The sequence below is a fragment of the Triticum aestivum genome, chromosome 6B (genome assembly GCF_018294505.1).
Source record: "Triticum aestivum cultivar Chinese Spring chromosome 6B, IWGSC CS RefSeq v2.1, whole genome shotgun sequence".
In the NCBI taxonomy this organism is placed as follows: Eukaryota; Viridiplantae; Streptophyta; class Magnoliopsida; order Poales; family Poaceae; genus Triticum; species Triticum aestivum.
Window position 1 is genome coordinate 198,462,697 of NC_057810.1, and position 72,089 is coordinate 198,534,785.

At 43.2% G+C, this 72,089-nt stretch overlaps 2 protein-coding genes across 3 annotated transcripts; one reads left to right on the plus strand and one right to left on the minus strand.

Annotated features, from left to right (window-relative positions):
* Window positions 1-35,530: 35,530 nt before the first annotated feature.
* Window positions 35,531-40,024, plus strand: LOC123136552 (ubiquitin carboxyl-terminal hydrolase 2). Of its 2 annotated transcripts, none has more exons than XM_044555955.1 (6): window positions 35,531-35,751; window positions 35,846-35,897; window positions 36,745-36,791; window positions 38,710-38,756; window positions 38,840-38,942; window positions 39,027-40,024. In XM_044555955.1, exons 2-6 carry the CDS (start codon window positions 35,867-35,869, stop codon window positions 39,783-39,785), a joined length of 987 nt encoding a protein of 328 aa, XP_044411890.1. In that variant the 5' UTR covers window positions 35,531-35,751; window positions 35,846-35,866; the 3' UTR covers window positions 39,786-40,024. The 2 variants fall into 2 exon arrangements, with proteins under 2 accessions (XP_044411890.1, XP_044411889.1); XM_044555954.1 differs by having other exon boundaries at window positions 35,533-35,751; window positions 35,822-35,897.
* Window positions 40,025-40,313: 289 nt separating this feature from the next.
* LOC123136551 (probable protein phosphatase 2C 11) lies at window positions 40,314-46,563 on the minus strand. Its single transcript, XM_044555953.1, has 12 exons — window positions 46,330-46,563; window positions 45,284-45,395; window positions 45,035-45,169; window positions 43,530-43,593; window positions 43,332-43,440; window positions 43,068-43,221; window positions 41,867-41,992; window positions 41,650-41,773; window positions 41,497-41,573; window positions 41,342-41,394; window positions 41,124-41,178; window positions 40,314-40,932 (listed from the first exon to the last, which is right to left on the minus strand). The coding sequence occupies exons 2-12, from the start codon at window positions 45,347-45,349 to the stop codon at window positions 40,753-40,755; spliced, it is 1,143 nt and encodes a 380-aa protein (XP_044411888.1). The 5' UTR covers window positions 45,350-45,395; window positions 46,330-46,563; the 3' UTR covers window positions 40,314-40,752.
* Window positions 46,564-72,089: the final 25,526 nt, after the last annotated feature.

Below are 72,089 nucleotides of genomic sequence, written 5' to 3' on the forward strand. Positions count from 1 at the left end.
CAACTGAAAGTAGCATGCATTCAAACATAAACATAGATAGTTTTGCATAACCAAACATAAAACCTAAATTTAAACTAAGCTAAACTACTTTCGGTACAAGTAGAAGTCGAGCCAATCCTTCCTCGTCAGGTACGGTGTGCCACGAGTCGGGTCCAGGCCGGTGCTGTCATCGGGGTCGTTGGGGAAGGCACTCCTCCACTCATCGACGTCGATCTCCTCGTCCTTGCCGCCCACCTCGACGCCCTCCGCGCCATCGTCCTCGCCGCCTTCGACCTCGTCATCGGAGGAGAGCGCGATAACCTCGCCGTCCTCGCGCGCCTTCGACCTCGTCATCGGAGGAGAGCATGATAAGCTCACCACCCTCCGCACCGGCAAAGATCGCCCGCTCCGCCTCCACGAGCTCTGGGTGCTGCCGCCGGAGCTCTTGCATGTAGGCCTCATCGGCGGCCTCGGCCTCGAGGCACTCCCACGCCTCGCGGTCCTCCCGCACCATAGCCGAGCTCACCACCCTTGGCTCCGGCGGAACGAGGTGGACAAGACATGTGCCGAAGGGGAAATTGAGCCTGGCCACCGCACCGTGGTAGCGGACCTGCCAGCGGTCGTATTCCATGGCCGCGAGCTCGGCCGTGTGAAAGCTACCGAGCCACCGGCGGGTGTGGGTCTCCCGATCTATAATCTCAGCGACCCACATCCCCCACCGCCGCTGTCGGACCCCGAGGTAGGACCTCGTCGGCTGCCGGGTCCGAGGAAGGACGAGGAAGTCCATGAACCGGCATAGGGGCATGGAGGCGGGCGGATCGGGGGACTGGTGATGGCGGATCAATAAAGAGCCCGTGAAGGACGACGGGGACACCTTGGCGGCCACCTCACCGGCGTCGGGCGAAGAGGACGCGATAAACCTATCTTTGTCCATTGGCGGTGAGCACAGGTTTTGAGGAGTGTGTGGTGTGTGTGAAGGGGGGTTAAGGTGGTGTTTGAGGAAATACCGCGGCATCCAAAAAATTTACTAGGCGGGAGTAACAAGGCGGGGCTACTGAAAATTTGGATCAAGGGCGAGCAGATATTTTTGACATTGCAAGGGATGCAGAGGCGGGAGTATTTGGGAGCGAGCTAGTGGGCTTGACACGCCGACTATGGACTATAGCCGATGCACCTTCTCGCGTAACCAATAGGCGTACTATACACCGACGATGCTCCAGGATATTTTGTATTGCATCTCACATGGTTGGTGATAATAAACTGTGTGGGATCTACTTTATTTTTCATTTTGATTTGAATTACATAACGGGGTCACAGCAGCAATGGACGGTGTTTGAATTGCTAGACCTTTTATCTGTAGTGAACATGCAACTATATGTGTGTCATACAAAAATTGTAATTATTCAGGGTTCGTTTGGAAAATTTATACAAATTGGTTTTCTAGCCATTTCAGGTGCACAATTCAAAATTAAAGCACATGCTCCAGTCCATAAAAACGGGTTGCAAAATCAAATGTTTGTCCTTGGTTGCAAGCTTAGGTCACATGCAAGAAATGAGAATGAATGTCAAACACCTTGACACTGTCGCTCGGCCGCTAACATTGAGATACATGGTTTTAAAATTCTACTAAATCGAAAACTCGGCTGAAATTCATGAAACTTGACATGATGTCATGGAACGACATCGACATGCCGTGGTAAAAATATTTTCTCATTTGGGGAAGGTTTGGGTATAAGCTTCTCGCAAACCGGAGCTTCTCTCACAACAAGTCAGATGGTTTTGGTAGGGAATGTGCCACCTTTGGGGACAAACGATATATGTTGCCTCTTCTTACTTTCTAATTTTTTCTCGTGTCAACATAGAACAACACGAGTACTGTGTCATTTTTTTGGGATTTTTTGGGGTTCGCTTGGACATTATCATACATTAACTGAGTTTTCTATGCATTCATGTGCATAATTCAAATTTGAACTACATGCACATGCTTGATAACCCACAAGTGTAGGGGATCGCAACAGCTTTCGAGGGTAAAGTATTCAACCCAAATTTATTGATTCGACACAAGGGGAGCCAAAGAATATTATTGGGTATTAGCAGTTGAGTTGTCAATTCAACCACACCTGGATAACTTAGTATCTGCAACAAAGTATTTAGTAGCAAGGTAGTATGATAATAAAGGTAACGGTAGAAAAAGTAATATTTTGGGGTTTTGTAGTGATCGTAACAGTAGCAACGGAAAAGTAAATAAGCGAAACACAAGATGTGAAAAGGTCGTAGGCAATGGATCAGTGATGGATAATTATGTCGGTTGCGATTCCTCATGTAACAGCTATAACATAGGGTGACACAGAACTAGCTCCAATTCATCAATGTAATGTAGGCATGTATTCGGGATATAGTCATACGTGCTTATGGAAAAGAACTTGCATGACATCTTTTGTCCTACCCTCCCGTGGCAGTGGGGTCCTAGTGGAAACTAAGGGATATCAAGGCCTCCTTTTAATAGAGAACCGGAACAAAGCATTAGCACATAGTGAATACATGAACTCCTCAAACTATGGTCATCACCGAGAAGTATCCCGATTATTGTCACTTCGGGGTTGTCGGATCATAAGACATAATAGGTGACTATAGACTTGAAAGATAGGATCAAGAACACACATATATTCATGAAAACATAATAGGTTCAGATCTGAAATCATGGCACTCGGGCCCTAGTGACAAGCATTAAGCATAGCAAAGTCATAGCAACATCAATCTCAGAACATAGTGGATACTAGGGATCAAACCCTAACAAAACTAACCTGATTACATGGTAAATCTCATCCAACCCATCACCGTCCAGCAAGCCTACAATGGAATTACTCACGCACGGCGGTGAGCATCATGAAATTGGTGATGGAGGATGGTTGATGATGACGACGGCAACGAATCCCCCTCTCCGGAGCCCCGAACAGACTCCAGATCAGCCCTCCTGAGAGAGATTAGGGCTTGGCGGCAGCTCTGTATCATAAAACGCGATGAAACTTTCTCTCTGATTTTTTTTCTCCGCAAGATGGAATATATGGAGTTGGAGTTGAGGTCGGTGGAGCCTCAGGGGGCCCACGAGACAGGGGGCGCGCCCAGGGGGTGGGCGCGCCCCCCACCCTCGTGGACAGGGTGTGGGCCCCCTGGTCTTGATTCTTTCGCCAGTATTTTTTATATTTTCCAAAACGTGCCTCCGTGGATTTTCAGGACATTCCAAGAACTTTTGTTTTCTACACATAAAACAACATCATGGCAGTTCTTCTGAAAACAGCGTTAGTCCGGGTTAGTTTCATTCAAATCATGCAAGGTAGAGTCCAAAACAAGGGCAAAAGTGTTTGGAAAAGTAGATACGTTGGAGACGTATCAACTCCCCCAAGCTTAAACCTTTGCTTGTCCTCAAGCAATTCAATTGATAAACTGAAAGTGATAAAGAAAAACTTTTACAAACTATGTTTGCTCTTGTTGTTGTAAACATGCAAAGCCAGCATTCAGGTTTCAGCAAATATTATGAACTAACCATAGTCACAATAACACCTAGGTCTCACAATTACTCATATCAATAGCATAATCAGCTAGCGAGCCATAATAATAAAACTCGGATGACAACACTTTCTCAAAACAATCAAAACATGATATAACAAGATGGTATCTCGCTAGCCCTTTCTGAGACCGCAAAACATAAATGCAGAGCACCTTTAAAGATCAAGGACTGACTAAACATTGTAATTCATGGTAAAAGAGATCCAGTCAACTCATACCCAATATAAACCAATAATAATGAATGCAAATGATAGTGTGCTCTCCAGCGGGTGCTTTTTAATAAGAAGGGTGATGACTCAACATAAAAGTAAATAGATAGGCCCTTCGCAGAGGGAAGCAGGGAGTTGTAGAGGTGCCAGAGCTCGATTTTAAAATGGAGATTGAATAACATTTTGAGCGGCATACTTTCACTGTCAACGCAACAACTATGAGATGGCTGTATCTTCCATACTACATGCATTATAGGCAGTTCCCAAACAGAATGGTAAAGGTTTATACTCCCCCACCACCAACAAGCATCAATCCATGGCTTGCTCGAAACAATGAGTGCCTCCAACTAACAACAGCCCTAGGGGAGTTTTGTTTAATTATATTGATTTTCTTTGATCTTTTTGGATCATGGGACTAGGCATCCTGGTTACCGGCCCTTTCTCGTGAATGAGGAGCGGAGTCCACTCCTCTTGAGAATAACCCACCTAGCATCGAAGATATAGGCAGCCCTAGTTGTAACATGAGCTACTCGAGCATACAAAATAGAATTTCATTTGAAGGTTTGGAGTTTGGCACATACAAATTTACTTGGAACGGTAGGTAAATACCGCATATAGGAAGGTATGGTGGACTCATATGGAACAACTTTGGGGTTTAAGGAGTTTGGATGCACAAGCAGTATTCCCGCTTAGTACAGGTGAAGGCTAGCAAAAGACTGGGAAGCGACCAACTGAGAGAGCAACAACATTCATAAACATGCAATAAAATTAATTCACACCAAGTACAAGCATGAGTAGGATATAATCCACCATGAACATAAATATCATGAAGGCTATGTTGATTTGTTTCAACTACATGCGTGAACATGGGCCTAGTCGAGTCACTCAATTCATTCAAAGGAGGATACCATCCCATCATACCACATCATAGTCATTCTAATAGCATGTTGGCATGCAAGGTAAACCATAATAACTCATAGCTAATCAAGCATGGCACAAGCAACTATAATCTCTAAATGTCATTGCAAATATGTTTACTTCATAATAAGCTGAATCAGAAACGATGAACTCATCATATTTACAAAAACAAGAGAGGTCGAGTTAGCAGCTTTTCTCATCTCAATCAGTCCATCATATATCGTCATTATTGCCTTTCACTTGCACAATCGAACGATGTGTATAATAATAATAGTGCACGTGCATTGGACTAAGCTGGAATCTGCAAGTATTCAACTCAAGAGAGAAGACAAAGTAATATGGGCTCTAAATTAAATAAACAATCATGCATATGAGAGCCACTAAACATTTTCAATATGATCTTCTACTCTCGACCCCCAAAGAAAAGAAAATAAAACTATTTACACGGGAAAGCTCCCAACAAGTAAAAGAAGAACGACCAATCTTTTTGGTTTTTTCATTTTAATTTCTACTACAAGCATGGAAATTAAACTAACTAATTATTTTTTTTTTGGTTTTTCTTAAGGTTTATCAAACACACAAGAAAAAAACTAGAAAAGGAAAATTAAACTAGCATGGATAATACAATGAAAGAGTATGAGCACCGATGACTAGAATAGTGTGTGAACATGAATGTAAAGTCGGTGAGAAATACGTACTCCCCCAAGCTTAGGCTTTTGGCCTAAGTTGGTCTAATGCCAAGGGTAGCCTGGCGTAGTTGTAACTGGGTTCGTACTGAGATGCAGCAGCAAATGCCTCCTGAGCTGCGGCATGTTGGCGAGCCGCCTCCGCTCTCCCCTCGTGTTCAGCTGCTTCCTCCCTGGTAACAACATATCTTCCTTTTGCCTGGTAATCAAAAACGAGAGGAGCGGGAAGAGTAACATGGACAGCGTTGCATCTGTCATAGATTAGTCGATACTGGAGGAATTGTTCGTTCCTCTTTAGAAAATGATGTTGGACCATAGCGTCGTAATCTAAATAAGCAGAAGGTAACATCATATCCCCCTCTCGTGGGGCTATACCAAGATAATTAGCCACACGGGTCGCATAAATTCCCCCAGATAAATCTCCAGCTCTACCATTATTATGCAACCTACGTGCAACTATTGCCCCCAAGTTATAATCTTTATAACCTAACACGACGCTCTTGAGGACACAAAGATCAGGGACACACATATGAGATGCTTCGTCTTTACCATTAATGCATCTACCAATGAAAAGAGCAAAATAATTTATAGCATGAAAATGAATGCTCCCTATGGTAGCTTGTGCAATGTCCCTAGATTCTCCCACAGTAATACTAGCAAGGAAATCTCTAAATTCAGATTTGTGGGGATCATTAATATTGCCCCACTGCGGAAGTTTGCAAGCAGTTGTAAAATCCTCTAAGTCCATGGTATAAGATGTATCATAGATATCAAATAGGACACTCGGAGAATTACGTGTACATTTATATTTAAATCTCCGCACAAATGAGTTAGTCAATTGATAGTACTGAGGACACTTATCTTGTAAGAAGTCCTCCAGGTCGGCATTACGCACATATGCGTCAAATTCATCCTTAAAGCCAACTTCGACCATAAAATCGACGGATGGCCACTCACAAGCTCGTACATCTGCGTCCCTCGGTAATTCAACATCTTGCTCATGTATAGCAATCCTCGGTCCTTTCTTTACTGAGGAACCACCTTGGTACATTCTCCTAGTCATAATTCTTTTTCTGAAAAAATTCTAAAATTTTAGTAACTTCAAAATAAAAGTGAATAAAACTAAACAAGATTGATAGCAACTACTCCTACAAGTGCCTAGAGCCTATATCATGCATTAGAATTACTTGGGACCTCATAAATTTAACATGCAATCTCAAGAACATGGTCACCTATGCAGCAAAAATTTGCAATGAATAAAGCACTAGAACAAAAACTAATTGAACCAATGGAGGAGTCACATACCAAGCAACAATCTCCCAAAGCAGTTTGTGAATGGAGCTTTGAGCAAGGAGATCGAAAATCGCAGCAAAATGAGCTAGAACTCGTGCTTGAGCTGGATGGGGATTTTTTTGGGAAGAAGATGGAGTGTATGGGTGCTGGCATAAGTGGAGGGGGGACACCAGGGGCCCACGAGACAGGGGGCACGCCCAGGGAAGGTGGGCGCGCCCTCCACTCTTGTGGCCTGGTGCTTGCCCCTCCTGCGGTGATTCAGTGCCTAAAATCCTCAAATATTCCATAAAAAATTATACTAAATTTGCAGGGCATTTGGAGCACTTTTATTTTCGGGATAATTTTTTATTGTACGGATAATCAGAAAACAGACAGATAATACTATTTTTGCTTTATTTATTCTAAATAACAGAAAGTAAAAAGAGGGTACGGAAGGTTGTGCCTTCTAGTTTCATCCATCTCGTGATCATCAAAATGAATTCACTAACAAGGTTGATCAAGTCTTGTTAACAAACTCATTCCGAATAACACGGAACCAGAGAAATTTCGAATAACACTAAGTTACCTCAACGGGGATATCAACATCCCCAACAATAAGAATATCATACTTTTTCTTGACAGTAGGGAGAGGAAATTCAAAACCTCCAATAATGATAGTTGGAACTTTTCCAATAGAATTGATGCTATGAACTTGAGATTGTTTCCTCGGAAAGTGTACTGTATGCTCATTACCATTAACATGAAAGTGACATTGCCTTTGTTGCAATAAATAACAGCCCCTGCAGTATTCAAAAAGGGTCTACCAAGGATAATCGACATACTATCGTCCTCGGGAATATCAAGAATAACAAAGTCCGTTAAGAGAGTGACATTTGCAACCACAACAGGCACATCCTCACAAATACTGACAGGTATAGCAGTTGATTTATCAGCCATTTGCAAAGATATTTCAGTAGGTGTCAACTTATTCAATTCAAGTCTACGAAATAAAGAGAGAGGCATAACACTAACACCAGCTCCAAGATCACATAAAGTAGTTCTAACATAATTTCCTTTAATGGAGCATGGTATAGTTGGTACCCCAGGGTCTCCAAGTTTCTTTGGTATTCCACCCTTAAAAGTGTAATTAGCGAGCATGGTGGAAATTTCAGCTTCTGGTATCTTTCTTTTATTTGTAATGATATCCTTCATATACTTAGCATAAGGATTTACTTTGAGCATATAAGTTAAGCGCATACGTAAGAAAATAGGTCTAATCATTTCAGCAAAGCGCTCAAAATCCTCATCATCATTTGTCTTGGATGGTTTAGGAGGAAAGGGCATGGGTTTCTGAACCCATTGTTCTCTTTCTCTACTGTGCTTCCTAGCAACAAAATCTCTCTTATCATAACATTGGTTCTTTGATTGTGGGTTATAAAGATCAACAGCAGGTTCAATCTCTACTTCATTATTTGTACTAGGTTGAGCATCAACATGAACATTATCATTAACATTATCACTAGGTTCACGTTCATCACCTGATTGTGTTTCAGCATCAGAGATAGAAATATCGTTGGGGTTCTCAGGTGTGTCTACAATAGGTTCACTAGAAGCATGCAAAGTCCAATTGTTTTTCTTTTTCTTCTTTTTAGAAGAACTAGGTGCCTCTAAATTGTTTCTCTAAGAATCTTGCTCGATTCTCTTAGGGTGGCCTTCAGGATACAAAGGTTCCTGAGTCATTCTACCAGTTCTAGTAGCCACTCTAACAGCTAAGTCATTTTTGTTGTTTAATTCATCAAGCAAATCATTTTGAGCTTTAAGTACTTGCTCAGCTTGAGTAGAAACCATAGAAGCATATTTGCTAATGAGTTTAAGTTCACCTTTAACTCTAGCCATATAATCGCTCACGCGTCCTATCTTGAAAGCATTATTCTTTAACTCTCTACCAACATAAGCATTAAAACTTTCTTGTCTAGCCATAAAGTCATCAAATTCATCTAAGCATGGGCTATGAAATTTAGTAGAGGGAATTTCAACTTTATCATATCTATAGAGAGAATTTACCTTTACTACATGTGTCGGGTTATCAAGACAATGTGGTTCTTCAACACGCGGTATATTAATACCATGTATTTCTTCAATGGGAGGTAAATTCTTAACATCTTCAGCTTTTATACCTTTTTCTTTCATTGATTTCTCTTTGCCTCTTGCATATCTTCAAGACTGAGAAATAAAACACCTCTCTTCTTCGGTGTGGGTTTAGGAATAGGCTCAGGAGTTGGCTCAGTTGGTTCAGGAATTGCCTCAGGAATTGGCTCAGGGAGAGTCCAATTATTTTCATTAGTCAACATATTATTCAATAGTAATTTAGCTTCATCGACTGTTCTTTTCCTGAAAACACAACCAGCACAACTATCCAAGTAGTCCTTGGAAGCATCGGTTAGTCCATTATAAAAGATATCAAGTATTTCATTTTTCTTAAGAGGATGATCAGGCAAAGCATTAAGTAATCGGAGAAGCCTCCCCCAAGCTTGTAGGAGACTCTCTTCTTTGATTTGCACAAAATTATATATTTCCCGCAAGGCAGCTTGTTTCTTATGAGCAGGGAAATATTTAGCAGAGAAGTAATAAATCATATCCTGGGGACTCTGCACACAACCAGGAGCAAGAGAATTAAACCAAGTCTTAGCATCACCCTTTAATGAGAACAGAAATATCGTAAGGATATAATAATAGCGAGACTTCTCATCACTAGTAAACAGGGTGGCTATATCATTTAACTTGGTAAGATGTGCCACAACAGTTTCAGATTCAAGGCCATAAAAAGGATCAGATTCAACTAAAGTAATAATCTCAGGATCAACAGAGAATTCATAATCCTTATCAGTAACACAGATAGGTGAAGTAGCAAAAGAAGGGTAAGGTTTCATTCTAGCATTAAGAGACTGTTGCTTCCATTTAGCTAATAATTTTTTAAGATCATATCTATCTTTACAAGCAAAGATAGCTCTAGCAGCTTCCTCTTCCATAACATAACCCTCGGGAACAACAGGTAATTCACAATCAGGGGGAGAACTTTCATCATCACTATCATCAATAATAGTGTCGGTGCCAAAACCAGCGAATCTCGGGTAGGGGGTCCCGAACTGTGCGTCTAGGCGAATGGTAACATGAGACAAGGGACACAATGTTTTTACCCAGGTTCGGGCCCTCTCGATGGAGGTAAAACCCTACTCCTGCTTGATTGATATTGATGATATGGGTAGTACAAGAGTAGATCTACCACGAGATCAAGGAGGCTAAACCCTAGAAGCTAGCCTATGGTATGATTGTTGTTCGTCCTACGGACTAAAACCCTCCGGTTTATATAGACACCGGAGAGGGCTAGGGTTACACAGAGTCGGTTACAATGGTAGGAGATCTACATATCCGTATTTCCAAGCTTGCCTTCCACGCCAAGGAAAGTCCCATCCGGACACGGGACGAAGTCTTCAATCTTGTATCTTCATAGTCCTGGAGTCCGGCCAATGATGATAGTTTGGCTATCCGGACACCCCCTAGTCCAGGACTCCCTCAAATAGCATCTTCAATAACTTCATTCTCTCTAACCCTAGCAAGTTGTTCATCAAGAAATTCACCTAATGGCAAAGTAGTATCACGCACAAAAGTAGTTTCATCATAAGTATCATGCATAGCAGAAGTGGCATCATCAATAATATGCGACATATCAGAATTCATAGCAGTAGCAGGTTTAGGTGTCGCAAGCTTACTAATAATGGAAGGAGAATCTAGTGCAGAGCTAGATGGCAGTTCCTTACCTCCCCTCGTAGTTGAGGGCAAAATCTTGGTTCTTTCGTCTTTCAAGATCCTCATAGTGATCAACAGATATAAATCCCAAGTGACTCAAAGAATAGAGCTATGCTCCTCGGCAACGGCGCCAGAAATTAGTTTTGATAACCCACAAGTGTAGGGGACCGCAACAGCTTTTGAGGGTAAAGTATTCAACCCAAATTTATTGATTCGACACAAGGGGAGCCAAAGAATATTATTGAGTATTAGTAGTTGAGTTTTCAATTCAACCACACCTGGATAACTTAGTATCTGCAGCAATGTATTTAGTAGCAAGGTAGTATGATAATAAAGGTAATGGTAGCAAAAGTAATATTTTTGGGTTTTGTAGTGATCGTAACAGTAGCAACGGAAAAGTAAATAAGCGAAACACAAGATGTGAAAAGGTCATAGGCAATGGAACAGTGATGGATAATTATGTCGGATGCGATTCCTCATGTAATAGCTAGAACATAGGGTGACACAGATATAGCTCCAATTCATCAATGTAATGTAGGCATGTATTCCGAATATAGTCATATGTGCTTATGGAAAAGAACTTGCATGACATCTTTTGTCCTACCCTCCCGTGGCAGCGGGGTCCTAGTGGGAACTAAGGGATATCAAGGCCTCCTTTTAATAGAGAACCAGAACAAAGCATTAGCACATAGTGAATACATGAACTCCTCAAACTATGGTCATCATCGAGAAGTATCCCGATTATTGTCACTTCGGGGTTGTCGGATCATAACACATAATAGGTGACTATAGACTTGCAAGATAGGATCAAGAACACACATATATTCATGAAAACATAATAGGTTCAGATCTGAAATCATGGCACTCGGGCCCCAGTGACAAGCATTAAGCATAGCAAAGTCATAGCAACATCAATCTCAGAACATAGTGGATACTAGGGATCAAACCCTAACAAAACTAACTTAATTACATGGTAAATCTCATCCAACCCATCACCGTCCAGCAAGCCTATGATGGAATTACTCACGCACGGTGGTGAGCATCATGAAATTGGTGATGGAGGATGGTTGATGATGATGACAGCGACGAATCCCCCTCTCCGGAGCCCCGAACGGACTCCAGATCAGCCCTCCCGAGAGAGATTAGGGCTTGGCGGTGGCTCCGTATTATAAAATGCGATGAAACTTTCTCTCTGATTTTTTCCTCCACGAGACGGAATATGGAGTTGGAGTTGAGGTTGGTGGAGCTTTAGGGTGCCCATGAGACAGGGGGGCGCGCCCAGGGGGTGGGCGCGCCCCCCACCCTCATGGACAGGGTGTGGGCCCCCTGGTCTTGATTCTTTCGCTAGTATTTTTTATATTTTCCAAAACATGCCTTCGTGGATTTTCAGGACATTCTGAGAAATTTTGTTTTCTACACATAAAACAATATCATGGTAGTTCTGCAGAAAAGAGTGTCAGTCCGAGTTAGTTTCATTCAAATCATGCAAGTTAGAGTCCAAAACAAGGGCAAAAGTGTTTGGAAAAGTAGATACGTTGGAGACGTATCAATGCTCCAGTGCATATAAATGGTTTAAAATAGGACTGTGTGTCCTTGGTTACATGCTTAAGTCTCATGCAAGAAATGAGAAGGAATGCCAAACACCTTGCCACCACCGCTCGGCCGGTAACATTGAGATACATGGTTTTTAAATTCTAGTAAATCGAAAACGCGTCCAAAATTTATGAAACTTGACATGCTAGCATGGAACGGCATCAACATGCAGTGGTAAAAATATTGTTGCATTTGGGGCAGGTTGGGGTATATAAGCTTCTCACAAACCAAAGCTTCTCACAACAAGCCTCATGGTTACGGTAGGGAATGTTTCACCTTTCTGGACGAAACGATATCTGTTGCCTCTTCTTGATTTCAATTTTTTTTTCTAGTGACAACATAGAACAACATGGGTGTTGTGTTAGTTTTAGGAATTTTTTTTCTGGGTTCGTTTGGACATTTTATACATTAATTGAGTTTTCAATGCATTTATGTGCATAATTCAAATTTGAACTACATGCACATTCTCTTATGCATAATAATTGGTTGAAAATTCAAATATGTGTCCTTGGTTGCATGCTTAGGTCCCATGCAAGAAATGGGAATGAATATCAAACACCATGCCACCGTCACTCGGCGGCAAACATTGAGATACCTACTTTTTAAATTCTAGTAAATCCAAAACTCTTCTTTAATTCAAGAAACTTTGACATGCTATCATGGAGCGGCATCGACATGTCGTGGTAAATTTTTTGTCCCATTTAGGGCAGGTTTGGGTATAAACTTCTCACAAACCAGAGCTTCTCACAACAAGAGCCTCATGGTTTCGGTAGGGAACGTACCACCTTTGGGGACGAAACGATATCCGTTGCCTGTTATTAATTTAAATTTTTTTCTCTAGTGTCAACATAAAACAACAGGAGTGTTGTGTTAAAATTTGTAATTTTTCAGGGTTCATTTGGACATTTTTATACATTAGTTGAGTTTTCAATGCATTTATGTGCATAGTTGTGGCACCCAGGCTCAGAGCAACTGGTTTACCTTGCATTGCCAACACAAAGATCATGTCTTCTGGCAATACACAACATCTTGGTACAGAAAATCACCGCTTTATTGAAACTAGCGGAAGCATAGTGTGACATTACATCAAGTAGAGAGGCCAAGCGGCACACTCGGTGCGGCTGACCAATATGTACATTATTTAGTGAACATAAAGGGGTCTCGAGCACGACATTTACACGGCAGCGGAACAACGACGTAGCAGGACTCCATAGCACAGGGACGCCGATGTGGACACGATCTAGACACGGCAGCACTCCAATCCAGTTAGACTTTCCTGAAATCTTGCATAACACACCAGGTCGGTACATTGAATGTACTTGCAAGCTCATAGCAAGCATAACCATAATGACAAACAATATCATGACATTTTATCAAATTTAATGCAAACAACAATGTGCTACTCATGTACTGAAACCAAACTTGTGCACTGAGTCACTCGGACTCTCTTACCAACGGGTTGCCTCGCAACCAAACGGTGATCATAATGGATCGAAAATAGAACCATACTTGGTTCAACGGGTTACCTTGTAACCAAAAGGTGATCACTCACGGATCACAAATGATACCACAACAGTCAGCCTCACTGACATCGTCATGAATTCAACTAGTGCAATGCAAATAACTTAGTGTGCAAGATTTCTTTATGAAAGTTGATCCATGGTGTGACTTACTTATGAACTGGGCCCTTATCCGGGGGCGCGGCTATCGATAGATTAATACACTCTGCAGAGGTAGCGCACTTTACCCACACCACGGAACCCATGGCCTCGCACTCCCATTCGGGTGAACCAACGGCATTCCGACAGAACTCTCCCATTGCCATGACACTCTTTCGGCCACCCCGACCAACTCCCCACTGGGCTTAGTCATGGGTGACCCTAGCCTACCAAAGGCAAAATGACCATCGTCGTGGCAAATAAACGGTCCCAAATGGGGACAAGGTACCATAACAACAACAGGCTCACAAGGTTATGTCTGCTTACCGGGCCAGGGTAACGAACGCCCATAACCTTTTCTCGTTGGAGGCACCGACAAAAGGCATGACAACAGAACGACTAATGGCCTCCCCATACTAAGTCAAATGTGGTTGCACTTGTCAGCCCGATTCAGTGGCACCATGACCCAACCAACTTTATGTTCAAGTTCAATTATCATCAGGTTTAACTTGAAATAAAATGCTCGAGTCACTATATGCCATGCTTATGCAACCATATATCATGCATCACATATCACTTAGAAACAATAGATCAACCTCATTCAAAGTTCTACTTGCACAAACTCATGTTTCAACATTTCTGGTCCTTACTTACTGGTCATCTAGATTAATCACTTTTTAGTTGGCATTTATCATACGAAACTCATCATGCATATAAGGAAAAATAATACCAATGCTCATATTACCATAGCCATGATAAACTTACTTAGTTCAACTACTCAAGCTATATCTCACTAGGTCAAGCATTCATTTATGTTAACTAAGCATCTTGATCATGACAAACTAAATAACACAAGCATTATTTATTTTAATACTATATGCAATGAATATCATATATATTCAAGTGGAAAATCATGGATATTGCAAAGACACCATGAAAATGTTGTTGTGGCTTGCCTTAGTGCAGAGGAGCTTCACACTCCTCCTGGATGCCTTCAAGACAAGCTTCACCTTCTGAAAATAAATCAAATGACAAAAAGAAAATATCAAGAACACTTCTGAAAATTACCAGAAATTCTAGACAGCAGAGAAAACTCTCATCATGGGTGTGCTGTTAGGATTTTCTAGTAAGAAAACAATGCAAAAAGAATCAACTCATTTGGACTTGTAGAATAAAAGTTACATCTCGTCAAAGTTTTGGTCAAATTTGAATTAAATTTGAATAAAAGAAAAACCAGAGGGGGTGACATCGAAGGCGTAAACCAGCAGGGCGCCACCACTCATACTGCTTCGGGAACGGCCCGAGTGGCTAACAGCGGGCCCCAACGGTCAGGTTGGAGTGGGAGGGGGAGAGAAGCAGAGTCGGGCAGCGCGGCGGCGGCACTTTCTCCGGTGTGGAGTGCCCGACGACGAGATCTGAGAGGATAGGAACAGAAAGGATATCGAGGCGCACCTGCCCGTACCCATAGCATTGCTAGGGATGGCCGGACGGGGTCGGAATGAAGCTCTCCAGCGGCGGCAGCGGGTGGAGCTCATCGAAGATGGTGATTCCAGTGAAGCAGGGCCAGTCCAGCAGCTCCAACAGCACCAGCACGCACCAGTGGACCACCACGGACACGCCGGAGAAGTCAGCAGAGCTCGAACAACTGTGGAGAGGGAGGGGCAGTGGACGGGGATCGCCGGTGAGCTTGAGGCGGGGACGGCGGCCAGAGGCCTGCCCGGCCGGGCTGCGGCTTCCTACGGTGTTATGGAGGTGTGTTGAGAGTGTGTGTGCAGAGAAACGAGCTCGGGGGGCTCTATTTATAGTCCAGGCCGAGGCAGGATCGAGAGCTCACCGGAGCTCTCTGGAGTGGCGCTCGGCGATGAATGGCATCTGTGAGAGGGAGAGAAGGCGCCGGAGATCATGTGGGGACTGTAGCGAGCAGCGACGAGCACAGGAGCATGGTACGCGATGAGCACAGGGGCACGGGCGCACTGTTGGCTTGGCCGAGCCGTGCCTGTGCTCACTGCGGCGAGCTCCAGCGTCGGTGAGGGCCAGGGCGGAGTTAAGGAGGTGCATATGAGCATGGGGGCGCAGTTTGGCAAGGTGCGGCAGCCCGCACAGCGAGCACGCGCAAAACAGAGGCACTGGCGCATCGCAGAGTGCGTCGGCCGCATGCCAACCCCCTTGGACGAATGTGGTCACCGCGTGAACTTTGGCATCAGGTTGAGCTAAGCGCAAACACCAAGTCTGGCATGTAGTCCTTAGTGGTTTTAGTTGTTTTGCACAGTTGGCTGGGTCACAGGTGAACTGTGTGAGTGGGTTTCTTCCTGGCAAGTTTCTGGACAGAAACTTGTGAGCTTCACTGAGAAAAATCTAGTGAGAACTAAGGGTTGTGCTTTGGGGTTTAGCAATCTCTTAGGATGGTAATGAAGCTCAGAAAAGATCAGCCCCAAATGACCAAGCAAAAATATACTTGTTGTGTAATGTGGTCATTTTGTCCAGAACAGAAATGATTTTCTGTAGCAAAATATTACAAAAAATTATGCATTATTTTTGCTCATGAAGGTGCCCTAGGGTTCAAAGAATATTTGTGAATTTACTCGGGATTTTAGGAGCAACAAAAATAGGAATTGCTTTGGAGCGTACTTCTCTGAAGTGATTTTCAGGGAAGAAAATGAATATTTTTCTTTTATGAGAAATATTCCTTGGGCTTTCGTTTGAGCTTTTCAGAGAAGGAAAGGTGAGTTAGAGGTGGACAGGTCACTTGGGTGAAAGTCAAGTGTAGGCCCAAGTGTTGAAGTCCATTTGAATTGATTCAAAACTCCAAATCCAAAGCAAATGCAAAAGAACGTCCGAAAAAAGAGAGAAGGCAAATCCAGGCTGTCACAAACCTCCCCCACTTAAGATGAATCTCGTCCTCAAGATTCGGTTGCTTGGGAAACAATTCTGGGTAGGTTGTTCTTAAAAATTCCTCTCTTTCCCAGGTTGCTTCTTCTTCGGCGTGATGCTCCCACTGGACCTTGTAAAACTTGATCGCTTTGCTGCGTGTGACCCTTTCTGCCTCATCCAAGATTCTGAACAGTCTCTCCTCATAAGTTAAATCCTTGGCAAGCTCAATTTCTGACATATCAGTCCTCTTCTCGGGTGGTGAAATACACCTTCTCAGCTATGATACGTCAAACACGTTGTGCACTTCCAACAATTCTGGTGGCAATTCCAACTGATAAGCAACTGTGCCAACACGGGTCATGACTGGGAATGGACCAATTATCTTGGTGCCAATTTGCCTCGGGCCTGAAATCTCTTGATTCCCTTCATGGGTGTGACTCAAAGATACACGTGTTCACCAGGCTCAAAGCTAACTTGCCGATGTTTGGCATCATAATAACTCTTCTGTCGTGACTTATCCCGTTGCAGTCTATCTCGAATTTCCTTGACTTGTTTCTCTGCCTCCAATATCAAATAAGTATCAAAGATACGGCTGTCTCTGGTTTGAGACCAATTTAATGGAGTACGGTACTTACGGCTGTACAAAGCTTCAAATGGTGACATCTTCAGACTGGTTTGAAAATTGTTGTTGTAAGAGAATTCCGCATATGGCAGACAATCTTCCCATTTGGGCCCATGGGCTAAAGCACATGCTCGAAGCATGGCTTCAAGGATTTGATTTACCCGCTCAGTCTGACCGTCTGTCTGTGGGTGATAGGCGGTGCTGTATTTGAGAGCGGTCCCTAGAACTTGATGGATTTGGGACCAGAATGCTGAGGTAAAGAGCGAACCTCGGTCAGAAGTGACTGTTTTTGGTACTCCATGCAAACTGACAATCCTGGACACATATAATTGTGCAAGTTGATTAGTGCAATAGGTGGTGCGGATGGGAATAAAGTGAGCCACTTTAGTCAACATGTCCACTATGACCCATACAGCATCATTGCCTCGGTGAGTCTTGGGTAGACCGGTGATAAAGTCCATGCAGACATCATCCCATTTAGATTGCAAGATGGGTAGAGGTTGGAGAAGTCCGGTGAGTTTCTGGTGTTCCGCCTTTACTTTGTTGCAGATGTCACAACAAGCGACAAAATATGCGATGTCCCTTTTCATTCCATCCCACCAAAATATCTGTCGAAGGTCTTCGTACATTTTAGTGTCGCCTCGGTGTATCGAATATGAGGACTCGTGCGCTTCTGCCAAAATTTTCTTTCTCAAGTCTGCTTGCTCGGGTACGCATATCCGTCCTTGGAACCTGAGTGTACCCAGTGCGTCCTTAGAGAAATCCTGAGTTTGGCCTTCTCGCGGACGGTGGAGATGTCCTTGCAGAGTCTTGTCGTCAGCCTGTGCAATGCGAATCTCCTCCTTGAGAGTAGGAGTTACTTCCAAAATATTTGCAAGACCGGCATTTACAATTACCAAGTTGAGCTGAGTGATCTCTTGTTGGAGTTCCGGGGGCAAGGACTCCATCATGGCATTTAAACTGGCAGGCTTGCGACTGAGGGCATCAACAACCATGTTGGCTTTTCCCGGATGGTAATTTATTCCCAGATCATAGTCCTTGACCAACTCGAGCCATCTTCACTGTCGAAGCTTTAAGTCTGGCTAGGTAAACATATATTTGAGACTCTTGTGGTTGGTAAATATTCGACACCTTTTTCCAATGAGGTAATGTCTCCAAATCTTTAGAGAGTGCACAACAACGGCCAGTTCCAAATCATGTGTAGGATAATTTCCTTCATGAGGTCGTAGCTAGCGAGATGCGTAAGCTACCACCTTGCCATCTTGCATGAGTACGCACCCAATATCCTTTTTGGATGCGTCACAATACACATCAAAGCTGCGGTAAATGTCTGGGAGAGTCACTACCGGTGCTGATGTCAACCTGGTTTTTATCTCGTTAAAGCTCTTCTCGCAATCCTCAGTCCATTCAAACTTCTTGTCTTTCTTGAGGAGTTCTATCATTGGCTTGGAAATTTTAGAAAATCCTTCGATGAACCGATGGTAGTATCTGGCTAATCCAAGAAAACCCAGAATTTTGGATATCGTCGTGGGTGCTGCCCAATCAAGCACATCTTTTACTTTGCTGGGATCCACTGCAATACCTTCTGCTGATAGAACATGTCCTAGTAATCCAACTTGTTTGAGCCAAAACTCACACTTGCTGAATTTTGCATAAAGCTGATGGTCATGGAGTCTCTGTAAGACTGCTCGGAGGTGTTCCTTGTGTTCTTCGTCACTTTTAGAGTATATGAGAATATCATCGATGAAAACCACCACAAACTTATCCAAGAATTCCATGAACACCTTATTCATCATATGCATGAAAAAGGCGGGGGCATTTGTGAGACCTAAAGACATCACTGTATATTCATAGAGATCGTAACAGGTAGTGAACGCGGTCTTAGGAATATCTTCCTTCTTGATCTTGAGTTGATGATATCCGGTCCTTAAATCAATCTTGGAAAATACTTTTGCCCCACTAAGTTGATCGAACAAATCATCAATCCTTGGTAGCGGGTAGTTGTTATTGATGGTGACATCGTTCATCCGACGGTAGTCCATGCACATTCTGAGACTGTCGCCTTTCTTGTCTACAAATATTGTGGGTGATCCCCATGGTGACGAGCTTGGGCGGATATATCCTTTCTGCAGCATCTCATCAAACTGTTTCTTTAATTCCACGAGTCTGGATGAAGGCATTTGATAATACTTTTTGTACAATGGTGCAGTTCCAGGTACAAGATCAATTGCAAACTCAAGCTCTCTGTCTGGAGGCATTCCAGGTAATTCCTCGGGGAATACATCGGGAAATTCACTGACCACAGGAATCAGATCCAATTCTTCGGCTACTGCTGTGAAGACCAATTCTCCTTTGGGTATGCTTTTGCGGGCATAGAATTTTATGGATCGCCCTTCCTGATTTGTCAAGGTGGCTTCTCAGGTTGCAAAATTTATGCATACTTGATATTGGGTCAACCAGTTCATTCCCAAAATAACATCCAACTTGGCAGACTCGATGACTATCAAAGCGGTTGTAAAACAGACTTCTTGATATCAATTTCCAAACTTTTGCAGACCAGATTGCTTTTGAATACAGATCCCGGGGATTGAACCATCATACTTTTTCCCAAAAGCGAGCAAGGAAATTTGTTTTGGGCAATGAAACTCCGAGAAACAAAAGAGTGGGAAGCCCCAGAGTCAAATAAAATTATTGTGGGTATGTTATTAATGAGAAACAAACCAATGATGACATCGGGGTTTTCTTTGGCTTCGTCCGCGGAGAGGTGATGAACTTGCCCTTGGACGATCTTCTGGGTATGATATGGCCCCATGTGATTGACTTGCGGCCAGAACGGGGCATTTGACTTCTTGGGACACTGCCTGGCATAATGTCCGGTATTTCCACAATTAAAGTAGGCATTGTTGCATTGATGCTCCTCGTGCACTGGACTGGTCACGACATTCTTGACTTGAGTAGTGGTCTTGTTCACATTCTCCTACCAATTTAGTTTGTACTCCACTTGAGTCTGTTGCTAGGTACAGGTCTTTTGCATGGGTTGTCCGTCCTTTTTTGGCTCAAATTTACGCTTGTGGTCATTATTTGCACGTCAGTTGTCTTGCACAGGCTTGTACTCTCTTTCTGCGATGAGGGCCTTGTTCACCAGAGACTAAAAATCTGGAAAGTCAAGCATGCATAGATCACTCGTAAGGTGTTGATTTAATCCTCCAAGGAACCTATCGATCTTCATTTCTTCCGTGGCCACATCATAGAGGGAATAGGGTCAGATGGTTGAACTTGTGCAAATATTCACTTACGGACAGACTTCCTTGAGTGAGACCAAGGAATTTGCGTTGCTTGACCTTCATGATACCAGCTGGAATATGGTACTTGAGAAATTGGTCCTTGAAATTAGTCCACGTGATTTCTTCTCCTGCAAGCCACAAACCTTTAGCATTATCCCACCATATAGCAGCGGCTCCTTCAAGATAGTGGGTAGCGAACGGAACCTTGTCAGCTTCATCGGTGCGAGCAATTTCAAGTTTCTTCTTGATAGTTTGTAACCAATCATCTGCTTCCAAAGGGTCAACCACTTGACTGAAACTACGAGGCTTAGTCCTTTGAAAATCTGACAGTTTGGAGTGATGGCCATTTTGATTCCCATTCTGCCCAACCATAGCTTGCACACTTTTTAACAGCTCAATCAGATCATTGTTCCTTCTTTCTTCAAACATGCGCATAATTTGTTCAGTGGAGGGTGGATTTGGCAGTGGAGGCGGTGGTTGCGGATACGGCTCGGGGGAGTGCCCTTCCTGTCTTGCTGAGCGACGAACAGGGACATCCTCACAAGCTTGCGTGCTGCTACCTCCCCGCATCATCCTACTGTTTATTTTTCCCAATAAGAGCAACCATGATGAGCAACATCCAAACATGGGAAGAAAAGCCAGTGACAAACCCGAAAGAGCAAAACAAACAAATCGAGAAACACGACGATCGAATAAAAACTCCAACATAATTATACATAGACTCATACATTAAAGATAGACATCATGACTGGTGCAACTACTCGCACACATGCAACGATACATCATGGCTCATACAACTACATCTGTACATCACATGACCACTGCGAATACTCAGACGCTCTAGGACTCTGCCGGTGCTACCGGATCCTCTCCTGAGTCAGACCCAGATCCTGAACTGACGATGCTAACCGAGACCTCCGGGTTAAAGGTAACATGACAATGTTGCCTCGAGGTCTCTCCCTCAGGGGTAGGCGTGGGATGAGAAGGGATCATGGGAGCTGCAGGGGTAGCAAGAAGAGACGCCCACTCAGCAGGAGCACTGTGTGGGTTCATAGTTGAGGTGCCCAGGCTACTCGGGGGAGTAATCGGGGAAATAGGCGAGCTAGAATTAGGCACAATATAAGGAGTAAATTCCATAGAAGGTGGAGTAGGGTAGGATCTAGCAGCGGCTAAAGTAGAGCGAGCACGATTCAGCTCTCGAGCCAACTCGTGAATCAGAAGATAACTGGCAGTGATATATCGAGAAAGGTGGCTAGTGTCACTATTAGACGCCGGATCAACGGAATGAAAGCGAACATGACCATCATCATGCAAAGATGGGTAGAAGTGAAAACCTGGGTGGTTCTGCATCCGAGCCTCTATAAAGCGTAACTCAACAAGAATCTCAAATGCAGCATACTGGACGGCCTGAGCGGTGGTGGATGCATAACTACTCCGAGAGGTACGAGTGTAAGAGCCTGCTGACGAACTAGTGTGCAGAGTAACCACGACATGATACTCATACACGGAGTCGACTAGATGCTCCCAGTACACCCGATATGTTGGGTCGTCACCGTGAGGGTACAGTCGACGCCACACATTATGAAGAAGATGCAGTGAAGTGTATGGCATCAGTTCCAACGGACACGGATACGGCACCGGAGCCATCTACACTCACAACCATTAACCGGTTAGTAATAACAATAAGTCTAATGCATACAATGCAGCATCCAGATGCAAACACAAACGTCACTCAAGTAGAAAACTAACTAGCGTTTACTTCACGTGTCGGGGTCTAGCGTGTCCTACAGTCAGCGTGGCTTGGATACCAAGCGTTGTGGCACCCTGGCTCAGTACAACCGGTTTACCTTGCATTGCCAACCCAGAGATCATGTCTTCTGGCAATACACAACATCTTGGTACAGAAAATCACCGCTTTATTGAAACTAGCGGAAGCATAGTGTGACATTACATCAAGTAGCAAGGCCAAGCGGCACACTCGGTGCGGCTGAACAATATGTACATTATTTGGTGAACATAAAGGGGCCTCGAGCACGACATCTACACAGCAGCAGAACAACAACGTACCAGGACTCCATAGCATAGGGACACCAATGTGGACACGGTCTAGACACGGCAGCACTTCGATCCCGTTAGACTTTCCTGAAATCTGGCATAACACGCCAGGTCAGTACATTGAATGTACTTGCAAGCTCATAGCAAGCATAACCATAATGACAAACAATATCATGGCATTTAATCAAATTGAATGCAAACAGCAACATGCTACTCATGAAGTGAAACCAAACTTGTGCACTGAGTCACTCGGACTCTTTTACCAATGGGTTGCCTCACAACCAAACTGTGATCATAACGGATCACAAATAGAACCATACTTGGTTCAACGGGTACCTTGTAACAAAACGGTGATCACTCATGGATCACAAATTATAACACAATAGTCAGCCTCACTGACATCATCATGAATTCAACCATTGCAATGCAAATAACTTAGTGTGCAAGATTTCTTTATGAAAGTTGATCCATTGTGTGACTTACTTATGAACTGGGCCCTTATCCACGGGCGCGGTTATCGATAGATTACTACACTCTGGAGAAGTAGCGCACTTTACCACACCACGGAACCCATGGCCTCGCACTCCCATTCAGGTGAACCAACGGCATTCCGACAGAACTCTCCCATTGCCGTGACACTCTTTCGGCCACCCCAACCAACTCCCCACTGGGCTTAGTCATGGGTGGCCCCAGCCTACCAAAGGCAAAATGACCATCGTCGTGGCAAATAAACGGTCCCAAACGGGGACAAGGTACCATAACAACAACAGGCTCACAAGGTTATGTCTGCTTACCGGGACAGGGTAACGAACGCCCATAACCTTCCCTCATTGAAGGCACCGACAAAAGGCATGACAACGGAACGACTAACGGCCTCCCCATACTAAGGCAAATGTGGTTGCACTTGTCAGCCCGATTCAGTGGCACCATGACCCAACCAACTTTATGTTCAAGTTCAATTATCATCAGGTTTAACTTGAAATAAAATGCTCGAGTCACTATATGCCATGCTTATGCAACCATATATCATGCATCACATATCACTTAGAAACAACAGATCAACCTCATTCAAAGTTCTACTTGCACAAACTCATGTTTCAACATTTCTGGTCCTTACTTACTGGTCATCTAGATTAATCACTTTTTAGTTGGCATTTATCATACGAAACTCATCATGCATATAAGGAAAAATAATACCAATGCTCATATTACCATAGTCATGACAAACTTACTTAGTTCAACTACTCAAGCTATATCTCACTAGTTCAAGCATTCATTTATGTTAACTAAGCATCTTGATCATGACAAACTAAATAACACAAGCATTATTTATTTTAATACTATATGCAATGAATATCATATATATTCAAGTGGAAAATCATGGATATTGCAAAGAAACCATGAAAATGTTGTTGTGGCTTGCCTTAGTGCAGAGGAGCTTCACACTCCTCCTGGATGCCTTCAAGACAAGCTTCACCTTCTGAAAATAAATCAAATGACAAAAAGAAAATATCAAGAACACTTCTGAAAATTACCAAAAATTCTAGACAGCAGAGAAAACTCTCATCATGGGTGTGCTGCTAGGATTTTCTAGTAAGAACACAATGCAAAAAGAATCAACTCATTTGGACTTGTACAATAAAAGTTACAGCTAGTCAAATTTCTGGTCAAATTTGAATTAAATTTGAATAAAAGAAAAACCAGAGGGGGGTGACGTCGAAGGCGTAAACCAGCAGGGCGCCACCACTCATACCACTTCAGGGCGCAGCATGAGTGGCTGACAGCGGGCCCCATCGGTCAGGTCAGAGGGGGAGGGGAGAGAAGCGGAGTCGGGTGGCGCTTTCTTCAGCGAGGAGTGCCCGGCGACGTGATCTGAGAGGATAGGAATGGAGAGGAGATCGAGGCGCACCTGCCCGTACCCGTAGCATGGCTAGGGTTGGCCGGACGGGGTCGGAACGAAGCTCTCCAGTGGTGGCAGCGGGCGGAGCTCGTCGGAGATGGTGATTCCGGCGAAGCAGGGCCAGTCCAGTAGCTCCAACAGCACTAGCACGCACCAGTGGACAACCACGGACATGCCGGAGAAGTCAGTAGAGCTTGAGCGGCTGTGGAGAGGGAGGGGGCAGTGGACGGGGATCACCGGCAAGCCCGGGGCGGGGACGATGGCTAGAGGCCTGCCTGAACGGGCTGAGGCTTCCTACGGTGTTGTGGAGGTGTGTTGAGAGCGTGTGTGTAGAGAAACGAGCTCGGGGGGCTCTATTTATAGGCGAGGTTGGGGCGGGGATCGAGAGCTCACCGGAGCTCTCTGTAGTGGCACCCGGTGACGTCAGTGAAAGGTGGAGAAGGCGCCAGAGATCACGCGGGGACTGTAGGCGAGCAGGGATGAGCACAGGAGAGCGGTACGCGACGAGCACAGGGGCATGGGCGCACTGTTGGCTTGGTCACGCCGTGCCCGTGCTCGCTGCGGTGAGCTCCAGCATCGGCGAGCGCCAAGGCAGAGTTAAGGAGGTGCAGACGAGGATGGGGGCACGATTTGGCAAGGTGCGATGGCCCGCACAGCGAGCACGTGCAAAACAGAGGCGTTGGCGCACCGCAGAGCGCGTCAGCCGCATGCCAACCCCCTTGGACGAACGTGGTCACCGCATGAACTTTGGCATCAGGCTGAGCTAAGCGCAAACACCATGTCTGGCATGTAGTCCTTAGTGGTTTTGGTTGTTTTTCCCGGTTGGTTGGGTCACAGGTGAACTGTGTGAGTGGGTTTCTTCCTGGCAAGTTTCTGGGCAGAAACTTGTGAGCTTCACTGAGAAAAATCTAGTGAGAACTAAGGGTTGTGCTTTGGGGTTTAGTAATCTCCTAGGAGGGTAATGAAGCTCAGAAAAGATCAGCCCCAAAAGACCAAGCGAAAATATAGTTGTCGTGTAATGTGGTCATTCTGTCCAGAACAGAAATGATTTTCTGTAGCAAAAATATTATAAAAAGTTATGCAATATTTTTGCTCAGGAAGGTGCCCTAGGGTTCAAAGAATATTTGTGAATTTATTCAGGATTTTAGGAGCAATAAAAATAGGGGTTGCTTTGGAGCATACTTCTCTGAAGTGATTTTCAGGGAAGAAAATGAATATTTTTCTTTTATGAAAAATATTCGTTGGGCTTTTGTTGGAGTTTTTCAGAGAAGGAAAGGTGAGTTAGAGGTGGATAGGTCACTTGGGTGAAAGTCAAGGGTAAGCCCAAGTGTTCAAGTCCATTTGAATTGATTCAAAACTCCAAATCCAAAGCAAATGCAAAAGAAAGTCCGAAAAAAGGGAGAAGGCAAATCCAGGTTGTCACAATAATTCATATTTGAACTACAGACACATGCTCTAATGCATATAAATTGGTTGAAAAATTCAAATCCGTGTCCTTGGTTGCATTCTTAGGTCCTATGCAAGAAATGGGAATGAATGTCAAACACCCTGCCACCGTCACTCGGCCGCAAACATTGAGATACCTACTTTTTAAATTAACCTCATTACCGGATGTTCATCAAAGTGATGGATGACGACCTTGTGAGCCCACAGAAAGCGTCACACACGAGTATCGAGTGTCGTGTAGGACAACCATCGACTTCATGTGGCCAAAACATGTATGTATGAAAGGGTTGTGTAATGTTTTAACTTACGAATTCACGACTCTGATGTGGCACCGGCCTACCTAATAAAATGGCCAACCCACATGGTGGCTCACAACTCGTAGTGTACTGCAACCCACCTGCCACCCCCAGACACACACACACCACAAATCCACCGCAACTACAATGCATGTTAAATTAATTACCCGCGGTGAACATATATATGTTACCAAAGGAGGGACGTTTTAATTTCGAAAAAAATCAGATATCATTAAGACGTTTTAGTACATTAATTGATTGATTTCTACGGGTACAATGTGCAAAAATCAAATTCGAGCTACATGCACACGTGACAGTGCACCTAAATGGATTGCAAAAACACATGTGTGTCACTGGGTGCATGTTTACTCCCCGTGCAACAAATTTCAAACAATGAGAATCTTGATCTTTAAATTCTAGTACATCCAAAACTTATTTGAAGTTCATGAAACTTATCGTGTTGTCATATGGACACCAATATAAAGTTGCATTATACTTTTTTGGTCAAATTTGAGACCAGTCCTGATGTAATCTTTATCTATTTACAAATGGGAGATTATTAATAATTGGGAACCAATATCCCAAATGGATTATTTATTCGAACCGTGAGCGTTAGACCAACCATGCATACGCGCCATGCTTCGGTTAAGCAATAAAGCGGCAGCATTAAACATCCAAATAGAAAAACAATATACGTTGGATTATATACAACAAGTCATCAACACACAACGACAATGAGGATACATGTTGGATTATAGATTATTTCCAACAAAACATTCTAGTAAATACTAAAGTTTTTCTCACAAACAAATAACAAAGCGATGAAATGAACTTCAGCTCAACCAATTCTCGGCATTGGAAATGCTTTGAACCATAACTGATTCTCTAGGAAAGGCCTGCTATTGTCAATCTCGAGACCAACGCAGGACTGATCATCCAGGCTGAAGCGGCCTATAGGACGCATATTGTGATAGTGAGGGTAGGGAACCATAGCAATGTCCGAGGTATAGATACAATTGCTTCTCATAAATGATAGTAACATTGTGTCAATAGCAGCTGGATCGCCTTTCACCATCATTGGATAGTTTTGTCCAAGGAAGAGCGAGTTTTCTCCAAGACTATCAATACTGAACCAGGGAGAAGGTGTTGGCGCTAGCACACGAGTATCCATCCCAAATACCCTGCAATAGATGTTGGAATAGGTCCGGAGAGTGCGACCATGGGAGACAACACCTACTTCGTTAGTAACATCAACAGTGTCCTGTATACATACAAGAAGAGGTGATCCATCGGAATAAGTTGCCAGGCGCCACTGAGTATATAGTTCCTGCTCGTCATCATGCTCGTGATCATCACCATCGTCATCTCCCCCTTGGTTATAAAAAATTTCAAGTATAGGTGGTGGAATGTTCACAGGACCTTGGAAACACAAGAAGGTCAATTAGTAAAGGGAAACTAGCTAACCCGCATGCATGTGGATGAAACAATTATAATTACAGTGGATGACAAACGTACCGAAACCATAAGGATTCCATGCAAAAACAGTGCCGCGAGTGGTGGCAGCAAACACAAGACCCTCGTATTGAATTGCATCACAGTACTCATCCATGTACAAAAATTGATTTTTGAGCAATATCCATCGAGGCGTGGAAGTAAGGACGGCAACAAGCTTTTCGAAGATAGCAACAACTTCATAGTTCTTGTAATCTCAAGAGTGGTTGGGAACTCGACAAATTGCTATCTTCTGTAGACAACAGCCACCATGATCGTATTCGAACGTACGTAGATCATCTGTGTGCTCAACCTCAGGGCATTCTGTGAATTTTGGAAGTGGAACCCGGTGACAAGTGTACACATTCGCAAGTTCCCACTCGCAGTTATACCCAATATAAACAACCCAATCTCCATTTGCGCCTACCCAAGCCTTACCCTCAAGCGATGGCATCTTAACATCACACGTATCATTATCAAGCGGCATCAACTTGCACAAGGCGTGGCTTCCGTCGTCCTCACGTCGGCGACCAGCGTCATGGCGAAGAAGATAGGGGAGATCAAATTGCTCCTGAACCCTTGGGTTCTTTGCAATGATGTTATTTGTTGAGTTGAGAATGGACTTGAACGAACCTGCCATGCTAGCCGAGGTGATGACGTCGCACCGATCAATGAGTTCCTCCACCACGTCGTCTTTCAGATTGGGGCAAGAATAACAGGATCGTTTCCGGCCTGTTCCCTCCATGGAGAAGACGATCGAACAATAGTAGAAGGAAGGGTGAAGGGAAATGAAGGGAGGAAGAGCGTGCCACAATAGTTCCAAATCGAGAGGGAAAGGCGAAGAGGCGGTGGACGGTTGCCACGGTACACGAAGAGGCTAGTGGGGAGCGAACGGTTGCCACAGAGAGGTCACACACTGACAACAAGGCCGTCCTCTCAGACCTAGCACCCGCACGGGATGGCTTCCATCCCCCACATGAGCGAAGCCACTTCTCACCCCACACGGTTGGTCCGCCATGCTGCTAAGAGCAAGTACTACAATAGTGGGCTTGTAGCCTGCTTACATGGCAATTTTGCCTATGTGGAGGAGAGAGACATGAAGGATTCCTGCAACAAGGACAAGCGTGCCTGGCACTCGGCCGTTATGGAGAAACTCGACAAGGCTCACGTTGTGTACGCGGCCAAGGAGGCGTACACGTGCTACGACATGTACAGGCGGATCGTTGACATGAGGAAGTGCCTCCTTCCCCAAAATAGCCAGGGATCCAGCCGGAAGAAGAGCAATGGCAAGTGTCATCACAACAAGAAGTAGATGATTCGATCCTCGTTTCTCCTAGTTTAGTATGCATGTAATTGCTTACTTTGGTGTGTGGAAATGTTATGTGTGTAGTCACTTGTGTAACTATATGCTTAATTTGGTTATGCAATGTTGTCTTTTTAAGTTTATATGTTGATGCTCTGTAGACAGAGCAAATCACATCGCACACGGACTAAACAATGAAACCCGTCAGTGATGATTTCATGAATCACTGACAATTGTATACCAGCAATCTTTGCTCACAACACACATGGCTTCTTAATAGGAATGGTCTGTGTTGTTATCGGTCTTCCCACACATTTCTGATTATAGACCTGTTTGTCGTGTATCACACACATCTTGTTAAGTTGAACCATTTTTGTTCTCTTGTCTCAACTTAAATAGTTCATCTGAGTGAACTGTATGCCGTATATCGCACACACCTTCATCTGGCTGCCCGTTTCTGTTGTTCCGCCTCATCGCAAACAGTTCATCCATGTGAACCGTATGCTCTACATCGCACACGCCTTCATCTGTCAGCCCATTTCTTTTGTTCCTCCTCATCGCAAACAGTTAATTAAACTGAACCGTATGCCCTGCATCGCACACACAACCCAAATCTGAACCGTGTTTGATGCGTCCATCATCGCAAATGTTTTGCACCTTTTTGACGGGTTTTTTACACCATCGTTTGCGATTAGTGCACCCCACACAATTTCGTCAAAGGGTCTCTGATCGTAGTGTCGCGTTAGTAGCATCCTGTAGTAGTGTCACATTTTCTGTCATGTGTGTACATCCATGACGATTTTATGACAGAATCAAGATAGTCATACCTATACTGTCGTACAAGTGCTCCATGACAATACCAAAATTATCATCATGGAAGTGTCCACTTCCATGACAATAAATGGCGTGTCATGGATGTGTTTTCGTCAAGGGTAACCGACACGTGGCATCCACTGTAACGGGGTGCCGTTAAGCTATCAGATTCCAATTTGGATCTGATAACCCGTTAACAACCCTGACCAATGGGGATTTTCCATGTGTATAATTCTCATTCACCGGACGATCCACGTGTGAGCTCATCATTGGGACAGATGTCATCCCTACAATGGGCGGAAGACGCCTATGATATGTCGACACGTGGCACAGCCCAACAGGGGCCCATTTAAGATAAAAAGGTTAGCCTAGCTAAAGGCCCACCATTTTTTCGGACACTAGTGGATCGGCCCGTTAACACCCTGCCATGTTTTGGGTCAAATTAAGGCCCATATCAAATTAGGCATGTTCACAGCCTATCGTGTTTTGGGCTAAATTATGGCCCATATCAGATCAAGCCCATTAACCGGCCACTATTCTTTTGGACCCATTCTAAGCCGGGTTTGTATTTCAGCCTGTTAAATGCTCATTTACCAGTTCGGCCTGATAATAGTTTCGGCCTGTTAGCGGCCCACTGGTGCATCTGGGTCGTTGTCGGCCCGGTTTCACTTTAGGCCATTTAACGACCCATGCTGAAACTAGGCTATTTCTTGTCCGAAGTGACTTTAGGCCTCTTAACAGTCTGTAGTCTTCGTGGACAAAAATAAAACAATATTTTATTTGGCAAATCAATAAGTTCTTAAAAAAATGTTTATCATTTCTGGATTAAAACAGTTCGGACTCCACCGAAATATGCAAAATTAGGTTGAACTTTTAACCATGGTCCTGGGCAGAAAATGGATTGTAATAAATTCCTTAAGAGTTAGAAAATTGGCTGCAAATTATAAAAAAAATTAGCAAATGGGCTCTATGTTGTCTAGCATAGATTTGGAGACTGACTTGTGGGCCTACTAAGTTCATGTGTACACAAGGTTTCTCAAAAAAAGAAACATAGTCAACAATCGACTCTACCATCGTTAGACCATTAGATGTCAATCTAAGGGCAATCGTGTCAGTATCTGATCTTCCTACTCTAGCCACCCAAACCAGAGCCGACGGAACCGCCTGCTCCTACCTCCCGTGGCCGGCTGTGCTGCCGGGCAGGCCTCACGGCCCCACCATACTTGCATCCCTGGCCTGGTCATCCCTCTACTCACCCACACCTCCTTTTATTCTTCGGCGATGGCAGCCTCACACTGCAGTCGAACCAGTAAACCCTCGTGCCCACTCCGTGCGGGAAACAACTGCTGAGTCTTCCTCGACTCCGAGTCGTTCCCTTACTTGGCCTCGCTGTTGTCCACCGCCTTGGTGCTCTCGGCATGGCGTGGTCAACGAATGACATCCATCAGAAGAGGACTATACGTGGAGAGGCTGACAGCTAGGTCCACGACCGCACGCAAGGAAGTGCCTCCTTTTTTGCGAGTAGGAAGTGCCTCCTCATTACACCCAAATAATGATTCCTCCTCCTGACAACTGGGACCCACCGGAAGGCCTCTGTATTTCGCGAGAAAACATTCCCCCCGCTGACAGCTCGGATCCACCAGATATATCTTCGCACATGAGGAAGTGCCTCCTTATTACGCACAAAAAAATGAATACCCCCACTACTAGGTGGGTCCCAGCATATTTGGAGGCTGATTTGTGGGCCTACTAAGTTGATGCGGATGTAGGGCTTTGTCAACTTAGTCAATATAAACGATTCTAGCTGCGGTGTAAGCCGTACGATGTTTCATCCAACGGTCGTCGTGCTTCTTTAACCTCTGGTCTTCTTGCTCCAGCCGCCCAAACCAACGCCGGTCGTGCCGACTGCTCCTACCTCCCGTGGCTAGCTGTGCTGTGGCACAAGCCTCACTGCCCCACTCCACTCCCGTCACTGGCCTGGCCATCCCTGTACTCACCCAGACCTCCTGTTATTCTCTGGCGATGGCAGCCTCACACTGCAGTCGAACCAGTAAACCCTCGTAGTCCCCTCCTCGTGGGAAACAACTGCCTAGTCTTCCCCGGCTCTGGGTCATTCCCTTCCTAGGCCTCACCTCGTTCACCGCCTTGGTGCTCTCGGCGCAGTATGGTTAACGTGGTCAAGGAACGACTTCCATCAGAATAGGACTATACGTGGAGAGACTGGCAGCTGGGTTCATGGCCGCAACAAGGAAGTGCCTCCTTATTACGCACAAAATAATTATTCCTCCACCTGACATCGGGGACCCACCGGAAGGGTCTCTATATTTTGCTAAAAAAATGTTTGCCCCCTGATAGCTAGGACCCACCAGCTACATCTTCGCTTGCAAGGAAGCGCGTTCATATTGCGGGCAAAAAAATGATTCTTTCCCCTGATAGCTGGGACCCACCAGCTATATCTTCGCACGCAAGGAAGTGCCTCCTTATCCTTCCTAACAGTTGGAACCCATCCAGTCGAAGCGTACGTAGCGTTGTCTGTCTGGTCGCGGCCGTGTATGTACATACTGGTCGATCGTCTCTCTGTAGCGATGAACCATGGCCGAGTAAGGAGTGGCATGTGTCTTTTCTAGGGTTTCTAATTGCGTCGCACCAAGTGCCAATATTTTTCTCAAATTTCTCATATATCACGTCTATTTAGAGTTTGCAACACCTTCAGTTGAACATGTCAATGTCATGATGAAACAACATCATATGTCCCTTGAATTCTAAAACCAATGAAATGAAAAAAATGCACATACACACTGACGTGGGAAGCGAGTGGCAACCTGAACATATTCCTAGTCACTAATAAGCTACCCCGCATGCCATTCATTGCGAAAAGGGATACTTGTCCTTCTTCTCTTCCTCGTCTTCCCCTGCACCATCTACTCCTAGCCTATTCGTCAACCCGTTCCGTTGGCTCCAACCAACACCAAATCAACATCAATTCATTCGTCAGCGACGCCTCATCTTCTTCTTCCTCCTTCATTGCTAGTTTTAGTTCTCATTCTTACCTATTTCCTAGAATAATCTTCCTTTCTTTTTTTCGCTTTGTTTTTTGGAATACTCTTTCCTTCTCCTACATCATGGACCACTTGGCTGCTTTAGTTCTTTTTTCCTTCTTACTAGAACAATGCCCCTGGGTTGTAACAGGATATAAATATTCTAGTACGTTAGCTTGTGTTTTATCTGTCAATAATAATGCGATTGTGTAAATAAATGTTCATCAAATTCTGACCATGAATTACCTTATATTTTGATTATAAGTTTGGTAAGTAAATTAAAGTGGAATTGGTTTGGAAGGTAAGTAAATTAAGGTGATTGATTATCATATACATGGAAGTTTGGACGAATGGATGGTGGGAAGAAAGGTGAAATGGAAATCTTACGTTCTTTTTAAGTAGTGGAGATTCTTGGAACACTCTTCCTTTCTACTATAGCATGAACCACTTGGCCATTGTAGTGTTGTGTTATCCTCGCCCGTGAACGTTTCGGCAACCTTCAGCGTGTGGACATCCTGTAGAGCATGGTACGCATCCATCTTGATGAACGCTTGGTCACTCATGTCGCGAGCGCATGGTGGCGTTTGTCCATGTTGGCAAGCATTGCTTGACCATGTCGCTGAGAGCCTGTTGACTGCCCTTGCCTGCGAACGCTTTCAAAATGATTTGACATGATTAACTATCTGCTTAAATAATTAATTACATAAATAATTAACTACCTATCTAATTCTTTGCATGCCTAATTAACTGCCAACCAAATCAATTAATTATCTGGCTAATAAAAAAATCCTTACTTCTAGTTATCCGTAAGCATAACTAACAGTATGCCTAATTAATCAATTGCATTAATGACTCGGTTTTCAAATTGATTCGATGCGAAAAAATCCTATTCCTATTTAAACAGACCTAATTAATTGCATATGTAGTTAATTTCTAGCTAATTAATTGCATTAATGGTTTGATTTCCAAATTGATACAGCGCTTGATTTCCAAATTATTTTTACATGAATGGCTGTTACGAACGACGACTATGTGAATATTTCTTTTATAATAGAGATATGACACATTTGACGTGCCTCTTGCAGCAGACTCATTCTGCCAGGCCTACCGAGTATTGTAGGACACATTTCCTTGAAGAATTTCTTAACATTTGAATCGACACACTTGATTTTAGAATGTACCTTGCATGCCTCTCTGTATAACTGACAAGAAATATAATATGACCGCATACACGAACGCATGTACGTGACTGTCCGACAACCCGCCTGCCGCCACATAGGTGGGAGTGTGAAGGAAGGAAAAACCAGCATGAAAGGGTGGTGGTGGGAGGTGAAGGCAAAAATAAATCGTGGAGACGAAAATAAATCATGCGTACCGGCCTACCGAGTCCCCTTTAATGGTAGAGATATGTGTGATTTGGTAAGATAAGAAAATACATATGTGATTTGGTAAGATAAGAGAAAAGATATGTTGTTTTTGTTGTATTATGAAAGTTGTGATTGTCATTTAATAGTAGAGACAATGAAATAATAAATGGCAGCACATTGAGAAATATTTAATCTTGTTTTGAAAGGTTATCGAGAAAATCTTATGTTTGTCTTTTAAAAAGGTGATCTCACATATATGGTACGATTTTTGAATTCTTAATTACCTATTATTTACATGATTGAATTGAATCAACATCTGCCAAAGCAAACACAAAACAAGATCTTTTGGATTTGGTTTTTTAATGGGAAGGGGAAATAAACTAGTGCGAGGGGGTGGTGGGAGGTGGGTCAAAAATAAACCTGTGGGTGGGGGTGGTGGGAACTGAGGCAAAAATAAACTAGTGGAAGGGGGGTGGGAGTGGAGGCAAAAATAAATCGATGAGTAAAGACTACCAACTCTTCCTTAAGGAGTTGAGATACATTGGTGAGATAGAAAAAAATGATGGGGAGATTTAACCGTAATGGAGATGACGCTACCAACTCACTATGGTGTATAGGTTTATGCCGATTCTGATAGTATGTTGATCACAAAATTAATAGGTTGGTTAGGAAAAATAAAATAATACATAAAACATAGAAGAAAGAAGAAGAAGAAAACACACACGTTAAATGGACTGGCCAACTTCAATTATAGTTGATTTGATAATAATTGATTTGATTTGGGTATGAGTAATGGAATGCAAAGAAAATTTGGATTAAATTGAGATTATTTCAGTTAGTTAATGCATGTCGTTATTTTAGGAAAGTGCCGATTGATTGAGCTAATGCGCGCGTTAAATGAGTCAACTCCATTGGCTGCACTTGAGCAAAATGTCGCATGTAAAACGTTTGTGATGTAATATAGGATTGATGGAGGTGAGGCGACGCTTGTAACGTCCCTTTAGGAGTAGAGATGACAACATGATTTTCTTTTCCTGTTTTTACTCAGCATAGTTGAGTTGGACCACATATGCAAAGTGTCAAAATCTACGCATGCTACGAAAAGCCTCGTAACCTGAATATTATTAACAAAAATATCACAAACGCGTGATTGTTTTTCCTTGAATATTATATAAATACAAATAAACTTCAGGCTTCCTTTTCCCTAATCGATTTTTAATGCCTTTAATTGATTTTTTGACAGGACGTCCCCAATGGAGTCTTTTTTCCCTTTCTATAATACAAAGTCACATATCTGCCGTCCGTCCTCCATTAGTCATTCGGCCAAACCATCTGAGCCGTCCAAATCCATCTCCTCCAGTCCTCCACGGCCTCGACTTTTTTTTTTCCTCTCCACCATCCCGTATCTCTCCTCTCCCTTCTGACCTACCCAAGCTCCAGTCCACCGCCGCTGTGCCCTAGAACTGCCGCCGCGCCCGCCCTCTGCCCCTCACGCGCCTCGTCGCCGGCGCCCTCCCTGTCTCGTAGCGTCCCTGCTCTCTCCCCCCCACGCGCAATCTTGGACTTCGGTTTTGAGGTATGAACTTTACGCATTCAGGTATATTACTTCAATCCCGAGCTAATCTCCAGAAATTTATGGTGTCTAGATCCGCCCCTGCTATCGATTGCAGGTTTGCAGAGGGCTCGTCGACATGTCTTGGGCGCCAATCGAGAATGACCCTGGTAAAATTTACTTTTATAACTGAATGGATGGATTATCTGGTACTAGTTGAACTAGGTTTGCTCTGTGCATTCCGTCTTGCGGTGTACTGATAAGGCTCGTCCATGGTCATTAGTCCTCACTGGTGCTACTTGTTTCTAGTTTTACCGGAAATTTACTAGATGTGGATGGATATGCCAGAAACCATCATGTGTGGTCTTGTGATGGCATCTTGGACCTTCGTCTTGTGAGCTGTTACTTAATATAACTGTTTAATTTTGTGTTTAATAGTCATAGAGGATTGGAGTATCACCAAAGAACTAGCTGTGGACAGGGGTGCGTGGAAGTTTGCTATCCATGTGCCTGAACCATGAGTTGGTCGCGAGATCTTATGGGTTTCACCTCTAGCCTACCCAAACTTGTTTGGGACTAAAGGCTTTGTTGTTGTTGTTGTTGTTGTTAGTCATAAAAGATTGAGACATGTGCAGCGTCGCCCATTTCACCTCAGGAGAGTGCCTAGCTATTTGCTCAGGTTGTTTGTAGTCCTACAGAGGCTTGCCAAGTAGGTTGTTGTTTGAAGTTTACTACGGATATGACTAATAAAATGGTTGTTTGCGATTCAAAATTCACAGTACTAATGTGTCTTCATTGTGAATCAAGAGGAAATTCCTCTCGTACTAAGTTACTCAAGTGTGTGTTGATTCCCCCTCTCTTAACAAGTATCATTGGATTGGTGAAAAAAACTGGACTTATCTTCCAAAGCATGCTTTTGTATGTTAGCTACATGTTCTAACTAGAACATTTTTAATTTCTGCCTTTACACTTTTCCAAGGAAAGAGGAAAAACTCTCAACCTCTGCATACTGTGTAGGTGTTTTTACGGAGCTGCTGCAACAGTTGCAATTGAAGGGTCTCCAAGTAAGTAATCACCTACCATGAGTTCACTTTTCTTTCGTAAGTCAGCTGGGCACTAATCACTCGATGCATTAGTACAAGGGTAAGAACATTTTTGCATTCAGCGCTCCAACAACAACAACAACAACAACAACAACAAAGCCTTTAGTCCCAAGCAAGTTGGGGTAGGCTAGAGGTGAAACCCATAAGATCTCGCAACCAACTCATGGCTCTGGCACATGGATAGCAAGCTTCCATGCACCCCTGTCCATAGCTAGCTCTTCGGTGATACCCCAATCCTTCAGGTCTCTCTTAACGGACTCCTCCCATGTCAAATTCGGTCTACCCCGCCCTCTCTTGACATTCTCCGCACGCTTTAGCCATCCGCTATGCACTGGAGCTTCTGGAGGCCTGCGCTGGATATGCCCAAATCATCTCAGACGATGTTGGACAAGCTTCTCTTCAATTGGTGCTACCCCAACTCTATCTCGTATATCATCATTCCGGACTCGATCCTTCCTCGTGTGGCCACACATCCATCTCAACATACGCATCTCCGCCACACCTAACTGTTGAACATGTCGCCTTTTAGTCGGCCAACACTCAGCGCGAACCGCCGTCCTGTAGAACTTGCCTTTTAGCTTTTGTGGCACTCTCTTGTCACAGAGAATGCCAGAAGCTTGGCGCCACTTCATCCATCCGGCTTTGATCCGATGGTTCACATCTTCATCAATACCCCCATCCTCCTGCAGCATTGACCCCAAATACCGAAAGGTGTCCTTCTGAGGTACCCCCTGACCATCAAGGCTAACCTCCTCCTCCTCACACCTAGTAGTACTGAAACCGCACATCATGTACTCGGTTTTAGTCCCACTAAGCCTAAACCCTTTCGATTCCAAGGTTTGTCTCCATAACTCTAACTTCCTATTTACCCCCGCCCGTAGGGCTGGAATTCGAGCCGAGTCGAGCCAGCTCGGCTCGACTCGCTAGAGCTCGTTTCGTTAACGAGCTAGCTCGACTCGACTCGTTATTATAACGAGCTCAATCCAAGATTGGCTCGACTCGTATAACTCGCGAGCTGGCTCGTTTAGCTTGTTAAGCTCGTTAAAGATATGAACATAAAACCCTCATATATTATAAAATGATTATGTATATATTAAACATATATATCACTAAAGAATAGTAATTTCCTTGTAATGCATGAGTCTCCTAGGCGGTTGGGCCTTCAACGGCTAGGCCTTGTGTTGTGCGCCTGGGACATAGGGTGCTGAGTGGCTGAACTTTTTTTGTATTGGGAGTGGCTGATCTTTTGTACCGAGCCTAACGAGTTACACGAGTACTTGTGAGATTGGCTCGTTTAACTTGGTCTATAAACGATCTTAAACTAAAGCTCGGCTCGACTCGTTATTCTTCGAGTTCGAGTCGATTCGAGCCGAGTCACGAGCTACTCGTTTAGCTCGCGAGCTTCGAGCTTTTTTTCCAGCCCTACCCGCCCGACTATCGTCAACTAGCACCACATCATCCGCAAAGAGCATACACCATGGGATATCTCCTTGTATATCCCTTGTGACCTCATCCATCACCAATGCAAAAAGATAAGGGCTCAAAGCTGACCCCTGATGCAGTCCTATCTTAATCGGGAAGTAATCAGTGTCGACATATGATAAAAAAACTTGCTATTTTGACCAAGTTGCAAAATTAAGTGTGCTTTTCTATTTCATTATCTGGTTGACTTATAGGCTCACAAATACTAAAACTATGTTTTTGAAGCACATCGACGCTTTTCTTTTAAAAATGTTGCACTACAATCTGGTTTAGTTTTCGGAGCTAATAATCTGTTTCTGGTTTCTACATGTGCTTCTTTCCACGAAACATGGGAATCTTTTTATACCTCCTCAAAAGCTGTTATTTTATAATATTCTATGTTATTCTTCCTTAACAGGTTGATGAACTCTACTCACTTGATCTTGATGCCCTCAATGATCTTCAGTATGCTATCCCTGCTGCCCATTACCATGAATGTCATTTTTTTTCCTGAATCAACTGTATCAAACAAATTGGTGTTTTTGCAGGCCAATTTATGGGCTTATAGTTCTGTACAAATGGCGACCTCCAGAAAAAGATGAGCGCCCTGTTATCAAGGATGCGGTCCCAAATCTGTTTTTTGCTAATCAGGTCAGGGTAGTTACGTTGATTGAGTTTGTTTGCGCCGTGTTTACTCTGCATCAGTTTTATAACCAAATCTTTTTTTACTCGTAGATAATTAACAGTGCATGTGCAACCCAAGCTATTGTTTCTGTTCTGTTGAACTCTTCTGGCATCACCCTTAGCGAGGACCTCAAAAAGCTCAAGGAATTTGCAAAGGACATGCCGCCAGAGCTCAAAGGATTGGCTATAGTGAATTGTGAAAGCATTCGTATGACCAGTAACTCGTTTGCAAAGTCAGATGACTACTCTGAGGAACAGAAATCCAAGGATGATGATGTCTACCATTTCATTAGCTATGTTCCTGTTGACGGCGTCCTGTATGAGCTTGATGGACTAAAGGAAGGACCGATTAGCCTGGGAAAATGCCCAGGTGGTATTGGGGAGATGGGGTGGCTGAAGATGGTACAGCCTGTCATCCAGGAACGCGTTGATAAGTTCGCTCAGAATGAGATAAGGTTCAGTGTCATGGCTATCACAAAGAACCGGAAGGAAATTTTCATCATGGAGCTCAAGGAACTTCAGAGGAAGAGGGAGAACCTCTTATCACAAATGGGCGATCCTTCTGCCAATCGGCAAAGGCCATCCATTGAGCGGTCACTCGCAGAGGTTGCTGCTCAGATTGAGGCTGTGACCGAGAAGATCATAATGGAGGAAGAGAAGGCAAAGAAGTGGAAGACAGAGAACATCAGGAGGAAGCACAACTACGTGCCTTTCTTGTTCAATTTCCTCAAGATCCTCGAGGAGAAGCAGCAACTGAAGCCCCTGATAGAGAAGGCGAAACAGAATTCTCACAGCCGTAACCCTAAGTGAAACCTGCGTTGTAAAATTTTATCGTCTTGGTTGTTTTGGTTTTGTGTAGAGATGGCTGACTGGCTTTGTTTCCTAGCTGAATGGGCCTTGTAGTTCTAGTCCTAGACAGGCCATATATCCGATACCGTCCTGGTTTACTCATGCAGATCTTAAAACATTCATGTAGGGGGAACACCCTGACTCCTTACCAGAATTATATGTGCATCAGAGGGTTGTTTCCCTGTCTAATTCTTCCCAAACTTTAACTGAAAGTTTGACAATCATGGCAGTTTTTTTAGGGTTAAGTTCATATGGACTATTGCATGCATAAACCATTAAACAATTTCTTGAATACTTGCATCTCCGAACTGATTCTGACCTATCTTGAAATATGAAGGAAAAAAACATAGGCTAGATATTTTCTTGGCAAACAACTAAAGAATATATTCGTGGCAAAGAACAGAAACACACTGATCTTGAAATATGAAGTAAAAAAACATAGGCTAGATATTTTCTTGGCAAACAACTAAAGAATATATTCGTGGCAAAGAACAGAAACACACTGGATTCAGATTTGATACATTACAAGATCAGAACAACAGCCACAGCCACTGAGGCATGGAATATACCACCAAAGAACAAAGGAACACCCCAGCCACGTTTACAGCATACACACAAACTATAACAAAACACCAAATTATGAATTTGGGAGGCGTGGATGATCCAAACCATGGATTGTACAATGACGAACAGAGCGGCTAAGAGAAGTTGAGTGCCAGGATTTCGATGTTGCGCCAAGCAATGTGATTTATCCTGGGTTCGCAGGCAGAATGCACGCCAACCACAGCAATCGACTGATATACAGTCGATACCCCAGCCACAGAGTGCACACAATTTCACATTGACAACTTAGCATCCTAGCCCGTGTCAAGAGCCGTAGACCTCAGCACCAGTGGAGCCTTCGCATAACACGTATACTCACTGAACCTCAAGACTCTTCCTTGCCTTTTGCAGATTGCTCCCCCACGTCAGCCTTTTTCTTGTCACTGACTGGTTTTTTGAACTGCACCAAGATCATGGTCATGTTGTCGCATCCGTCTCCGCCCATTGTTGATGGAGCCAGGCATCTGTCGAGCACTCTTTCACACACTGCAGAAAGGCTGCTCTCCTGCATTTTTGTGTCGTTGTTAAACATAACAACTACTCCCTCTGTAAACTAATATAAGACTTTTTAGATCACTACTTCTCCCTCTGATCTAAAAAGTCTTATATTAGTTTACAGAGGGAGTATTTGACAAACGTGCAACGTAATCTCCTCCGAAGTACATTGTTTAGATAGGAAAATAACTTGGCACTCACCGTGTGTATATGCTCATGGATGAAATCCACCAACTGCTGGCTTGACATACAGTCCCTGCTCATTAAATAAATTTATTGCTTCTGTTAGGACTTGAGTGCAATAGGTCAGATGAAGCATAGCACCTAGCTGCTACTAAGTTATGCACTTCAGCTGCACACGAAACGAGAGAGCAATGATGGAAAGTGTGGCTATGCACACTGCAGGTGGAGAGCCTTACCAAATGCCATCACATGCTAAAACAAGAAAGTCATCCTCATTGCAAAGCTCCACCTAAAAACGAGATTGCATTATCTTAGAATGTAGCATAAGGATCATTGCAGATCATGATTAAGTGCGGAAACTTAAGGTGGTGCCAGCATTTTGAGGGCTTACAACATTGATGTCAGGATTTGAAGTCACTATTTGCTTCTCAGGAGGCAAGAATTTGTTCTGCTTAAATTCCATATCTCCTACACAAAGGCACTCATATAGGTAAGACACCAATAAGGCAGAACATACTAATAAAAGGGAACAAAAAATGCACACCAATCGCTCTCGCTAAGTTCAAACTTCCATTTATCCGCCCCATGCGTATGAACCCGCCTGCTTTTAGTATTCTTTCTCTCTCAGCTACAAGCTCTGGCTTGTGGTCTCTGGACAAATTGTATGCCTGTCATGGATGTGACACAGAACAGACAGTCTGACTGTCAGACATATCTTTATGACTAATTATGTGCCTAATAGCAGGAACAAGAATAAATACCTGGCCAGCCCTAGAAATAACACACCGCGAATCACCAGCGTTTGCCACGACAAGTTGGTTATTCCTTATTAGTGCTACGCATGCTGTACTTCCACATGTTGGCCCATCAAAGTCAGAGTGGGGTCCCTGTTCAAAGATTATCAGTGTGAGATGGCTTAGTGCCCAAATACACAATTAGGCATACATAAAAATGGCTGTGAAATAGTAACTGCATCTTCAAGACAATGAAAATTATAAAAATAGCCATTACTTTTCATTCTTAGCTTGCAGGTTGGTACTGCTGCAATGCAGCACAAAAGCTAAGCAAACATTACAGAAACAAATAAACCACACAATTATGTATGAACCACCACATCTATATGTGATCACCCAGCCAATACGTTGAATTTACATGCAATTTGTCAATTTCCTCTGGCTATTATCTTGCAGCAAATATGTTGCTGATTGACGAACATCACCAAAGTGTGGATATCACTACGCGATACAACCTAAACAAAACATGAGAGCAAGACGTACACAGAAGAAACCCCAGATATAAGTAATCAAACCAGGAATGTCTGAATACTCTTCCCTTTCAGTTGGGATAGCTATAACAAACAAAGGATCATCTCTAAAGTACTCCCTCCGTCTCAAAATCTTGTCTTAGATTTGTCTAAATACGGATGTATCAAGTCATGTTTTAGTATTAGATACATCCGTATCTAGGCAAATCTAAGACAAGAATTTTGGGACGGAGGGAGTAGTAAAGCCACTACTTGAGGCAATGCATGGTAAAAAAAAACAGGCACCAAGAATTCTAGCTGAAAGGTTACGTGTGGTGGACATGGGTATCTTTTTAAAACAATAGAGGCAACAATTGATGGTACTTCGAGATGCTCAGAATATCCATAAAATGCTATATTCAATGACTAAGCACAGAACTGTACTGTCACATTTATATCACTGTGCAGCGTAAACACCATTTTGACAACATAGCATTAAGTCTTACATTTTTTCAAAAAATTAACTTTGTGTAATAGTCTAAACTGTACAAGTTTACTTTTTATAACATTAAGGTTTTGAAATTGTTGCACCTATCAAAGCTTATGAAACTCTTTTTAAGAATCAAACACAAATAAGGTCCACACATCAACAGTATCATATTATGTGTTTCCTTATATTTACAATATAAAGTAGGGTTGTACTCCCATTGCATATATACCTCCTCTAGAGCCCAGTCATCTTCTGCATTCTTCGAATCACTGCCTCTCGGAGACCAAATCAACCCTTCTATCATGCCACTGAACTTGTTCATCTTATCTCCTAGTGCAGATAGTTCTCTCCAACCTCTCTGTCCTCGCATCATTTCATCCATTCTGAAGTAATACAACAAAATTAGTCTTTATCATGTTGATGCTATCAGTAATGTCAAAACAAATGCCAAATCTATATATTGTTTCATGTGGTGATCCAATGACCCATATACCTAAAGAAAGCTTTATGAACAGCAGTTCCTAGGTCACCAGAAGAATATGCTTCACTTTTGAGAACTTGCGAGTGTAGATATTTTGCACAGAATTTGGCAACCACCCTTCCTGCAAAATGAAGAAATATTAGGATGCGCAACATTTGAAAGATTTAGGTTTAAGGTACAAACAAGAAAAGCACCAATCTTTGCAAGTACCTCCATGGCCATCAAAAACACCGAAGAATGCCGTCTCATTGTCAAGATCTAGCAATGCTGAATGCTGAAAAATTATACCGGACATTAAACAGTACATGAGAGAAAGATTTCAGAAATATGTTTTTCTTTTGCAATATTTCAGAAACATGTTTAGTTTATAATATCAACAAAATTGCAGCATTTGGAAGTGATCAACTATGCTTTATTGTGCAACAGAAAAATAGGTCAGATCACTTTGCTAAAGCAACAGCACATATCAAAAGCATCACTACTATCACTGCAACATTGATTCATTAGAATTTGGAAAGATTGATAAACAAGAGCTTATGCATCCGATAATGATTGTTATTAAACTGAAAGCCTGAACCTATGACCCAAAACTAAAACAATATCATACCTATTCTTTGTCAATTCATTAAATGAACAATTTTGGATATTGGGAATGGACATCTCTTTTATGGTGAAAATAAATTACACGTCAAATGTTTCATGTGCACACAAAGTCCACGCCAAGTTGCCGTGAAAGATAAATAATAGTGCTTCTATGCTCTCTCGGGACCTAGATTGGACAAATCCTGAAGCCACGTAAAGTAACTGGAGGAGCAGTTAGTGGTTGTGAATCAGACATTCAGTTTAATGTTTTGTACTGCTCTCAGGAACTAGATTGGACAAATCCTGTAGCAACATTATGTCACAGGCAGGGGTGGTTGTGAATCAAGCATTTAGTTTAATGTGTTCTACAGTGCTGGCTTTACACTAGCTGGGAGAGCATAGAAGCACTAGTCAAAGTCAAAACTAGAATGTGTGGCCCCACCAGCTTCAAAGTATCAGCATTATTTCAGGTAGTAAGTACGATCATGATAAGAAAGTTGGATCATGACAACAAGGTTTCTATTAAGAAATGAGCTGAAGGAAAAGTAGTAACTACACCCAAGTTCATTGCACCCCAGTAAAATCAAAACAAGTAGCAAATAAATCTGAAATCTCGTGGCTTTGATTATGAACAAATGTTAGGTGCTTGCAAAGTTTGGTGGCCAAATAACATCAAATGATCTCCACACAAATGAAATACAAATTCCGCTCAAACAGTGGACATGTGTTTGAGCACAAATTTTGTTTTTCTTGTACAGAGCTCCTTGGATTTCATTTGGCCACCAAATTTTGCAAGCACCTAAAACATTTGGTCATAATCGAAGCCAGAAAGTTTCATATTTTTCATTTATTTTATTTGCTATGTTTTCGATCATGGGTGCAATGTCCGTGGGAATAGAAAAACCACTTTCATGAGCTCAATGTTGTTTTGGTTTCCTCTTTTTTTTTGTCTTTGTTTTCCTTTGGTCGTTCCCACCATTGGTTGTTTGTACTTTATAAGCCTTATATTGACGTTTTTCTTCTAATACACAACAACACGCATCAAGGTATGTGTTCTAGAAAAAAAAAACTCAATGTTCAGTGTTGTTAAGTGATATCAAACAATTAGAATAGCCTTGAAGTGGAAAACTCACAGCATCTTCCATGCTTGCACGCCATCCTTGCATAGATGAAAGACCAAATTTGAGTTTATCATTTTCCCCGTCTTCGGATAGCTTATCGGTCTTTGGAGTACTGAGATAAACTCCCATCTTGGCAAGGAAAGAAATCTGCATATCATCAAAATGGAAATATAATAGAACAGTTAAGTACTGGAAATTAATCAGGTCATTCTGAATGACACTTACACCGACAGACACATTTGCTAACAGTGAAACATATACCTGTGATGTAGAATGGATACCACAGTTCAAGTAGCTCTGAACCTTGTTAATAACATTCCAGTGCATCAAATCTCAAGCTTCGATTACAGTTCCATAGGAAGCTAAAAAGTTCCTGAAGAAAGTCAAAATGGCAAGAATCATCATCAAACAGAAGAGCAAAATCAACCAACAACAAGCCCAAATAGCAACAGAAAGACTGTGCATCAGCATGATAAGCCCAAAAGATCAAGAGCGCAACTACCCAAATTACCACATAACAGACGCAGACAATAGCAGTGGAGATGAAACAGAATGAAAATAGCAGAGACAAGAACGAAAGACAGTCGGATATAAGTGCCATGTATCACCAACAAGGAAATATATAGTTTCCCAACTCCAACTTATCAATAGCTCATTTTGAGCCCTCCATATAAGAAACCCAATCATTGTACGACAGACATCAGAAGTCACAAACGACAACTGCATAACCCCAATTATACCTGCACGGCAGCAGAAGTAGCCCAACCCCCAGCTATGGCACTTTATTCAACCACCAACAATAATTATCACAATGAATACTACGAAAACACTTTTCAAAATGTAAGACACAAGATGATACGAATTAAAACACGTCCTGGGAACACATCTTTTTTTCTGATAAAATAAGCTGCAGGTGAATTCTTTTAAGATAATAATTGAATAAAATAAGCAGCCACCTGTACTGCTTCGTATGATCCATCCATGGAGCACATTCCAAGTTAGATTCGCGCAAATCCATCGCCAATAAACGAGAAATGCCCCATGATGACAGAGTATATAATGATACGACCATTACACAGAAACCATTCCCGGGTCTCGAATCTATCATCTCCACTCCACTCCCCAACAGCTCCCAATTCGGCAACAAGAACTCCATCCCGAGATCGACCATGATACCAGCAGTTAGCAGCCCCCCTCGAGAAACCCGACCTCGGCAGAGGGCTGGGAAGAACGGAGAAGAATGCACAGGCCAAGAAACCAGCTGCATCGAGAAAGGAAGCAAATTCTCGGACAGGATTTTATTGTACCTTGCATGACGACTGACGAGCGCAGCTGAAGGTGGCGGATCACGGCCGGGTGCGCGTGTGCCGGGCTGTCGCGGGGAGGGGGGGAGGAGATTCCGATTTGTAGTTTTGGAAGCGGCGCGGGACGGAGGAGGGCGGCCCTTGCGGTTGCGGAGGGGCAAGGAAGGTGATAAGATGCAGAGTGAGATGGAATTTGTTTTCCATTTCGGTGGGCTGGTGTTGGTGGTGTCGCCGCTGACAGTAATGGAATACAAAATGTTCAGGCGTCACGTTCCTGTCACGAGAATTTCCGTTTTAGCCTGTCAGCAGCTCTTGTGTTCCTCACGGCGCAGCCTGACAAGAACCTACTTAATGTCTGAATGACAGGTTTTTATGTTTCTTCTTTTTTGACACTTTTTGAATCTTTTATGACATGTTAATATTTCTTGTCATGCTGCATAGATAATGGGTTCTAGGGGCATCTCCACCGCGGATCCTCAAGCTGCCCGCATACGTCCGGACTGAGCGGTCCGGATATGTTGTGCCATCCAACGCGGTTTTGCATCGTTCCGCAGGGTGGTTCGGACGCATTTTGTCCCGCAAACCAGAGACAAAAGTGGAAGATTTGCGGGTGTCCGCACAGCACCCACGCTCGCTTCTGACCATCTTGGCCCACCCAAAACCCTCCTCCTTCATCCATGCGTGTTCCCGCCATGCGCCAGCTGCCCGCATTTATGTCGTTGTAGAGCGGCCGCTCCACATTTAAGCCGACCCAGAGCGGGCACGCCCTTGCATTGGCTCCGCCATTGAAGCGGCACGCCAGCCGAGGGCGCCGCCACTGCACGCCCGCTTGGTGGAGAAAGACGCGGAGATCGACAAGTCGGTGACCAACATCGAGGAAAAGTAGATTACGAGAGGCCACCGCCACTTGGGTCCCAAGAAGGCCACCATCGGCGCGTCGTCGGCATGCACAACCGGTGACTTGTCTGGTTCAGCGCAAACCATCGTCGACCCTCGCCTCGGCTTCACGGAAGCGGAGTAGGCACCCTTCCCCTTCAGCTGAAGCACCCTCTTTGCTAGTCCGATGAGCGGCGCGGCCGGACATAGGGAAGATATGGGGGAAGAATATACCTCCAGGGCTCTCGGCAGTCCGATGAGCGGGCTGTCGGGCATGGGGAAGACAAAGGGATCCGCCGTGGATGGTCGTAGGCTAGTCTAGTGTATCCGTGTCTTGGGAATGAAGCTCCGCGTGACCGTACGTGCACATAGTTTTACCTTTTTAGTTAAAATATGTCCAAAATGTAAATGTTTTCATCTGGTTTGTATGAAATCCGCCGTGTTTGCATGAATTTCGCCCGGTTGGTTCAAAAAGTAGTTGAAATGTATGTGGACTACGCCGGATGGCCGCCTCCCGCATCCGTGTTCGCCGACTGGTCCCCCAGTCCGTGGACAGATGCGGGAGAAAAATTGCGGGTCGCCATTGGAGATGCTCAAAATTGACCCATCCGAGGGAGCTGCGAAGGAACACAATGTAAATTCCAAACTATTAATATAAGAGCATCTACTCCCTCCATCCAGAAATTCTTGCCATCAAAATGGATAAACGGGGATGTATTTGGACGTATTTTAGTTCTAGATACATCTCTTCTTATCTATTTTGATGGAAAGTATTTTCAGACGGAAGGAGTATAACCGGAGTCCTCATACCCACCCAACCGGGCTACCCATAGCCAGCCCAAACTTCTAGACTGACCGATACTCCTAATATCCGGCCCAAATCCAGGGCGGATATGGGGACGCTCAGATGCCACGTTAGGTCGACTGATAGGCTAGGCCCCACACGGGGATATGGAGAGATCGCTGGTCCGATGGATGCCTCCTTCGCTCCACACCGCGTAGCGCCGCTCCGACGTGCCGCCCGAGGGATGGGGTCGACTATTTAAGCCGAACGGCGGCGACCGAACCCTATTTGTCCCCATTTCCCCCTTCTCCTCGCTGCCGCCGCCAATTCAAATCCACCCACCGCTACCATGCTGAGGCGCCGGATCACCGCCTACGTTATGCTCACTCTTGAGCAGAAGCTGCAGCTGGTGCACCAGATCCAGGTGAGGCGGGCTGCTCGTTTCACCATTGGCCTTCCTCTTGGTTCGCTGGAGCTCTGAGGATGAGGATGAGGTAGGAAAGGATGAGTAGGAGAAAGCAAGGAAGGGGGAGGTCAAGCAGCCATCGGAAGCGGAGCCCCAACACATGGTGGAGGAGGCGGTGAAGCCTGTGGATGAGGAGGAGCAGGCGAGTAGTTGCCGAAAGCGGAGCCCCGACCTATGGAGGAGGAGGGCGAAGCCGGGGGAGGAGGAGGAGGAGCTGACTGCGGGCTTCGCCATGGCGGAGTACGAGGTCTCACAAGCGGCGGAAATGGCGAAGCAGTTGGCCATCCTAGAGTCCATCCAGGATGAGGCCTATGTCGAGGCCAACCGGTTGTTCTTCCAGCAAGAACAGGCGGAAACCAAGGTGCTTTTCGCCGAACTGGATGCATAGGTGGCGGAGAAGGAGGAGCCAGAGCAACCAATAGGCGCAGGAGCTGCCGCACTTGCCCGTCTATCTGGTGCCGGGCACGGAGATACTCAACATCTTCGACAATGAGTAGTTTTAGCTATGTACATAGTACATAGGTTTTTATCTGCATCTCTAGTATGGATTTGAGACATGAAGTTTGATGTCTATGAATGCGGTGGACGTTTTTTTGTGTTGCCCGATCACTATCCACAGATGCGCCTGGGCGTGTTCGCGGGCGTCTGGGTCCGGATTTTGGTGTTTGCGGTTCTAGATGCTCTAACAAGATGTAACAACAGTAATATATATATAGAAGTAAAATATATATTACACCAAGTCCATGGATCATGTAGCAACAACTACAATTACTAGACCGGGCCGAAAGTGTGTCGTTGTCATTGCCCCTCTCTCATTGGAGTTGAGCAAACTTTATTGTAGTTGATAGTCGAGAGGTCGTCGCGCCAAAAGCGCGAAGAGCTATCGCACTAGAGCATCAAGCATCGCTGATGAACAAAATGTAGATCGGAAAGATCATGCCTACAAATACACCAACAACCACGAGCATCAGCAACGTCGACTGTATCAAAGAAAATCCACCAGATACCAAAGTCGGCCAAACCCAAACAGATCCACCAAACCACACCTATGTGCGCCCTCCGCTGGCGCTAGACGCATCGCCGTAGCGGGGATAAGGCGGGGAGGACATTAATACTGGGATATCGTCGCCGCCTCAATCGAGACATTGAGCGCCGCTACCACCACAACCATGGTCGAGACATCATCGACTCAGCAACCCTAACTACGAGGAAAACCCCAAAGAGAGAAGTCCGCATTACAACCTTGAAGTAACCACTTGTTTAAGATTTTACCATCAACTTCAAAATTGGTCAACCTACACCCCCGAACTAACCACCCGGTCCATGAGTCAACCCTCTGTCTGGTTTTGACTCATTGGAGTGGTTTTGACCGCGTTGACTGCTAACAAGACACCGGTACATCACTTTTTGACCCCCCTCCTTACTTGTGGGTGTTCAAAACATGCCCTAGAGGCAATAATAAATTGGTTATTGATGACCCACAAGTATAGGGGATCAATCGTAGCCCTTTCGATAAGTAAGAGTGTCGAACCCAACAAGGAGCGGAAGGAAATGAAAAGCAGTTTTCAGCAAGGTAATGTCTGCAAGCACTGAAATTATAAGTAACGAGTAGTTTGATAGCAAGATAATTTGTAACGAGCAAGTAACAGTAATGGTAACAAAAGTGCAACAAGGTAGCCCAATCCTTTTGAGGCAAAGGACAGGCCAAAACGGTCTCTTATGATAAGAAAAGTGTTCTTGAGGGCACACTGGAATTTTATCTAGTCACTTTCATCATGTTGGTTTGATTTGTGTTCGCTACTTTGATAATTTGATATGTGGGTGGACCGGTGCTTAGGTGTTGTTCTTACTTGAACAAACCTCCTACTTATGATTAGCCCCCTCGCAAGCATCTGCAACTACGAGAAAAGTATTAAGAATACATTCTAACTATAGCCTTAAACTTTTGGATCCAAATCAGTGGAATAGCGCATAAACTAGGGTTTAAGCTTCTGTCACTCTCACAATCCATCATCTAATAACTACTCCACAATGCGTTTCCTTAGGCCCAAATATGGTGAAGTGTCATGTAGTTGAAGTTCACATGACACCACTAAGGGAGTCACAACATACATACCATCAAAATATCGAACACATATAAAATTCACATGATTACTTGCAACAAGATTTCTCTCGTGACCTCAAGAACAAAAGTAACTACTCACAAAGGATAATCATGCTCAAGATCAGAGGGGTATTAAATAGCATAATGGATCTGAACATATAATCTTCCACCAAATAAACTATATAGTAATCAACTACAAGATGTAATCAACACTACTATTCACCCACAAGCACCAATCTATAGTTCCGGTACAAAGATTGAACACAAGAGATGAACTAGGGTTTGAGAGGAGATGGTGTTGTTGAAGATGTTGATGGAGATTGCCCTCCCAAGATGGGAGAGTTGTTGGTGATGATGATGACGATGATTTCCCCCTCTGGGAGGGAAGTTCCCCCGGCGGAATCGCTCCGCCGGAGGGCAAAAGTGCTCCTGCCCAAGTTCCGCCTCGAGACGGCGGTGCTCCGCCCCGAAAATCCTCTCCTTATTTTTTCTAGGTCAAAATGACTTATATACCAGAAGATGGGCACCGGAGGTGTGCTGGGCTGAGCACAACCCACCAGGGCGCACCTGGGGGGGCTGGCGTGCCCTGGTGTCTTGTGCTCACCAGGTGGCCCCCTCCGGTAGTTATTGCTCCATTATTTCTTATTTATTCCATAAAAATTCCTCGTGAAGTTTTAGCTCATTTGGAGTTGTGCATAATAGGTGGCCTGACATAGCTTTTTCAGGTTCAGATTTCCAGCTGCCGGAATTCTCCCTCTTTGTGTGAACCTTGCATATTATGAGAGAAAAGGCATTAGAATTACTCCAAAAGCATTATTATGCGTAAAAATATTATAAATAACAGTAGGTAAACGTAAATAGTAGGTAAACATATTTGTTTAACCCTCGCAGTGATCCGAAGCACATGACACCTAATATTGCGAGATGACAAGAAACCTTTTTTTAATTTCTCATCAGAACTAAAGCCATGTACAACACAGCCTGCACGATATGTAGACGATAGCCAATCCATCCGTGTCTGCTGGAGTCTGGTCACATGCATGGACGAACTAATCTTCTGTGTCATGCAGGGATCATCCAGGCACCAACGGCTATACAACACTGCTCCAGTACTATCGCTCATCTCTCTCTTCTATTAACTCACCTGACTTGCGGGGCCAGGGAGTGTGCCTATGGTCGGTTCTCAATTGCGGTCCCATATGTGTGTGCAACCTCAATATGACGCACGTTCCATTCAGAGAGCAGCGTGCCAGACCGATCGACCGTCTGGGGTGCGACGCGAACGCGGCGGGCGTGTTGTATACTCCATACATTTGTACCGCCGTTGCCTTGAGGCTTTGCTCCATGGCACAATCCATGGATACAAAATTATACTGTACTATTTAAAAGTCTAGGGTGGGGCTTTTCACACACGGTAGGCGGGGCAGTTCTGCCTAGTCGGTTCGACAAAGATGCGAGAAGATGAGGGAGTAGGTTGCTGCAAACGTAGGGCTGTGTGATTTGACAACGAGTTACTGCTGGACAGGTGGGGCCCCATGATTTGACTTGCCATTATCATTTTAACTGCGGCGCTACGACCGGCGTGAGTCTCCCGATTCCTGACCACCTCCATGGTATATAGGTGCCTCTCCCAATGCTCCACCATGTAGAGCATGGTTAGTATAGCCAACCGCTGGTGCTGCATGAGTATATAAACATGTCATGTCATCAAAAGTTAGTAGTATTATTTATTAGTCATACAATAGGGTTGGCTATAAGGTTTTTCTCACTTCCTCTCTATCTCTCTCCTTGTATTAAATGCTTTTGTCTAGGAGCACGTGTAGAGGCTGGCTCTTGCATGAGAGCCCACTCCTCCACTTTTTCCTTGCCTCTCTCCTCCACATATGCAAAAATGCCATGTAAGCGGGCTTATAGCCCATTATTGTACTTGCTCGTACAGGTGCTAAGCCTGCCACATAGGCATAAAGTCTGATGTGGCAAGTTAATTAAGAATAGAGAGACTAGTTTGGTGACCCCAGGAAGAAACGATGCTAAGCACGTGTACCTAGGTGAAAAGACAATTTTGAGTCTATAGCTAATTAAATGAAGCAAGCTTAGAGCATCTCCAATAGGTTGTATGTTAGTCTTGTTGGTAAATGTCCATGTCATCAACCAACAAGCTATCATACAACTACTCCAATAGGTTGTATCTAAATTATCCAATAGATGGTGAGAAAATAAATGTGATTGCTCTCTATTTCACCTTGAAGCTTGTGCAAATGTTGTTGGTTAATCTACATACAACTTTGCTCTCTCTCCACATTTATTACATTGCCACATCATCACTATATCCTAGGTGGCAAATTTACCAACATCTATCTTACAATTGTTGGAGATGCCCTTAGCAACAAAAACTAAGCACCTATGCATTGGGGACTTGAGTTGCTAAGCCATTTAATGCCCTTAGCACCTCATCTAAGCACCATTTCATTGGAAGAGGTCACTCCTTGTCAAATGCAATAAATACTACGAAGAAAGAGATAGAGAGATGTAAAAAAATACTCTTATAGCCAACCTTATAGTTAACCTTGTTGTATGAGTGACTAGGTGATGACTATGTATGACATGCCAACATCAGATAGCCTAATGCACCGTGTGAAATCTCCAAGGGCGCGACCGCGTGAGAGAGGCGACGGTCGTGGTAGGCGCGGCCATGATACATGCTGCTGGCAGCCCTTGGATCTGAGATCGAGCGGTCACATGCTAAGTTGCTGAAACTTTGCAGAATAACCCTCGAGGATAGGATATTCACCCATAGGTCTAGAATCACGCCATGCAACCATTTGATCTCAAATCCAAGGGCTCTCGGAAGCCCGTACATGGGAGCATGGAAAGCTTCGTATCACCTGTAATTTTCAAGATATTTGACGTGCGAACACGCAGATGCATGAAGCCATTTAATTGGGTGTCGAGTAGACATGACATCTAATTGGGCCCCCATAGTACTCTGCATGAATCCATTTATCCACCAGGCAAGCCACTACCCTACCGTTCGCACGCCCCACTCAACATTTTTACAATTGATAAACCGCTAGCAGTTCGCTCCTACTCGTCCCCGGAGGTCCTTTAACGTTACGGCAGTTCGCTCCTAGTCGTCCTGTCCTTTCACGTTATGGCAGTTCCACTAATCCTAACCCTCCTCCCAAATCTATGGTGTCCCAAATCTCCATGATCAGCGGTGAGTACAAGGTTAGAACCATCACCAACAATGAGTTCAACGTCATCTACACCCGTTCTTCCACGACGATGAAAGAATGTCTTGCTTGCTTCAGACGCATGTTCGAAAAGTCAAATGATGAGTGGGTCGCTGGGCTAGATGTTGAGTACACCACAACCCTGGACAAAGAGAAGAATCTAAAGGAGGAAGAGAAGATTAAGCCCGCCATGATCCAGGTTTGCGTGCATAACTTATGCTTGGTCTACCACATATGCCATGCCGACATTGAGTGCGAGGAATTCAAGAACTTCCTCGCGGGCGGCCTTGTCAAATTCATTACTGACTTTATGAACGACAGAACAGTCCTGGGTTGGATAGGCCTCGTTGTAGGCGAGCCCTTCGATCTCCAGAAGAATGGGTTGGTGCCCTCCCGTGCTCAGCCTTCAATGCTGACCCTGGCAGGAGCCATGGTTCATCCTTCGTACGGTAAACTGAAGAAACATCCCCCAAGTTTCATCGTGCATGGTAGTGGAATGTACTAGATATAGACCACATCCACTACGCTGCAATGGATGCCTACCTTTGTTTCAATATCTAAAAGGGTTGGATGAAGAGCAAGAGCCAAGTGTGTGGTTCAAGAAAAGAAGTATTGGCCAAGAGGAAGAGGGACAAGGACGAAGTCGAGCACGTGGACGAGAAGTCTGAGTAACGTGGTCGTGTCGTTGCTCATGGTGCTTCTAACGCAGTGTCTACCGGATTAGTTGCTTAGTTTAATTTCAGGGGTGTTAGTTTTATTTGAGGGATGTGTTGTGCTGAGCCCCCAGCAGAACTATGTTATGTTCCTTCTCGTTACTTTAACTCTTCAGTACGTACATACTAGTATTTCTTACAGTTCATTGATAACCCACAAGTATAGGGGATCGCAACAGCTTTCGAGGGTAGAGTATTCAACCCAAATTTATTGATTCGACACAAGGGGAGCCAAAGAATATTCTTGAGTATTAGCAGTTGAGTTGTCAATTCAACCACACCTAGATAACTTAGTATCTGCAGCAAAGTATTTCGTAGCAAAAGTGGTATGATAATAAAGGTAACGGTAGTAAAAGTAATGTTTTTGGATTTTTGTAGTAGTTGTAACAATAGCAACGGAAAAGTAAATAAGCGAAGAACAATATGTGAAAAGCTCATAGGCAATGGATCAGTGATGGATAATTATGCCGGATGCGATTCCTCATGCAATAGTTATAACATAGGGTGATATAGAACTAGCTCCAATTCATCAATGTAATGTAGGCATGTATTCCGTAAATAGTCATATGTGCTTATGGAAAAGAACTTGCATGGCATCTTTTGTCCTACCCTCCCGTTGCAGCGGGGTCCTTACGGAAACTAAGGGATATTAAGGCCTCCTTTTAATAGAGAACCGGAACAAAGCATTAGCACATAGTGAATACATGAACTCCTCAAACTACGGTCATCACCGAGAAGTATCCCGATTATTGTCACTTCGGGGTTGTCGGATCATAACACATAATAGGTGACTATAGACTTGCAAGATAGGATCAAGAACACACATATATTCATGAAAACATAATAGGTTCAGATCTGAAATCATGGCACTCGGGCCCTAGTGACAAGCATTAAGCATAGCAAAGTCATAGCAACATCAATCTCAGAACATAGTGGATACTAGGGATCAAACCCTAACAAAACTAACTTGATTACATGGTAAATCTCACCCAACCCATCACTGTCCAGCAAGCCTACGATGGAATTACTCACGCACGATGGTGAGCATCATGAAATTGGTGATGAAGGATGGTTGATGATGATGACGACAACGAATCCCCCTCTCCGGAGCCCCGAACGGACTCCAGATCAGCCCTCCCGAGAGAGATTAGGGCTTGGCGGCGGCTCCGTGTCGTGAAACGTGATGAAACTTTCTCCTTAATTTTTCTCCCCGAGACGGTATATATGGAGTTGGAGTTGAGGTCGGAGGAGGTCCAGGGGGCCCACGAGATAGGAGGGCGCGCCCTAGGGGGGGGGGGCGCCCCCCTGTCTCGTGGATAGACCGTGGGCCCCCTGGCCTTGATTCTTTCGCCAAAAATTCTTATTAATTCTGAAAAGTGCCTCCGTGGATTTCCAGGACATTCCAAGAACTTTTCTTTTCTACACATAAAACAACATCATGGCAGTTCTGCTGAAAACAGCGTTAGTCCGGGTTAGTTTCATTCAAATCATGCAAGTTAGAGTCCAAAACAAGGGCAAAAGTGTTTGGAAAGTATATACGTTGGAGACGTATCAACTCCCCCAAGCTTAAACCTTTGCTTGTCCTCAAGCAATTCAGTTGATAAACTGAAAGTGATAAAGAAAAACTTTTACAAACTCTGTTGCTCTTGTTGTTGTAAACATGAAAAGCCAGCATTCAAGTTTCAGCAAATATTATGAACTAACCATACTCACAATAACACATAGGTCTCACAATTACTCATATCAATAACATAATCAGCTAGCGAGCCATAATAATAAAACTCGGATGACAACACTTTCTCAAAATAATCATAACATGATATAACAAAATGGTATCTCGCTAGCCCTTTCTGAGACCGCAAAACATAAATGCAAAGCACCTTTAAAGATCAAGGACTGACTAAACATTGTAATTCATGGTAAAAGAGATCTAGTCAAGTCATACCCAATATAAACCAATAATAATGAATGCAAATGACAGTGTGCTCTCCAGCGGGTGCTTTTTAATAAGAAGGGTGATGACTCAACATAAAAGTAAATAGATAGGCCCTTCGCAGAGGGAAGCAGGGATTTGTAGAGGTGCTAGAGCTCGATTTTAAAATAGAGATTGAATAACATTTTGAGCGGCATACTTTCGCTGTCAACGCAACAACTATGAGATGGCTGTATCTTCCATACTACATGCATTATAGGTAGTTCCCAAACAGAATGGTAAAGGTTTATACTCCCCCAACCACCAACAAGCATCAATCCATGGCTTGCTCGAAACAACGAGTGCCTCCAACATACAACAGCCCTGGGGGAGTTTTGTTTAGTTATTTTGATTTGCTTTGATCTTTTTGGATCATGGGACTGGGCATCCCGGTTACCGGCCCTTTCTCGTGAATGAGGAGCGGAGTCCACTCCTCTTGAGAATAACCCACCTAGCATGGAAGATATAGGCAGCCAAGTTGAAACATGAGCTGCTCGAGCATACAAAACATAATTTCATTTGAAGGTTTGGAGTTTGGCACATACAAATTTACTTGGAACGGCAGGTAAATACCGCATATAGGTAGGTATAGTGGACTCATATGGAACAACTTTGGGGTTTAAGGAGTTTGGATGCACAGGCAGTATTCCCGCTTAGTACAGGTGAAGGCTAGCAAAAGACTGGGAAGCGGCCAACTGAGAGAGCGACAACAATCGTAAACATGCATTAAAATTAATTCACATCAAGTACAAGCATGAGTAGGATATAATCTACCATGAACATAAATATCATGAAGGCTATGTTGATTTGATTCAACTACATGCTTGAACATGTGCCAAGTCGAGTCACTTAATACATTCAAAGGAGGATACCATCCCATCATACCACATCATAATCATTCTAATAGCATGTTGGCACGCAAGGTAAACCATTATAACTCATAGCTAATCAAGCATGGCACAAGTAACTATAATCTCTAAATGTCATTGCAAATATGTTTACTTCATAATAGCTGACTTAGGAATGATGAATCATCATATTTACAAAAATAAGAGAGGTCGAGTTCATACCAGCTTTTCTCATCCCAATAAGTCCACCATATATCATCATTATTGCCTTTCACTTGCACGACAGAACGATGTGTATAATAATAAGAGTGCACGTGCATTGGACTAAGCTAGAATCTGCAAGCATTCAAGTCAAGAGAGAAGACAAGTAATATGGGCTCTAAATATAAATAAACAATCATGCATAAAAGAGCCACTAAGCATTTTCAATATGGTCTTCTCGATCCCCAAAAGAAAGAAAAGAAAATAAAACTATTTACACGGGAAAGCTCCCAACAAGTAAAAGAAGAACGAGAAATCTTTTTGGGTTTTCAATTTAATTTCTACTATAAGCAGGGAAATTAAACTAACTAATTTTTTTGGTTTTTCTTAAGTTTATCAAGCACACAAGAAGAAAACTAGAAAAAGAAATTTAAACTAGCATGGATAATACAATGAAAGAGTATGAGCACCGACAACTAGTGTGTGAACATGAATGTAAAGTCGGTGAGAAATACGTACTCCCCCAAGCTTAGGCTTTTGGCCTAAGTTGGTTTAATACCAAGGACCGCCGCTACTCTCCCCGGTGTAGTGGGAGGTGTAATCAGGATACCACTGGCTGGTCATCTCCAGATCCCACTGGACAGATGATGCACGATAAGGGTCCAGCTCAGGTTCCGGCTCAGGTTCATGTTCCGGAGTAAAAGCTTGGGCTAGATGGTTGTTCACCGCCTCCGGCGTGACAAGACGATTTTTTGCAAGCAAATCAAATAACAGAGATGCAGGCAAAATAATGAACTCAAAGTGTTTCTTATTGAATCTAAGTCTATACAGAGCATCTTTTCTTCGTTGTCAACAATAAAGTTGTGTGCTACCATGCTCTTGTAATCTAAAATATGAGAATGCAATTTTATCTCATCCTCCTCATGGTGCCTAATGGGTATCTGAAAATGTTCAGCAAGACGTGCAGCATAGATACCTCCAAATATGGGGCCTTTTGTACGATTCAGGGCTAGCCGTTTAGCAACGACGGCACCCATACTAAAAGTATTGTCTCCCAGCAAAGCATGTTGAAGAATAATAATATCTGGAACGCTCAAATTTCCACTATTTCCACGACCAATCAAGCATATACTAGCAAATATGGCAAAGTAGCGTAAAACAGGAAAGTGTATGCTAGAGACTTTTGCCTCAGAGCCCTTCTTTGGCTCTTCTACAACAATAGTTTTAACGAAGCCATTCACATCTTCACGATGGGGTTCCTCTAATTCTCCCTCATAAGGTATCCTACATACCGCGCAAAAATGATGTAAAGACATTTCTTTGAATTCATCATATAAATGAAATGATACTGCAGGCGGTGACTTCTTAGGATAATAATAAAAGTTTTACACGAAAGTATTGGTAAGTAAGAGATACTGATCGATTCGGTCGTTCATGAAACCGGTGAGGCCTGCAGTCCCGATCAAAGCATAAAAGTCTTCATGAATTCCGGCTTCTTTCAAGAAATCCTCACATGGCCATTCGCACGACCGTACTTCCGCTAGGCGAGGAAGATTATACTTGGGTTTTTCCTTTTCTTTGTCTTATTTTTCCTTAGAGCTTTGGCTAGAAGAGCCTTTAAAGAACCTCCTTAACATTTTCTGAAAATTTCTGAAATTTTAGTAACTTCAAAATAAAAGTGAATAAAACTAAACAAGATTGATAGCAACTACTCCTACAAGTGCCTAGAGCCTATATCATGCATTGGAATTGCTTGGGACCTCAAAAATTTAACATGCAAGCTCAAGAACATGGTCACCTATGCAAAAAAAATTGCAATGAATAAAGCACTAGAACAAAAACTAATTGGACCAAAGGAGGAGTCACATACCAAGCAACAATCTCCCAAAGCAGTCTTGTGAATGGAGCTTTGAGCTAAGTGATCGAAAATCGCAGCAAAACAAGCTAAAACTCAGGCTTGAGCTGGATGGGGATTTTTTTGGGTAGAAGATGAAGTGTGTGGGTGCTGGCATAAGTGAAGGGGAGCCACCAGGGGCCCACGATATAGGGGGGCACGCTCTACAGGGGGGCGCCCTCCTCTCTCGTGTGCTGGTGCTTGGCCCTCCTGCAGTGTTTTCAGTGCCTAAAATCCTCAAATATTCCAGAAAAAATCATACTAAATTTGCAGGGCATTTGGAGCACTTTTATTTTCGGACTATTTTTAATGCACGGATAATTCAGAAAACAGACAAATAATACTATTTTTGCTTTATTTATTCTAAATAACAGAAAGTAAAAAGAGGGTACAAAAGGTTGTACCTTCTAGTTTCATCCATCTTGTGATCATCAAAATGAACCCACTAACAAGGTTGATCAAGTCTTGTTAACAAACTCATTCCGAATAACACGGAACCGGAGAAATTTCGAATAACACTAAGTTACCTCAACGGGGATATGAAAATCCCCAACAATAAGAATATCATACTTTTTCTTGACAGTAGGGAGAGGAAATTCCAAACCTCCAAAAATGATAGTTGGAACTTTTTCAATAGAATTGATGCTATGAACTTGAGATTGTTTCCTCGGAAAGTGTACTGTATGCTCATTACCATTGACATGAAAAGTGACATTGCCTTTGTTGCAATCAATAACAGCCCCTGCAATATTAAGAAAAGGTCTACCAAGGATAATAGACATACTATCGTCCTCGGGAATATCAAGAATAACAAAGTCCGTGAAGATAGTGACATTTGCAACCACAACAGGCACATCCTCACAAATACCGACAGGTATAGCAGTTGATTTATCGGCCATTTGCAAAGATATTTCAATAGGTGTAAACTTATTCAATTCCAGTCTACGATATAAAGAGAGAGGCATAACACTAACACCAGCTCCAAGATCACATAAAGCAGTTCTAACATAATTTCTTTTAATACAGCATGGTATAGTTGGAACACCCGGATCTCCAAGTTTCTTTGGTATTCCACCCTTAAAAGTGTAATTAGCAAGCATGGTGGAAATTTCAGTTTCTGGTATCTTTCTTTTATTTGTGATGATATCCTTCATATACTTAGCATAAGGATTTACTTTAAGCATATCCGTTAAGCGCATACATAAGAAAATAGGTCTAATCATTTCAGCAAAGCGCTCAAAATCCTCATCATCCTTTGACTTGGATGGTTTAGGAGGAAAGGGCATGGGTTTTTGAACCCATGGTTCTCTTTCTTTACCGTGCTTCCAAGCAAAAAAATCTCTCTTATCATAACGTTGATTCTTTGATTGTGGGTTATCAAGATCAATAGCAGGTTCAATCTCTACATCATTGTCTTTGCTAGGTTGAGCATCAACATGAACATTATCATTAACATTATCACTAGGTTCATGTTCATCACCTGATTGAGTTTCAGCATCAGAAATAGAAATATCATTGGGATTCTCAGGTGTGTCTACAGTAGGTTCACTAGAAGCACGCAAAGTTCTATCGTTTTTCTTCTTCTTCTTTTTAGAAGAACTAGGTGCGTCTAATTTATTTCTCTGAGAATCTTGCTTGATTCTCTTAGGGTGGCCTTCAGGATACAAAGGTTCCTGAGTCATTCTACCAGTTCTAGTAGCCACTCTAACGGCAAAGTCGTTTTTATTATTTAATTCATCAAGCAAATCATTTTGAGCTTTAAGTACTTGCTCAGCTTGAGTAGCAACCATAGAAGCATATTTGCTAACGTGGTGAAGTTCCTCTTTAACTCTAGCCAGATTATCACCTACGCGTCCTATCTCGAAAGCATTATTCTTTAACTCTCTACCAACATAAGCATTATAACTTTCTTGCCTAGCCATAAAGTCATCAAATTCATCTAAGCATGGGCTATGAAATTTAGTAGAGGGTATTTCAACTTTATCATATCTATAGGGAGAATTTACCTTTACTACCAGTGACGGGTTATCAAGACAATGTGGTTCTTCAGGCGGTATATTAAGACCATGTATTTCTTCAATAGGAGGTAAATTCTTAACATCTTCAGCTTTAATACCTTTTTCTTTCATTGATTTCTTTGCCTCTTGCATATCTTCAGGACTGAGAAATAAAACACCTCTCTTCTTCGGAGTGGGTTTAGGAATAGGCTCAGGAGTTGGCTCAATTGGTTCAGGAATCACTTCAGGAACTGGCTCGGGAAGAGTCCAATTATTTTCATTAGCCAACATATTATTCAACAATATTTCAGCTTCGTCGACTGTTCTTTCCCTGAAAACACAACCAACACAACTATCCAAGTAGTCCTTGGAAGCACTGGTTAGTCCATTATAAAAGATATCAAGTATTTCATTTTTCTTAAGAGGATGATCAGGCAAAGCTTTAAGTAACCGGAGAAGCCTCCCCCAAGCTTGTGGGAGACTCTCTTCTTTCATTTGCACAAAATTATATATTTCCCGCAAGGCAGCTTGTTTCTTATGAGCAGGAAAATATTTAGCAGAGAAGTAATAAATCATATCCTGGGGACTACACACACAACCAGGAGCAAGAGAATTATACCAAGTCTTAGCATCACCCTTTAATGAGAATGGAAATATCTTAAGGATATATAAATAGCGAGGCTTCTCATCATTAGTAAACAGGGTGGCTATATCATTCAACTTGGTAAGATGTGCCACAACAGTTTCAGATTCAAGGCCATAAAAAGGATCAGATTCAACTAAAGTAATAATATCAGGATCAACAGAGAATTCATAATCCTTATCAGTAACACAGATAGGTGAAGTAGCAAAAGCAGGATCGGGTTTCATTCTAGCATTAAGAGACTGCTGCTTCCATTTAGCTAATAATTTCTTAAGATCATTTCTATCATTGCAAGCAAGAATTTCCCTAGCAGCTTTTTCATTCATAACATAACCCTTGGGAACAACAGGTAATACATAATCATTGGGGGGACCTTCATCATCACTATCATCAGTAATAGGATCTTCAGTAATTTCATTCCCCCTAACTCTAGCAAGTTGTTCATCTAAAAATTCACCTAATGGCACAGTAGTATCACACACAGAAGTAGTTTCATCATGCATAGCAGAAGTGGCATCATCAATAACGTGCGACATATCAAAATTCATAGCAGTAGCAGGTTTAGGTGTTGCAAGCCTACTAATAAAGGAAGGAGAATCTAGTGCAGAGCTAGATGGCAGTTCCTTACCTCCCCTCGTAGTTGAGGGCAAAATAGTAGTTCGATCGTCTTTCAAGTTCTTCATAGTGATCAACAGATATAAATCCCAAGTGACTCAGAGGATAAAGATATGCTCCCCGACAACGGCGCCAGAAATTAGTCTTCATAACCCACAAGTATAGGGGATCACAACAGCTTTCGAGGGTAGAGTATTCAACCCAAATTTGTTGATTCGACACAAGGGGAGCCAAAGAATATTCTTGAGTATTAGCAGTTGAGTTGTCAATTCAACCACACCTAGATAACTTAGTATCTGCAGCAAAGTATCTAGTAGCAAAAGTGGTATGATAATAAAGGTAACGGTAGTAAAAGTAATGTTTTTGGGTTTTTGTAGTAGTTGTAACAGTAGCAACGGAAAAGTAAATAAGCAAAGAACAATATGTGAAAAGCTCGTAGGCAATGGATCAGTGATGGATAATTATGCCGGATGCGATTCCTCATGCAATAGTTATAACATAGGGTGATATAGAACTAGCTCCAATTCATCAATGTAATGTAGGCATGTATCCCGCAAATAGTCATACGTGCTTATGGAAAAGAACTTGCATGACATCTTTTGTCCTACCCTCCCGTTGCAGCGGGGTCCTTACGGATACTAAGGGATATTAGGGCCTCCTTTTAATAGAGAACCAGAACAAAGCATTAGCACATAGTGAATACATGAACTCCTCAAACTACGGTCATCACCAAGAAGTATCCCGATTATTGTCACTTCGGGGTTGTCGGATCATAACACATAATAGGTGCCTATAGACTTGCAAGATAGGATCAAGAACACACATATATTCATGAAAATATAATAGGTTCAGATCTGAAATCATGGCACTCGGTCCCTAGTGACAAGCATTAAGCATAGCAAAGTCATAGCAACATCAATCTCAGAACATAGTGGATACTAGGGATCAAACCCTAACAAAACTAACTTGATTACATGGTAAATCTCATCCAACCCATCACCGTCCAGCAAGCCTACGATGGAATTACTCACGCACGGCGGTGAGCATCATGAAATTGGTGATGGAGGATGGTTGATGATGACGACGGTGAATAATCACCCTCTCCGGAGCCCCGAACGGACTCCGGATCAGCCCTCCCGAGAGAGATTAGGGCTTGGCGGCGGCTCCGTGTCGTGAAACGCGATGAAACTTTCTCCTTGATTTTTTTCTCCCCGAGACGGTATATATGGAGTTGGAGTTGAGGTCGGAGGAGGTCCAGGGAGCCCACGAGATAGGAGGGCGCGCCCTAGGGGGGACTGTCTCGTGGACAGCCCGTGGGCCCCCTGGCCTTGATTCTTTCGCCAAAAATTCTTATTAATTCTGAAAAGTGCCTCCATGGATTTCCAGGACATTCTGAGAACTTTTCTTTTCTACACATAAAACAACATCATGGCAGTTCTGCTGAAAACAGCGTCAGTCCGGGTTAGTTTCATTCAAATCATGCAAGTTAGAGTCCAAAACAAGGGCAAAAGTGTTTGTAAAAGTAGATACGTTGGAGACGTATCATTCATCTTTTAGTTGGTATAGTACTACCACTCGTTTCTTCACATTATCTACGTACAATATATATGGCCAACATCATATAGCCAGCAGTTTAGTTGTTAAATAATTTCAGGGTGCTTAGTTTTATTTGAGGGGTGTGTTGTGCTGAACACCATTATTGTGACTCAAATCTCTTTTGCCATGTTATAATAACATAAATTCCTATGGACCAACATGCCAGCTCTCCCTCTATCTCACTATAGTACAATAAAGTGTGGGGCCTACTTGATCCCAACAGCGTTCTTATTTTCGTGTAAAATTATTTGCTTGGTTACTCCTGACAAGTGGGGCCACACTTATCATTCTGAGAATCGGCTTATTTTTTTCATATAACATGGTCAACGGGTTTGACGTGAAAATAACAATGTTTAATGGCATTTTTGAGCAAATATCTAACGGAACGATGGCATTTTTGAGAAATCTAATTGCATTTTTGAGCAAGCATCTCACGGATCGATGGCATTTTTGAGTAGTTGTAACTTCTAATGGCAAAACTGAGTAGTGATACACAACTAGTGACATAGATAATAAGAACCCAAGAATTAAATAGGTATGCTAATTTCTTTAATAGAATTTAGCACCCTATTTAAGAACATACTAGCTTTTTTAATAGTACTATATGCATAATTTGGCGACGAGCGCTCTCTATATGTACCACCTTTTTTCTATAATTTCATCTTGTTAGTTTTTCTCCATGGCGCAATCCATCGATACTACTACTGCACAAAAGTATACATTTTTTAAAAGGCTAGAGGGCGGGGCAGTATCGCTTGGTCGGTTTCACCAGAGGCGAGGGCCTTTGTGATTTGACGGCTCATTACTGCTGGAAGGCGGGCTTGTGATTTGACTGCTCATATAAATGTTGCGAACGACCTGAGGAGGAGCAATGAAGCGTGCGGTATACTCAAGTTTTCCACTGGAGTACTAGTACGACGGAGGAGCACGAAACACGGTAGCCCAGTGCCATATGGCGATAAAAAATGATCTAATTTGCTAGTCATCGATCCCACGACGCTGCTCATCCTTAGCATTGTTCTATTCATGCCTCGCAGAGAATGTGACACGTGTGGCAAAACAGCCGAAGCAAAAGAAGAAACACAGGAGCAAAATAAGAAGGAAGATTATCACCCCCCAAAAAAGAAGGAAGACACACACACAAGTCTGGGGCGCTGCTCTCTACTACATGAAGTGTTGTTGGCCGCAGAGTCGTAACTGCTTCTTCATCACCTCCACGACCTCCATCTCCTTGCGCGTCTCCTCCGCCATCTTCTTCATTCTGTCCACGACGCGGGATCTCTAGACGTGAGCCTTCATCATCTGTTCCGCGGTTGCATTACGTACCTTGACAGCAGCCGGGTGCTCGATGCGGAGCTTCGCCAATTCCTCCTTCTATTCCATGATGAGGGCCTGCAGCATCTTAATCGAGGAACTACTCTTCTCATGCAGCTTCTTCCAGCTGGTGTTCTCCTCCTTCAGCAGGCCGAGCTCTTGGCAGAGCTTCGCCTTGTCCTCCTGAAGTTGCAGGATTTCGCCGGCCGCCTTCTTATCCGACACAATGCTCTTCTAAAAGGATCGAGAAGAGGTGTCTAGAGGGGGGTGAATAGACTCTCAACCAAGAAAAGTAGCAATTTTTAAGTTCTTCTAGTTGAAGTGGAGTTTAGCACAAGTTTAAGCATTACAATACATATCTAGCAAGCATGCAAAGAGTATATGAGCAGCGGAAAGTAAAGCATGCAACTTGCAAGAAAGTAAAGGGATGAGATTGGAGTGTGCAAACGCAATTGGAGACACGGAGATTTTTGGCATGGTTCCGATAGGTGGTGCTATCGTACATCCACATTGATGGAGACTTCAACCCACGAAAGGTAACATCTGTGCGAGTCCACGGAGGGCTCCACCCACGAAGGGTCCACGAAGAAGCAACCTTGTCTATCCCACCATGGCCATCGCCCACGAAGGACTTGCCTCACTAGGGTAGATCTTCACGAAGTAGGCGATCTCCTTGCCCATACAAACTCCTTGGTTCAACTCCACAATCTTGACAGAGGCTCCCAAGTGACACCTAACCAATCTAGGAGACACCACTCTCCAAAAGGTAATAGATGGTGTGTTGATGATGAACTCCTTGCTCTTGTGCTTAAAATGATAGTCTCCCCAACACTCAACTCTCTCTCATAGGATTGGATTTGGTGGAAAGATGATTTGAGTGGAAAGCGACTTGGGGAAGGCTAGAGATCAAGATTTATGTGGTTGGAATGGAATATCTTGACCTCAACACATGAGTAGGTGGTTCTCTCTCAGAAAATGAATGCTGGAAGTGTAGGCATGTTCTGATGGCTTTCTCCATGAATGAAGAGAGGGTGGAGGAGTATATATAGCCTCCACACAAAATCTAACCGTTACACACAATTTACCAAACTCGGTGAGACCGAATTAGAAAACTCAGTCAGACCGATTTAGTTCATAATGTGACCATTAGAAATTTCAGTGGGACCGATATGATCAACTCGTAGGACCGATGTGCTAGGGTTAGGGTAAAACCTCATCTTGGTTTGATCGATTACACAAACTCGGTGGGACCGATTTTGGTAATAAGCGAAACTGAGAGTTGGTCAAGCAAACTCGGTGGGACCGATTGCATATCTCGGTGAGACCAAAATTATTGCAATAGGCAACAGAGAGTTTGCAAGCCCATCTCGGTGAGACCGAGATCGCATCGGTGAGATCGAATTGATTAGGGTTTCTGGCAGTGGCTATGTCAAGTGAACTCGGTGGTGCCGGATAGATCAAATTGGTGGGGCCGAGTTTGACTTTTGGTTTGAGACATATGTGGATATGAGAAAGTGGTTGAGGGCTTTGGAGCATATCACTAAGCATTTTGAGCAAGCAAACCATTAAGCAACACCTCATCCCCTTTTAATAGTATTGGCTTTCCTATGGACTCAATGTGATCTTGGATCACTAAAATAGAAAATATAGAGCCCTGAGCTTTGAGCTTGAGCCAATCCTTTGTCCTTAGCATCTTGAAGGGGTTCCACATCCTCTTGTCCATGCCACTCCACTCTTGGACTTATCTGAAATATGCTAGATAAAAGTATTAGTCCAACAAGAGATATGTTGACATTAATTACCAAAGTCACCCAGGGATCAATTGTGCTTTCAATCTCCCCCTTTTTGGTAATTGATGACAACATACATCAAAGCTTTAGATAAAGATATAGAGAAAGGCAGGTAAAGCTTTGGAAGGACATGTAACATGCATAGGCTCCCCCTACATGTATGGAATATAAGAGCATGTGAGTGCATAATCACGACAGAGCAAGCAACGAGTTACATGTATCTTGGCTATATGCATCAGAGCAAATGGTGTGAATATAGGAAATGTAGCTTCATGCTCATGAGTCCTTCTTGCAAACAATATGTACATCAGCAAGAGATCCTCATGCACATGAGTGTGATGCATATACTTACCTTGTGGTCTTGAGCTAGCTTTGGAAGAGATGAACCTGAGTAAACAAGGTTAGACAACACAGAAACATCTACTAAACAGAGCAAGAGCAGCAAACCACAAGAGTACCAAGATTGGGATGACATGTAGAGAGTGAGTACTAGATACTCTATTTGAGTGTAGACATGTCCCCAAAGGTAAAGATATGCAATGAATTTGAAGATTTCCTTCCCTTAGATGTCTTGCTCCCCCTGAATCTTATATGGTATACTGGGAGAAGATAAGGAATAGAAAATCAGAGCAAAGAAAACACACAAACAACATGAACATGTCTTTCCCCTCTAAAGACATGTGACTTCTCTCCTCTTTGAATACCAAGCATCTGGGGTCTCTCTATGGTGTGATTATTGATCTCTCTTTCCCCTTTTTGATATGATTAAGCCTTGATGTGAGCTCTCTCTCCCCCTTTGACATCAATTTCCAAGAAGGGGTCTTCTGGAGTGTGAGTCGAAATAGTTTTGGTCCTTGAGTCACATAGCAAAGTAGTAAGGAAAAAATAAGGTGCTGGTAGAGGATAAGAGTCATTGAGTGGAGCTGGAACAAAATGTTCAGGATGCAAATGACAAAGTGTCTCCTCAGCATTTGAATATGGTAACACTGAGTTGTTGTCTTCGGTGGCACCAAGGTGATTCGGTTTGACCGAAAGAGACAAACCGGTGTGTCCGAGTTCATTACAGAGATAAAGCACTTGTCACCTCAGCTCACTAAGCAAATAAGATCTCACAAGGATTTACAGGGAATTAACTAAAGGATTGCAATGAATAGGATGTAGGGAATGCAGACCAAAAATTAAAAAGAAAGAAGTCTAGATGAATTAGGAAGGGAAACAAATATGCAAGGGACAAATGCAAGAACAAAGAGAAACACTAGAGAACTTCATCTAGATTTGGTCGGTGACAAGGTCACCTATGTTAGAGTATATTGACTTAGGAGTCAAGTGAAGACACTTGATCATAGGTCATACTCATCGTTTAAGCTCAAAATGGGGTTGCCATTTTTCGTTTAAGCATTTTGATGTATTCACATCTAGTTGAGCTGCTTGGACCCATGAGTTGGGGTAAAGCTTCTCTAAGATGGAATAACTTACCTTGGGTGGTGGTGTTGATCTTGATCATGTAGTTGAACTTGTGTGGGATGCTCAAGGTTGATGTAGTTCATTTGGGAGCACCACTTGTAATTGGAGTTCATCTACCTACATGAATTAGTTTTGCAAGGAGGAGCACTTGTGTATCCAAAGTGTCAATCATGAAGTATGACACCAAAAGAAATTTGATATATATAAATTGTCAAAGGATATGTTTGAAGGGTTTCATGCTTCCTTGTCTTCAACCACCGTTTCGTAGAGACTTGGTGATGTAGAGATTGCTCAAGATGTGAGTGAGTTGCAATCTCATAGATTTAGATTCATCCAAGTACCTATAAGGCTTAGATAATATGCAAGGGTGCAAATATATCCAAGACATATGATTATCATCATAAGAGAATTATCAAGGATTAGTCAAAGACTCATGCCTTGCATGTATCCAAATGGAGTTCCTACTCCAAGTTTGAAGCATCAATGATGTTCAATTCACCTCTCAACCGGCAAAATACTTTCTCATCAAGCAGTTTGGTGAATATTTCCGCCAAGTGCTTATCGGTACAAACATGCTTAAGGTCAATGTCACCTTTAGAAACATGATCTCAAATGAAATGATGACGGACCTCAATATGCTTAGTTCGAGAATGTTGCACAGGATTGTGATCAATCTTAATAGCACTTTCATTGTCACAAAGCAATGGAACATGTTTCACATATATCCCATAATCTTTAAGAGTTTGGGTCATCCAAAGTAATTGAGCACAACATGAACTGGCGGCAATGTTTTCCGCTTCGGCGGTGGATAAGGATACCGAGTTTTGTTTCTCGGAGGACTAAGACGCAAGGGATCTGCCAAGAAATTGACAAGTACTCGAAGTGGACTTTCTATCGACCTTGTCTCCGGCATAGTCCGAATCGGAGTAGCCAACAGGATCAAAAGAAGACCTCTTTGGATACCAAATGCCAAAATTTAGTGTATCCTTTTCACAGCCTTAAGATGACATTCTTTAGGCCGCTTGATATCGTGCGCACATGCACACACTTAGCATAATATCGGGACGGGAGGCACATAGATGTAACAATGAACCAATCATAGATCGGTAAACCTTTTGATCAGCGGGTTCACCATATTTAGTCAAATCATGATATCCACTGGTAGGCATGGGTGTATTCATACCTTTTCATTCTTGCATATTGATCTTCCTGAATAAGTCCTTGGTATACTTTGTTTGAGAGACAAAGGTACCTTCCTTAGTTTGCTTGATTTGCAGCCCAAGAAAGAATTTGAGTTCACTCATCATGGACATCTCAAATTTCTCTGACATTAGCTTTACAAACTTCTCACTAAAATGAGGGTTAGTTGAACCAAATATAATATCATCAACATAAATTTGGCACACAAATAATTCTCCATTAACCCTTTTAGTGAAGAGAGTAGAATCAATTTTTCTGATCTCAAAGCCTTTTTCAATAAGGAACTTGGTCAAGCATTTATAGCATGCTCTAGGAGCTTGTTTGAGACCATAAAGAGCTTTGTGAAGTTTGTACACATGATCGGGTTTCTTAGGATTAATAAAGCTGGGAGTTTGTTTAACATAAACTTCCTCCTAAATTTCACCATTTAGAAAAGCACTTTTAATGTCCATTTGGTACAAGGTGATATCATGGTGATTAGCATAGGCAAGTAGTATGCGAATGGAATCAAGTCTAGCAACGGGGGAATATGTCTCACCATAGTCCATACCTTTGACTTGAGTGTAGCCTTTGGCGACGAGACGTGCTTTGTTGCGAACTACTTGTCCATCTTCATCTTGCTTGTTGCGAAACACCCATTTGGTATCGATGATGTTGTGGTTGTTGTCGGGCTTATCGACCAATGTCCACACTTGGTTTCTATCAAAGTTGTGTAGCTCTTCATGCATGGCATTTATCCAATACGGATCTTCCAATGCTTCTTCAACCTTAATGGGTTCAATGCTAGAGATGAATGAATAATGTTCACAAAAATTAGCCAAACGAGTTTTAGAGCGAGTGATTCTCCTGGTTTGGATATCATTGTAGATTTTCTCGACGGGATGGTCTCTGGCGACTCTTGCTCGAACTCGTGAGAGCTTTTGTTTTGGTTGGGGTGGAACATCTTCTTCATCATCTTGTTCTTCTTCTTGGCCTTCTTCATTGTTGACGTTGTCGTTCTCTTGTCATGGTGGAGAAGGAGGTTGATGAGGTTCATCTTGGTGTACTTCCTCGTTTTCTTCATCTTGGTGTGTCCCACTTGTGGATGCTTCCATATCAACTCTTGGTTCACCTTGTCGTGAGGTAGAAGCTTCCACTTGGACGGACGAGGTACTCTCCTTCACCTCCGTTGGACGGATCTTGCCAATAGACAAGTCTTGGATTGCTTTCGAAGGGTCTTGGTCTCCTACATCAATTGGAAATTACTCTACTTGCGAGCCGTTAGATTCATCAAACTTCACATCTATCGTCTCTTCAACCTTTCGGGTGAAATTTTTGTAGACACGGTAAGTGTGAGAGTTTGAGCCATAACCAAGTAGGAAACCTTCACGAGATTTGGGAGCAAATTTAGAATGATGATGTTTATCAAGAATGTAGCACTTTGAGCCGAATACTTGAAAGTATCCAACTTGGGGTTGTTACCGGTGAGGAGTTTGTATGCCGTCTTGCCGAGTAGCTTGTGAAGATACAAGCAATTTGTTGCATGACAAGCTGTCTCAACATCTTCCGCCCAAAAGTGTTTTGGTGTCTTGTACTCATTAAGCATCGTTCTCGCCATTTCGGTGAGTGTCCGATTCTTCCTCTCAACAACTCCATTTTGTAGAGGTGTGTATGTAGCCGAGAACTCATGTGAAATCCCTTCTTCGTCAAGGAATAAATCCACATTTGTGTTCTTGAACTCCGTTCCATTGTCGCTACGAACCTTCTTGATCTTCACTTCAAATTGATTTTGGTCCTTCCTAGCGAAGTACTTGAAGATATTTTGGAGCTGCGATTTATCATCAAGAAATAACACCCACGTAAATCTTGAAAAATCATCGACTATAACTAGACCAAATGAGTTTCTACCGAGACTTTTGTAGGCATTGGGACCAAAGAGATCCATATGAAGTAGCTTGAGCGCTCTTCTCATGGTCATGATATTCTTCACGCGTGGCTTCCTCCAACCTGTTTTCCTGCTTGGCAAGCGCTACAAAGTCTATCCTTATCAAATATGACATCTTTAACACCAAGG

Bases quoted from the DNA above. Each gene is read 5' to 3' on its own strand.
- LOC123136551 (XM_044555953.1), bottom strand. From the start codon at position 45,349: ATGCACTGGAATGTTATTAACAAGGTTCAGAGCTACTTGAACTGTGGT. The intron at 43,594-45,034 runs GTGAGTTTTCCA...ATAATTTTTCAG, and splicing joins GTGCAAGCATGGAAGATGCT to CATTCAGCATTGCTAGATCT. The intron at 41,774-41,866 runs GTATTTATTCTT...CATCCATGACAG, and splicing joins TTATTTCTAGGGCTGGCCAG to GCATACAATTTGTCCAGAGA.
- LOC123136552 (XM_044555955.1), top strand. From the start codon at position 35,867: ATGTCTTGGGCGCCAATCGAGAATGACCCTG. The intron at 35,898-36,744 runs GTAAAATTTACT...CATACTGTGTAG, and splicing joins GCCAATCGAGAATGACCCTG to GTGTTTTTACGGAGCTGCTG. The intron at 36,792-38,709 runs GTAAGTAATCAC...CTTCCTTAACAG, and splicing joins TGCAATTGAAGGGTCTCCAA to GTTGATGAACTCTACTCACT.